This window comes from Arachis stenosperma, chromosome 3 (assembly GCF_014773155.1).
Source record: "Arachis stenosperma cultivar V10309 chromosome 3, arast.V10309.gnm1.PFL2, whole genome shotgun sequence".
NCBI classification, from domain to species: Eukaryota; Viridiplantae; Streptophyta; class Magnoliopsida; order Fabales; family Fabaceae; genus Arachis; species Arachis stenosperma.
In genome coordinates, this window is record NC_080379.1 from 77,158,148 (window position 1) to 77,230,236 (window position 72,089).

Sequence of the window (72,089 nt, forward strand, 5' to 3'; positions counted from 1 at the left end):
CAGCCTTCCTTGAATGTACAAACTAAGGCCTTTATATAGGCTCTCCTAAATTACAAAATGAAATTAAAAGCAAATTACAATTAAATGAAAATTCCTATTCTAGATGCTTCTTGTGGCCTTGATTGGTTGACATTTGTGGGCTTGCTTGAGGTTGGGTGGTCCTTGAAAGAGAAGTGAATCAAGTTGAAGTCCAGGTGCTAAAGGTAATGCTACCGTTAGCCACACTAACGCTATAAGTGTGGCGTTATTGCCAAAGTTATTGTGGCTAACGTTGCACTTGTTACCAATTGGTGTTTTGGGAGCTTAAATGATGCCTCTTGTTTGTGCTCCAATTTCATGCCCACTATAGACTATTATATATATTTGGAAAGCTCTGGATGTCAGCTTTCTAATGCAACTAAAATCACCTCAATTGGACCTCTGTAACTCAAGTTATGCTCCTTTGAAGTGGACATGGTCGCTGGCATAGTCGCTAGCGTTACTGGAAAACGTGAGTCACAATAACGCTAGCCATTAGGGGCTTAATATTGCCAGGTTCTAGAGCTCAAACTTAATATCCACCCCATACTATTATATATTTTTGGAAAGCCCTGGATGTCTACTTTCCAACGCTTTTGGAAGTGCATCATTTGGAGCTCTACAGCTCGCGTTACACTTCTTGGAAGGTGAAGAGGTCAGTTGGCCTTACTACAGGTTGATACCATGTTCATCTTTGCATTTTCGGGGTAGGTTTTCTCCCTCAAATTTAGTGTCTGTGATACCAGGGCATCTAGGCCAGTTTACTGACCTTTTCTTTACTGTTTTAGGGAAGTTTCATGCATTTTCCTAGTAAACAAGGCAAGTTTTGGGTGAAAACACACTTACACCTTCATTTAAGCAACTATTGTGAATTTTTGCATGATTTCATGAGATTTTTGCCAGAATTGCATGATAATTTAATGATCCATAATCTCATGACTCTGGCTAGAGCTTTGATGCACTTTAATTGCTTGATTTCAGGACAAAGGAAGCATGGAAGAATCACGTTAGCATTCACGTTAACTTAGTTAACGTGACTACTAACGTGGGATGGCAAATAGCTTGCAACGTTAATGAGAAAAGTGATCACCAATAACGCATGTGAAGCCATTCATAGCCTACGTTAAGAGCCACGTTAACTTAGTTAACGTGGTACTTAACGTAGAAGAAAAAGAGGACTCCACGTTAATGAGAAACGTGAACTCCAACAACGTTTCTCCTCAACGTTAGTGGTAAAAGTGAATACCACTAACGTTGGGAAACTAGGCAATGCCCCACGTTAAGAGTCACGTTAACTAAGTTAACGTGAACTCTAACGTGGAAGAGGATCAACAATGCCAACGTTAGTGACATTCACTTTTGTCACTAACGTTGGATCATTAGCATTGCCTACGTTAACTCTCACGTTAAGATTGTTAACGTGAAAGTTAACGTGGAGTGGGGTTCAAAGAGCCAACGTTAGTGACACTCACTTTTGTCACCAACGTTGGGAGAGGGCTTCATTACTACGTTAAGAGCCACGTTAACTTAGTTAACGTGGGTTCTAACGTAGGGGCTTAAGACAATTGGAGCGTTAGTGACAAAGGTGAGTGTCACTAATGCTCTCGAAGGTGGTAGATGCCCACGTTAAGAGCTACGTTAGCTAAGCTAACGTCAGACCTAACGTAGGGAGCAAGAGGCAAGCAACGTTAATGGGAAAAGTGATTCCCATTAATGTTTGCGAAAAGGGGCACAAGCCAACGTTAATGGGAAAAGTGAGTCCCATTAACGTTGGCCAAGAATTGAGAAGGAACATTAGAAGTCACGTTAAGACTTCTAACGTTGAGAATAACGTGGGCATATAAGGGTGGAACGTTAGTGGAAAAGGTGAATGCCACTAATGTTCTCGCACCCAGAAATGTATTCCACGTTAATCTCACTAAATGCCCAAGCCTAATTCATATTTCTCTGCAAGCTGGGCCCACTAAAGATGAGAATTGCTTCAACTCAAGGTCTAAAGCCCACATCCAAGACTTGAAGAACTCACTAGAAGATCATGAAGAGTAGTATATATAGGAGTAGTTTTGAACTAGCTGGGAGCTTTTGGACTTTTGGGAACTACTCTCTGCATGGATTCTTCTTTTCTGCCAATTTTGATTCCTAGAGCTATGAACAACTAAACCCATTTCATTGGGTTAGGGAGCTTTGCTGTAATTTGATGGATCAATATTAGTTTTCATTCTTCTTCTTCTATCTTTTCTCTTGATTTTACTAGAAAGCTTTCAATCTTAATTCAATTGGTTAGTTGTCTTGGAAAAGAAACTCTCCATAATTGGATCTCTTCGGAACCTTGGAAGAGGAATGAAGAGATCATGCTAGAAATGCTTTATCATGCTAGACGAATTTGGGTTTGGATGGATATGTGACTATAATCCTACCAATACTTGATTTGGGAAATGTATGTGGTATAATCAGTGACCATTCTTCATCTCTTCTCATGAGCAATTGACCAAGGAATTGGCTATTGATCAAGATTTGAGAGATTGGATTACCAAGGAATTGGAATCCAATCACTTAAGATTGCTAAGGAGATCAATGAATGCATTGATTGAGGAAGAGATGAGAATGAACTTGATCCGGAGAATTGCAACATCTGCTAAACCCAATGATCTCCCCATTTCTAATCTTACCCATTCTCTTTAATTTCTGCCATTTACTTTTACGAGCATTACCCAAATTCTCCATTTAAGATTATGCACTTTAATTTCTGCTATTTAATTTCTAGTCATTTAAATTTCTGCATCTCAATCTAAATTCTGTTTAGCTCAACTAGTATATTCTTCTAACTAAAGTTGCTTGACCAATCAATCCTTGTGGGATTCGACCTCACTCTATAATGAGTTTTACTTGACGATAATTCGGTATACTTGTCGAAGGAAAATTTGTTGAGAGACAAGTTTCCATGCATCAAGTTTATGGCGCCGTTGCTGGGGATTGATTTTGAATCAACAATGATTAAGCTAGAAGATCACTAGATTGAGCATTTTTCGTTATTCTTTTCTGTATTCAGTAACTTACCTTAATTTGTTTTTAATTTCCTCCTCATCCCCTTTACCCTCTCTATTTTCTGTTCTCTTTTTCTTAGTTTATCATAATTAAACTCACTAACCCACTAACTGTTTGATAAATTGCATCACTCACACTAACAATTATTCTAAAAAAAATAGTCTTCACTATATCTCCTGTTGTGCATTCTGTTTGTTGTATGTCAGGGAGAAGAGAAGGAATCTCAACATCCTTTGATTCAGAACCTGAGAGAACCCTTTGGCGACGAAAAAGGAAGGCAAGAGGAAAAAGAATCATTGGCGCTGAGGAAGAGGAAGAGTATTTTGAACCCAACATGGAAGAGAATTTGGAGAACAATCATGAAGAAGAAGCTCATAATCATGCCAGAGAAGGCCATGCAAACCGGACTGGGCATGAAAGGAGGGTCTTAGAATCCTATATCAATCCTAATCCAGGAAACTGTGGAAGCAGCATTCAGAAACCCACCATACATGCCAACAATTTCGAGCTAAAACCTCAACTCATCACGTTGGTGCAAAATAATTGCTCATTTGGAGGAGGTGCTCAAGAAGACCCTAACCAACACTTGACCACCTTCTTGAGGATTTGTGACACGGTGAAGTCCAATGGAGTCCACCCCGATGTCTATAGGTTGCTCTTGTTCCCCTTTTCACTCAGGGACAAGGCAACAAAGTGGCTTGAATCCTTCCCAAAAGAAAGCCTGACAAATTGGGAAGAGGTAGTGAACAAGTTTTTAGCAAGATTTTACCCTCCTCAAAGGATTAATAGGTTAAGAACTGAGGTGCAGACTTTCAGGCAACAAGATGGTGAGACACTTTATGAAGCATGGGAGAGATTCAAAGACTTGACAAGGAGATGTCCACCAAAGATGTTTAATGAGTGGGTTCAATTTCACATCTTCTATGAAGGTCTTTCCTATGAGTCAAAGAAGGCTGTAGATCATTCATCAGGAGGTTCTTTAAACAAGAAGAAAACCGTTGAAGAAGCCATATATGTCATTGAAACAGTTGTTGAGAATGATTACTTCTATGCCTCTGAAAGAAGTAATACTAGAGGAGTAATGGAGCTGAACCACATGGATGTACTATTAGCCCAAAACAAGATGATCACCAAGCAACTAGCAGATCTTACTAAGAAGGTGGAAGAGAACCAAGTTGCAGCAGCCATCACCTCATCACCAACTCATGAAGGAGTAAACATGGGAGAAAAAGGTGACTGGGAGCAAGCAAACTATGTGGGAAATTCACCTAGACAAGTCCATGATCCATACTCTAAAACCTACAACTCTGGATGGAGAAATCACCCAAACTTTGGATGGGGAAACCAACAAGACCAAGGACAAGATCAGAAACATTCCAACTTCAACTCCAACAACAATGCCACTCATCAAAACACTTCACAGAGATATTACCAACATCTATCTAACCAACCTTCTCAACCACCTAATCTCAACCCATCATCATCCACAAATGATAGGCTTTCAAAGATTGAGGCTCTACTCAAAATTCTATGCAAAGAAATTTAAGATAGTAAAGCTTTCCAGGAAGAAGTGCAATCTAACATGCAGAATCAAGATGCTGCCATTAAGAAACTAGAAACACAGATTGAATTTTTATTCAAGCAAACCCCTGGGCACAACAATTGCAGCAATATTAACTCAATACCAAGGGAAGAATGTCAGGCCATCACCCTTAGGAGTGGGAAGGAATTGAAGGAGACCCACAAGAAACCACCAGAGAAGGAACTGGATGAAGAAAACAAGGGACATGAGGAAGCTCACACCTCAATCCCCAAGTCACATCAAGAAAGAGAGGCGCTCAATCCACACCTCTCAAAGGCCCCATACCTACAGCAGTTGCAATTAAAGAAGAAGGGAGAGGACAACCAATTCTCAAGATTCTTGGAGATCTTTAAGAAATTACAAATAAACATATCCTTTGCTGAAGCAATCGAGCAAATGCCACTCTATGCCAAGTTCTTGAAGGAGTTGATGACCAAAAAGAGAAGCTGGAAGAACAATGAGACTGTGGTACTTACAGAAGAATGCAGCGCCATCATCCAACACAAATTGCCTAAAAAATTGAATGATCCTGGGAGCTTCCAAATCCCGTGTATCATTGGAGAAATCACTGTGGAAAAGGCTTTATGTGATCTAGGAGCCAGCATAAATCTAATGTCTCTAGCAATGATGAAAAAGATGAAGATTGAAGAAGCCAAACCAACAAGAATGGCCCTGCAACTAGCAGACAGGTCATTCAAATTTCCCCATGGGGTAGTAGAAGACTTGTTGGTGAAGGTGGGAGACTTCATTTTCCCAGCAGATTTTGTAGTACTAGACATGGAGGAAGGAGCTAAGACCTCCATCATCCTGGGGAGGCCATTTTTAGCCACTGCCGGAGCCATTATTGATGTCCAAAAGGGTGAACTTGTCCTCAGATTACACGAGGAGAAAATGACATTCAATGTGTTTAAGGCCATGAGATACCCACATGACTCATTGGGAGAATGTATGAGGTTGGACTCAGTAGAAGCTTTGGTATAAGAAACTCTTGAAGAAGAGCTTGAAGCATCAACAGAAGAGGAGTTAGCAACAAGCGAAGAAGCTGCAGCCACTGAAATACATGTTCAAGGTGGGCTAGAAGAGAAGGAAGAAAGAAAAGAAGCACCCAAACTGGAGCTTAAAGCACTGCCAACCACTCTCAAGTATGCATACTTGGGAGAAAATAAAAGCTATCCAGTAATCATAAATTCAGCTCTCAGCCAAGAACAAGAGGAAGAGTTGCTTCAAGTCTTACGACGGAATAAGGATGCCATTGGATGGACACTTACTGACTTGAAGGGAATCAGTTCAGCCATATGCATGCATAAGATACTCCTAGAAGAAGGTGCCAAACCTTCCATTCAGCCCCAAAGAAGAATAAATCCAGCAATGAAAGAAGTAGTGCAGAAAGAAGTCATGAAGTTGTGGCAGGGAGGAGTAATCTATCCCATCTCAGACAGCCAATGGGTTAGTCCTGTTCAAGTGGTTCCCAAGAAGGGAGGAATCACTGTGGTGCCCAACGAAAGGAATGAGCTAATCCCTACAACAGGCTGGAGAATGTGTATTGACTACAGGAAGCTTAATAAGGCCACAATAAAAGATCATTTCCCACTTCCCTTCATGGATCAAATGTTGGAAAGACTTGCGGGACATGCATATTATTGTTTTCTAGATGGTTATTCAGGATATAACCAAATAGTGGTTGATCCAAGAGACCAAGAGAAGACATCATTCACTTGCCCATATGGAGTATTTGCCTATAGGCGCATGCCATTCGGGCTATGTAATGCACCCGCAACTTTCCAACGCTGCATGCTCTCCATCTTTTCAGATATGATAGAGAAGTTCATTGAAGTTTTCATGGATGACTTCTCAGTATTTGGAGATTCCTCCGCTAATTGCCTAACCCATCTTGCCTTGGTATTGAAAAGATGTCAAGAAACCAACTTAGTCTTGAACTGGGAAAAATGTCACTTCATGGTGACAGAGGGAATAGTTCTTGGCCATAAAGTTTCTAATCAAGGCATTGAGGTAGACAGAGCTAAGGTGGAGCTAATTGAAAAGTTACCTCTACCTAGTGATGTCAAAGTAATTAGGAGCTTTTTGGGGCATGCCGGCTTTTATAGAAGGTTTGTTAAAGATTTTTCAAAGATAGCCAAGCCCTTAAGCAATCTCCTAATGTCTGATACACCATTTAATTTTGATGAGAAATGCATGCTAGCATTTGAAAACTTGAAAAATAAATTGTCCTCTGCTCCTATCATTTCCCCACCTGATTAGAACTTACCCTTTGAAGTGATGTGTGATGCATCTGATTTTGCACTTGGGGCCATGTTAGGGCAGAGGAAATATAACTTAGTCCATGTGATATACTATGCTAGCAAAGTCCTCAATGATGCTCAAAGAAACTATACCACTACTGAAAAGAAGTTGCTAGCAATAGTTTTTGCATGTGATAAGTTCAGATCATATCTCATTGGTGCTAAAGTGATTGTTTTCACAGATCACACAGCACTTAAATATTTATTTGCCAAGCAAGAATCAAAACCAAGACTAATAAGATGGATCTTATTGTTGTAGGAATTCAATATTGAAATCAGAGACAAGAAAGGAGTTGAGAACAAGGTAGCAGATCACTTATCCAGAATCCGTCATGAGGAAGGTGGAACACATGATACAAGTGTGAATGAGCTCTTCCCTGATGAGCAATTGATGACAATTCACAAAGCACCATGGTTTGCGGACATTGCCAACTTCAAGGCAACCGGAGCCCTACCTCCAGGGATCAATAAACATAAAAAAAGAAAGCTCATAAATGATGCAAAATATTTTGTCTGGGATGAGCCATATCTCTTCAAGAAGTGTTCAGATGGAATTATTAGAAGATGTGTCTCGGAAGAAGAAGGACGAGAGGTCTTATGGAATTGCCACAGCTCATGCTATGGAGGCCATTTTGGAGCCGATAGAACTGCAGCAAAAGTGTTACAAAGCAGATTCTTTTGGCCTACCCTTTTTAAGGATGCCAAAGAACTAGTAAAGAGCTGCAATGAATGCCAAAGATCAGGAAACTTGCCCAAAAGAAATGAGATGCAACAAAATTTCATCTTGGAATTAGAACTGTTTGATGTGTGGGGAATCGATTTCATGGGACCATTCCCAACCTCATATTCAAACAAGTACATCTTGGTATCAGTGGACTACGTTTCCAAGTGGGTAGAGGCTATTGCAACTCCAACAAATGATAACAAGATAGTCATGAACTTCCTCAGGAAGAATATCTTTAGCCGTTTTGGAGTCCCCCGAGCACTCATCAGTGATGGAGGGAGCCATCTTTGTAACAGACCACTAGAAGCGCTCCTCCTACGATACGGGGTAAAACACAAGGTTGCCACACCTTATCATCCCTAAACAAGTGGGCAAACTGAGATATCCAACAGAGAGCTAAAAAGGATTTTGGAAAAGACGGTGGGTGCATCAAGAAAGGATTGGTCGAAGAAGCTGGATGATGCTCTTTGGGCATACCGAACAGCATTCAAAACACCACTTGGAATGTCCCCATATCAACTGCTGTATGGAAAAGCTTGTCATTTACCACTGGAACTGGAACACAAAGCTCTCTGGGCTCTCAAGATACTAAATTTTGACAGCATTGCTGCTGGTGCAAAGAGGATCATACAGCTGCAAGAGATGGAGGAATTTAGATCGCAAGCCTACGAAAATGCCAAGATTTATAAAGAAAAGGCGAAGAGAAGACATGATCTGCATATTGCACCCAGGAGTTTCTAAAAAGGGTAACAAGTACTCCTTTACAATTCCAAATTGAGACTGTTCCCAGGAAAACACAAATCAAGGTGGTCCGGACCTTTTCTTGTCACAAAAGTCTCGCCATATGGACACATAGAAATCATGGATGAAAGTTCAGAGAGGACTTTCACTGTGAACGGACAAAGGCTGAAGCATTATATGAGCAACATGGGGGAAAACCCCAGAGTAAAGTATCATCTCAAGTAATGGATGAATCGTCGAGCTAGCGACGCTAAAAGAGCACTTTGTTGGGAGGTAACCCAACCTGAGGTAGTTTCCTTTTCATCTTCATTTCAATAAAGATCACAAGTTGTTTCCCCTGTATTGCGAGGAGCTAAGTTTGGTGTTCCACACCAAAACAATCCAAGAGTGAAAGTGTAATTCTAAGTTTGGTGTCCCACCAAAGATATTAGTTAGAATCACATTACACCCCCAAAACACATTGCTAGCTCCAACCAATCAAGGGAACCACTTAACTGTAGTTTAGTCTCTAGTCAAGAATTGTTTTGTTAATAACATGATATGAGGGTCTCTGCATGTATGCAAACTTTTGTAGTGGGCAAGGAACTAAGTTTGGTGTTCACACACCAAATTCAGTTCAGAAGTTCACAAGCATACATGCAAGCTAACTATTTCTCAAGTGCTTCGGGAACAAGCAACTTCTAAGAACTTTGCAGGAACCTTATGAGGAAATGGTACACCTTCATCCAAGGAAGTAAAGTAGCAAAGATTATGGATGATGACAAAGAGGAGGACAACTAGAACCCATCACCCGAAGGTTGTATTGTTACTTAATTCCATGTGCTGAGAATGTTAAAATTGGAAGTCCAAATGCACCTTTGATTAATAGTTGCTCGTTAGTTGGAACCTTTTCAATTATGCATTTAATTCTCCTTGCTTAAGTCTATGTTATTGAGCCTAATGTCTTGAATGTTCACTTGCACCTTTCTTACTTGTATGCTTGTCTCTTTAAGTTAATCAAAAAGAAAATGCTATGAAAAGAATGAGAGTGGAGTTATTTTGTAAAGTGCATTCTGAATGTTTGTGGTAGGATGATTAGTAAGCTAAGTTGGTTCACCAAGAAAGGAAAGAAAGCAACTATCCATCCTAAGTCCTATGTTTGAGACACATTCTTTGAGGCTAGCTAAACAATCAGATCCTAGCAAGAAAAGAAAAAAAAAAGAAGAGCAATACAAGTGAAAATAAGAAAAGGAACACAACAAGAAACAATGCTAGGCACCAAGGGTTTCGAAACTGAGGCATGTGTCTGTGGTGTTTATGTACAAGGGATATACTTGGATGAATAAGCTCTTAGGGGTGCCTTATCACTTGGTAACTTGGATTAACTAATCCGGAATTATCAGCTGAAAGTCCACTATCAAGAGTAACCCTTGTTACAGAGCACTTAGTAACCCAAAGAGGTGCTGGACACCAAGGTCTCAAGAAAGAAAGAATAACAAACCATGTGCCTGTGGTGTGTATGTATGAGGGAAAGAGACTTGAGGGAGTAAGTCCTTAGGGGTGTCTTAACACCTAGCACCTTAAAACCAACTGGTTTGGGAGTGTTGGCTGAAAGCTTATCATAAAAAGTTGCCCTCTTACAAACCACCTAGCAAAAAGAAAAATAAACTTTGAAAAGAAAAAAAAAAGAAGGATCAATAAGAAAGAAGCCTTAAGGGATGCAATTAAGAGAGTGACTAAGGATTTGATAAAGGCTTGAAACCTAAAAGGAAAGAACCTAAGTTGCTATGCATGAAACTCCATGAACCATGAATGCTACTTCCATCTTATCTTCTTGTTCTCTCATTTCATTTTTCTTATGCTTCAGTACTTGCTTAGGGACAAGCAAGCTTTAAGTTTGGTGTTGTGATGCCAGGGCATCTAGGCCAATTTCACAGACCTTTTCTTTACTGTTTTAGGGTAGTTTCATGCATTTTCCTAGTAAACAAGGCAAGTTTTGGGTGAAAACATACTTACACCTTCATTTAAGCAACTATTGTAAATTTTTGCATGATTTCATGAGATTTTTGCCAGAATTGCATGATAATTTAATGATGCATAATCTCATGACTCTGGCTAGAGCTTTGATGCACTTTAATTGCTTGATTTCAGGACAAAGGAAGCATGGAAGAATTACGTTAGCATTCACGTTAACTTAGTTAACGTGACTACTAACGTGGGATGGCAAATAGCTTGCAACGTTAATGAGAAATGTGATCACCAATAACGCCTGCGAAGCCATTCATAGCCTACATTAAGAGCCACGTTAACTTAGTTAACGTGGTACTTAATGTAGAAGAAAAAGAGGACTCCACGTTAATGAGAAACGTGAACTCCAATAACGTTTCTCCTCAACGTTAGTGGTAAAAGTGAACACCACTAACATTGGGAAACTAGGCAATACCCCACGTTAAGAGTCACGTTAACTAAGTTAACATGAACTCTAACATGGAAGAGGATCAACAATGCCAACGTTAGTGACATTCACTTTTTTCACTAACGTTGGATCATTAGCATTGCCTACGTTAACTCTCACATTAAGATTGTTAACGTGCAAGTTAACGTGGAGTGGGGTTCAAAGAGCCAACGTTAGTGACACTCACTTTTGTCACTAACGTTGGGAGAGGGCTTCATTACTACGTTAAGAGCCACGTTAACTTAGTTAATGTGGGTTCTAACGTAGGGGCTTAAGACAATTGGAGCGTTAGTGACAAAGGTGAGTGTCACTAACGCTCTCGAAGGTGGTAGATGCCCACGTTAAGAGCTACGTTAGCGGGATTCCCATTAATGTTTGCAAAAAGGGGCACAAGCCAACGTTAATGGGAAAAGTGAGTCCCATTAACGTTGGCCAAGAATTGAGAAGGAACGTTAGAAGTTACGTTAAGACTTCTAACGTTGAGAATAACGTGGGCATATAAGGGTGGAACGTTAGTGGAAAAGGTGAATGCCACTATCGTTCTCGCACCCAGAAATGTATTCCACGTTAATCTCACTAAATGCCCAAGCCTAATTCATATTTCTCTGCAAGCTGGGCCCACTAAAGATGAGAATTGCTTCAACTCAAGGTCAAAAGCCCACATCCAAGACTTGAAGAACTCACTAGAAGATCATGAAGAGTAGTATATATAGGAGTAGTTTTGAACTAGCTGGGAGCTTTTGGACTTTTGGGAACTACTCTCTGCATATTTTACTTTTCTGTCCTTCTAGCATGGATTCTTCTTTTCTGCCAATTTTGATTCTTAGAGCTATGAACAACTAAACCCCTTTCATTGGATTAAGGAGCTCTGCTGTAATTTGATGGATCAATATTAGTTTTCATTCTTCTTCTTTTATCTTTTCTCTTGATTTTACTAGAAAGCTTTCAATCTTAATTCAATTGGTTAGTTGTGTTGGAAAAGAAACTCTCCATAATTAGATCTCTTCGGAACCTTGGAAGAGGAATGAAGAGATCATGCTAGAAATGCTTTTTCATGCTGGACCAATTTGGGTTTGGATGGATATGTGACTATAATCCTACTAATACTTGATTTGGGAAATGTATGTGGTATAATTAGTGACCATACTTCATCTCTTCTCATGAGCAATTGACCAAGGAATTGGCTATTGATCAAGATTTGAGAGATTGGATTACCAAGGAATTGGAATCCAATCACTTAAGATTGCCAAGGAGATCAATGAATGTATTGATTGAGGAAGAGATGAGAATGAACTTGATCCGGAGAATTGCAACATCTCCTAAACCCAATGATCTCCCCATTTCTGATCTTACCCATTCTCTTTAATTTCTGCCATTTACTTTTATGAGCATTACCCCAATTTCCCATTTAAGATTCTGCACTTTAATTTCTGCTATTTAATTTCTAATCATTTAAATTTCTGCATCTCAATCTAAATTCTGTTTAGCTCAACTAGTATATTCTTCTAACTAAAGTTGCTTGACCAATCAATCCTTGTGGGATTCGACCTCACTCTATTGTTGAGAGACAAGTTTCCATGCATCAGTCCACCATGTAGTGCCATATATGCTTGGAAAGCTCTGGAATCCTATTTTCCAATGCACTTAGAATCACCTTATTTAGAGCTTTGTGGCTCAAGTTATTCTTGTTTGAAGAAGGCATGGTCAGGCTTCCAGGTGAGACTTTTGCCCACGTTAACTACCACGTTAATGTAGTTAACGTGGCCGTTAACGTGGGTCTTTTTGCTTCACAAACGTTAGTGGAGATCACATTTTCCACTAACGTTGGCATCTCCCTTTTCTTCCACGTTAACTACCACGTTAATGTAGTTAACGTGGCCATTAACGTGGGTCTTTTTGCTTTGCAAATGTTAGTGGCACTCACTTTTTCCACTAACGTTGGCGTTTCCCTTTCCTTCCACGTTAACTACCACGTTAATGTAGTTAACGTGGAAGCTAACGTAGGCCTTCTTTGCTTCGCCAACGTTAGTGGCGTTCACTTTTACCACTAACATTGCATGCTCTCCTTCTTTTCTTGGTCACCATCCTCTTTTTAGTGCTCATGTTGATTGCCTTCACCACCTTGATTTCAGGACTTGGGTGTTGTATGATGGTTGGAGCATCCTCTTCATCAAGTGCTTCTTGAATTGGTGGTTCAATGAACTCACCCTCTATGCAACTCTCTATTTCATTGGAGTGTGGGCTCCCTTGATTGACTTCCTCCCTTTCTTCTACGTGATGTTGCATTAAGTCTTTTGGGAGTGAGTTTGCATGTTCCTTTGTCACAACTAGTAATCTCTGTGGGTATGGAGCCTTAGGCTTATATATTCTCACAACCTCCTCTTCATCATAAAAATCTCACTTGGTATGGATGCCTCTTTTTCTTTTTCTTCTGATTCCTCCCTTGGGTTTGCCATGGTGTCACTAAGGGAATTATAGGTATGGAATTGCTTTGATAGATATCCAACTTGTGCCTCAAGCTTCTTAATGGAAAGCCCCCGGTTTTGCATAATGGATTTTACTTCCTCTTGGAAAGTCCTCGTGTCCTTAGATCCTTCCAAGAGCATTGCCAGTAGGTTCTCTATCCTTGATAGCTTATCCTCGAGGGGAGGGTGTGCAGCTGGGGTGAAATTTGGAGGTTGAGGGTGGCTACTTTGTGAATGGAATTAGTTGTTTTGTAGTTGTATGTTCTGAGAGTGGTGTGACTTTTGTGGGTAATGATATGGGTTTTGTGGACTGTGAGAAGAATTTTGTGTGTAATGGAATGCATTGTGTGAGTGGTGAGATGAATTATATGGATGTGGGAAGGAATTTTGTGTTGAGGCATGTCCAAGTTGTGAAGGGTTTTGATGTGGAAAGCTAGGAGGTGAGGTTGAATAATTAAAAGATGATGGCACTTGATGAATGGGGTGTGAATAAGTGAAATTTCTTTGGTTTTGATCTCCCTAGGCACAGCTTGAGTAGTGATCAAAGTCATCAAAATATGGACCATTTTGTGGTTCTGGAAAGTACCCTATTTCATGTTTTTGATACTCCCACCCACCATGAGCATAGTAAAGTGGATCATTCTGTGGTGGTGGAGAGTTTCCCATGAAATTTGATTGACTACCATATGAGGGATGCTCCTTTCTTTCCTACAGAAAGCTTTGTCTCAAACAATAATCACCAAAAGAAATTGGAATCTCCATTGTCACTGATGAGGAAATTCTCAGTGAGGCAATATCACAAACAGTTAGTTAGCAAAAGAAAATAATGAAACAAAAGAAAACAAAAACAAAAGAAAAGTGTCTAATCTAGTAAATCAATCAACCGGTAGTTTGTTAATCACAATTAATCCCCGGCAACGGCGCCATAAACTTGATGCATGAAAACTTGTCTCTCAACAAATTTTCCTTCGGCAAGTATACCGAATTATCGTCAAGTAATAACTCACAAAAGAGTGAGGTCGAATCCCACAGAGATTAACGGATTAAGCAATCAATGGTTAATTGATTATTCTAGTTAGACGAATCATATTGGAGTGATAAGTAACAAGGAAATGTAAATGGCATAAAAGTAAAGAAAACAATAAAGTGCAGAAAAGTAAAATGGAAAGAAAAGTAAATGTAAGAACTAAAAATAAAATGAACATTGGGATCAAGAGATATTGCAATCCTCCGGATCAAGTTCATTCTCATCTCTTCCTCAATCAATGCATTCATTGATCTCCTTGGCAATCTTAAGTGATTGGATCCCAATTCCTTGGCAATCCAATCTCTCTAAGCTTAAACAATTTCCCAATTCCTTGACTTAATTGCTCATGGGAAGAGATGAAGTTTGGCCACTGATTATACCACACACATTCATAGATCAAAGTATTGGTAGGATTAAATGTCACAATATCCATCCAACCCCCAACCTAATCCAATGTGAGAGAGCATTTCTAGCATGATTTCCTCATTCCTCTTCCAAGGTTCCGAGGAAATCTAAGAATGAGCAATTTCTCTTCCAAGACAATTACCCAATTGGATGAAGATCGAAATCTCTCTAGTAAAATCAAGAGAAAAGAAAGAAGAAGAAGAATAAGAACTACAATTGATCCATTGAATCACAATAGAGCTCTCTAACCCAATGAAAAGAGTTAGTTGATCATTGCTCTACCAAAATAGAAAAGAAGAAAGTGCAGAAAAGTAAAGATGAAGATTAAAACTAACATTGAAACTTCCAAATTCATAAATGAAAAGTACAAAAAAAAAGAAAGAGATGGAAAAGTGTGTGAGGGGAGGGAGTCCGAAGACCCCACTTCAATCCCCAATTTCCTAGCCTTCCTTGAATGCACAAACTAAGGCCTTTATATAGGCTCTCCTAAATTACAAAATGAAATTAAAAGCAAATTACAATTAAATAAAAATTCCTATTCTAGATGCTTCTTGTGGCCTTGCTTGGTTGAAACTTGTGGGCTTGCTTCCTTGAGGTTGGGCGGTCATTGAAAGAGAAGTGAATCAAGTTGAGGTCCAGGTGCTAAAGTTAGTGCTACCATTAGCCACACTAACGCTACAAGTGTGGCGTAGTGCCAAAGTTATTGTGGCTAACGTTGCACTTGTTACCAATTAGTGTTTTTGGGGCTTAAAAGATGCCTCTTGTTTGTCCTCCAATTTCATGCCCACTATAGACTATTATATATCTTTGGAAAGCTCTGAATGTCAGCTTTCTAACGCAACTGGAATCACCACAATTGGATCTCTGTAACTAAAGTTATGCTCCTTTGAAGTGGACATGGTCGCTGGCATAGTCGCTAGCGTTACTGGAAAATGTGAGTCACAATAACGCTAGCGATTAGAGGCTTAATATTGCCAGGTTCTGGAGCTCAAACTTAATGTCCACTGATGAGCGGATAATTTATACGCTTTTTGGCATTGTTTTTAGGTACTTTTTAATAGGTTCTGATGACATGTCACCATGTCATGTTTTTCTATGCTTTTTCATACAAGAAATTTATGATTAGTGCTTAAATATTGCATTCTTTGGTGCTTAAATGGTACATTTCTTTGATCTTTTGATTTGATAAACTTTGTAGGGAATAAGAAGAAAAAGAAGCAAAAAGAGCACAAAATAAGCTAAAAAGAAGAAAAGAGGAATTTTGGGCACACTTTGAAGTTGGAGCACACTTTGGAGGCTTAGGCCACGCTTCTAAAAGCGTGACCCATGACCAAATCAAAGAAGAAAAGCGTGGCCCAAAGGAAGAAAAGCGTGGCTCAAAACAAGGAGGAAGAGAGGACAAAAAGTTTTGGGTGAAAAGTTAGCCTTGAAGTTAGCCCCCTAACTTGGAGGCTAACGTTGGAAGCTGAAAAACACTCCAAGGGGCTACTCACGTTTGTGCCAACGTTAGCCCCCTAACTTGGAGGCTAACGTTGGCACATGAAGATGTAAAGGAATGGGCAAAAGTTTGCGCCAACGTTAGCCCCCTAACTTTTGGGCTAACGTTGGCGCCACACACCACAACAGCTTGAAGGGGTATACTTCCAACAAGAATAACTTGAGCTACAGAGCTCCAAATGAGGTGATTCAAGAAGCATTGGAAAGTAGGAATCAAGAGCTTTCCAAGCATATATGGCACTGCATGGTGGACACTAAAATTGAGGGAGAAAACTGCCCCGCAATGTGCATAAACGAACATGGTGGCAACCTGCAGTGAGGCCAACTGACCTCTGCACCTTCAAAGGAGTATAACTCGAGCTGTAGAGCTCCAAATAATGTGCTCCCAACGGCATTGGAAAGTAGACATCCAGGGCTTTCCAAAAATGTATAATAGTATGGGGTGGACAATACATTTGAGCCTCCAGAACTGGCGTTTTCGCCAACGTTTGAGGGCTAACGTTACCTCAAACGCTGCACACCAAAGCCAGCGACCATGCCCTCTTCAAATGATCATAACTTGAGTTGTAGATGTCCAATTGAAGTGATTCCAAGTGGGTTAGAAAGCTGACATTCAGAGCTTTCCAACCATATATGATAGTCTATATTGGGCATAAAATTGGCAACATGACAAGAGGACAAAGTTGGCCCCATAAATGTGCATAAGGGAGGCCAACGTTAGGGTCAAAGTTAGACCCCTAACGTTGGCACCAACGTTCATACCAGCAAGATTTGTGGGCTGCTATGAAAAGTTGGAGCCAAAGTTAGACCCCTAACGTTAGCTCCAACTTTTGGTCCAACTTTTGCAAACTCAACCCGGTTCAATTCGGTTCCTCTTCAAACTCCAAGATGCAATCAACCAAGGCCTTTATCAACCAAATTCCATCAAGAGCAAGGGCCCAATTGACACCACTCAGAGGCACAAGATAGTTAGAATAGAAATTTTATTTTAATTGTAATTTGTTTTGAATTTCATTTTCATTTTGTAGAGATGCTTATAAATAGGCATCTGTTTCATATTTGGAAGCAGGCTGGCTCCACTAGGGAGCACTAGGAGTAGTAGTAGAGAGCTCTCTCTTTAATTTGTTTTTGGATCTTGGGTTGAAGAATTGAAAAAATTCTGTTTCAATCTCACCTTAGATCTTGTTTATTTTTCACTGTTATTGAATTTCCATTTTGGTTACTTGCTGCTCATCTACTCTCTTTGAAATTTACAATTCCCTTGCTATTGTTCTTGTTGGATCTAGGAAGGCATTGAGATCTAGACTTGGTTTTCTAGTCTCTGGGTCCTGAGATCCCATTTTACCATTTCAATTTGCTGTTCTTGCTTTATTTGTTCACTTTACTTGTCTGTTTGAATTCGATTAAATCCCAATTCCCATTTACTCTCCTGTTTGATGCAAGTTAATTTCTCTTTGTTTAATTCCTGCAATTCCAAGTCCCAATCCCCTTTACATTTCAAGCCATTTACATTTATTGTCATTTAAGATTCTTGCAATTTACAATCCTTGCCATTTAAGTTTCTGTCCCATTTAGCTTCTGCACCTTTAATTCTTGCAATTTACTTTCTGTTGGTCACTCTTCACACAATTCACCAATGTTAGCTTGACTAAACTAATCACCCATTAAAGTTGCTTGATCCATCAATCCCTGTGGGATCGACCTCACTCCCGTGAGTTATTATTACTTGATGCGACCCGGTGCACTTGCCGGTGAGTTTTGTGTCGGATCGTTTTTCCGCACATCAAGTTTTTGGCGCCGTTGCCGGGGATTGATTAGATCAACAATGATTAAGTGGGTGAGAAGTCTAGATTAAGCAGTTTCTTTATTTTTGTTCTCTGTTCTAAGTTGAAACCAAGGTGTTTGAGTTATTGCCTCACTAAGAAATTCATCTCTGAGATATGAATTTCAATTTTCCTTGGTGTTGTGTTTTACAAATTTCAAATGGAGTTCAACTCATCTTATGATCAAACAAATTTTATGGGATATTACCCATCATCATCAATCTCTAATGGTGGCTGGGAATATCACTCAGAGAATACACATTCTGAGCACTCCAATTCATGGAGATTTGCTTCAGAACCACAAGATGAGAAAGAAAATCATATGGGATATTTCCCTCACCCACAAAATGATGCAAGTCATGATTCTAATGGTGGCTGGGAAGGGAATTCTAATACTCCATATGATATTCATCCAAAGATATCATCACTTGACCATGCTTCAACAAAAAGCCCCTTTCAAAACTTACCACTCACACAAACTTCCTATCACCAAAGAATTTCAGAGCTTGAGTCCAAGCTCGAAAGATTTGTAGAGGAGTACGAGAAGTACCAGAAAGAAGAAGAGAACTCCCTCAAAAATATGGAAGTGCAGTTAGGCCAATTGTTGAATGCATGGAAGGAGAAAATGGAAAAACAAAAACAAAAGGTCCCTGTGTCAAGTGAAATTTCAATAGAGGATGAGGAGAAGGAGGCAATTGAACCTGAAGCTGCATGTCCACAGAAGCCACTTGAGATAAAGGAACATGAAAACTCACAACCTCCACAAACCCCCCTGGACCAAAACGCCTCAACACTTGAATCCATGATTGAAAGGTATGACGAGGAGATGAAGAAATGTTGGGAAGATAAACAAACCTCCCCCATGATAGAGCAATTAAAACAAATGTTGGGTGCAAAAGAGGAAGGGGAGGAGCAAGAAAGTGAAGAAGTCATTCCAAACTCAAGTGAGGCAGAGAAGTACATAAAGGAGGAGTTCATAGAACCACCAATACAAAAGGCTCTGGATGAATACAAAACTCCAATGATCACACAGCAACCAAGACTTGGATTCAAAGAAGTGAAGGCAACTAACAAAAGCACCAATCCTGTCCCTAATCCAGTAAGCAAGATCAATCAAGCCATTTGCAAAAGGAAGCTTGCTGAGGAAAAGCCAAGGCAAGGGGCAGTAGCTGAAACTTCTCCTCCTTTGAAGTCATTTCTCTTAACAAACTGGAAGAAGAGGAAGAAAGTAAAGAACAACATGCCAACAGTAGGTAACGTTTCTCTTCTATGCTTTGTTTTCTTTCTTTACTTTGTTTAAATTCAATAAAATGGCATATGGTTACAATCTAAGTTTGGTGTTGCCCTGCAACAAATTGTTCTCAATCTTTTTGGATGATTGTATCAAAATCAAAAATGAAAGTGACACACCAAGATTCTAAGTTTGGTGTGCCACTTATTTTCTATGCAATTTATTCAAGCAACACTACTTGTCTGCATAATCATAATGCCTCTGCAGTCTTATTTGTCTCTTTTAATTTGACACTTTTTCATTTTGCTTTCTTTAGTCATTTTTTTTTTCAGTTTTTAAATGCTTTTAATTTAGTTTGCTTAGTTACTGTGTTTGTTAATACATTACCAAGAGAGCTTTATTCATGGCAAATCTTGGCTTGGTGATTGTATTCAACAAATAACAGTTTCTCTTGTTTAGTTTTAATTCAAATAAATTGACATATGGTTGCATTCTAAGTTTGGTGTTGCTATGCAACAAAATTTGGTTCCAATTCTTACAAGATACTTGCATTAATTCCAAGTGAAAGTGTCACACTAAGTTTGGTGTGCCACTTATCTTTTATGCAATGTATTGTGCACATCTTCTTATCTATGCAATCAAAATGTCTCTGTCTCTTGTGCATTGATTATTATCTTTAATTTTGCTTGCTTAGAACACATGTACTACTAACTTTTCATTGTGTAAGACATTCATGATCCATCTTAGCCCCATAGCCATTGTTCTAATTGTTGCTTGAGGATGAGCAAGCATTTTGAGTTGGCAAGGGAAAGAGGAAGAATGGGAGGAAAACGACAACAATAGAGAAGATGAACTACAAGGTTGTAAAGTTCCTTTTCCTCTCATTTGTTTCAAGCACTATAAATTGCATGATTGTCTTTACCCTCTCTGTATGCATGTGTGTATGAAAAGGCATAGTTTGAATTCTAAATTGCAACATGGTGCTATGTCATTATGATTACCAACTTGAGTTTTGTGAATTCAAAAGCAACAAAGTATCATGATCATAAACAAACAAGGCATTAAAGAAGATTTTAGCATGTGCATAAAGGCATTGGAAAGCTAGTATGTTTGATTGTTGCTTAATTGCATTGGATTTTATTTAATTGAAGTTTTCATCTAGGACATTTTGTGAAATCTTTTAAAATCATGAAAACCTTGAAGAGGCGAATACAGTTGAAGTAAGAAAAGAAAAAGGGAAAGAATGAGAAAGCTGAAGGCTCTGAGTACCAATGGCAATTTATTTGTTAAGTACCTGTGGTGTTTATGTATCAAGCCAAATGCTTGAAAACAAAACACTTAGAAGTCAAGGCTAGGCTCAAAGTGCAAAAGCACTCCCTCAAAGCTCAAGGCTCTGAGCATCAATGATTAGAGAGTCAAGAAAAGAAAAGAAAAATGAGCTTAATGAAGTCCTCTAATCAAATGCTTGTGGTGCTTATGTATCAAGTGGTAATACTTGAAAACAAAGCATTTAGAAGTCGTAGCTTTGTTATCAACTCATGGGGCAAAGCACCCAAAAGGAGAAGCTAATAAGAAAATCAAAAGCTTGCTTCAAGGAAGAAATATAAAAGAAAGATTTCATAAATTGAGTTAGATGGAAGCATCAATCATTTACATTTCTTTTGTGATTGTAGCATGCGTATAAAACTAGCTTACCATGAACATTGAGTTGCTATTCTTCTTGCCTTGGATTGCCAATCTTTATTGCATGATTCTTTTCTTGCTTGGGGACAAGCAAGGTTTAAGTTTGGTGTTGTGATGACATGTCACCATGTCATGTTTTTCTATGCTTTTTCATACAAGAAATTTATGATTAGTGCTTAAATATTGCATTCTTTGGTGCTTAAATGGTACATTTCTTTGATCTTTTGATTTGATAAACTTTGTAGGGAATAAGAAGAAAAAGAAGCAAAAAGAGCACAAAATAAGCTAAAAAGAAGAAAAGAGGAATTTTGGGCACACTTTGAAGTTGGAGCACACTTTGGAGGCTTAGGCCACGCTTCTAAAAGCGTGACCTATGACCAAATCAAGGAAGAAAAGCGTGGCCCAAAGGAAGAAAAGCGTGGCTCAAAACAAGGAGGAAGAGAGGACAAAAAGTTTTGGGTGAAAAGTTAGCCTTGAAGTTAGCCCCCTAACTTGGAGGCTAACGTTGGAAGCTGAAAAACACTCCCAGGGGCTACTCACGTTTGCGCCAACGTTAGCCCCCTAACTTGGAGGCTAACGTTGGCACATGAAGATGTAAAGGAATGGGCAAAAGTTTGCGCCAACGTTAGCCCCCTAACTTTTGGGCTAACGTTGGCGCCACACACCACAACAGCTTGAAGGGGTATACTTCCAACAAGAATAACTTGAGCTACAGAGCTCCAAATGAGGTGATTCAAGAAGCATTGGAAAGTAGGAATCAAGAGCTTTCCAAGCATATATAGCACTGCATGGTGGACACTAAAATTGAGGGAGAAAACTGCCCCGCAATGTGCATAAACGAACATGGTGGCAACCTGCAGTGAGGCCAACTGACCTCTGCACCTTCAAAGGAGTATAACTCGAGCTGTAGAGCTCCAAATAATGTGCTCCCAACGGCATTGGAAAGTAGACATCCAGGGCTTTCCAAAAATGTATAATAGTATGGGGTGGACAATTTACTGCACTTTTCCCTTCCCCCTTTACAATTACTGTCATTTACTTCCTGTTAAACACAAATCACTCAATCAAAACTTGATTCGCTTGACTAAATCACCCACTAAACTAAAATTGCTCAATCCTTCAATCCCTGTGGGATCGACCTCACTCATGTGAGTTATTATTACTTGATGCGACCTGGTACACTTGCCGGTGAGTTTTGTGTTGGATCGTTTTCCACACATCAAGTTTTTGGCGCCGTTGCCGGGGATTGAAATAGATTGACAATGATTAAGTGAAGTGGAGGTCTAGATTAAGCATTTTTTTTCCTTTTCTGTTGTTCTAACCCTTACTAACACACTAACTGTTTGAGAAATTACTTCTATTAACTCACTAACAATTTTTCTCAAATAATTGCACTTAATTCTCAAGCGTGCTGTTGTTTGGTCATCCTGATTGTTTGCATATCATAGGAAATCAAGTTTCTACGGACAGAGGGTATCATGACATGAAGCCACCACTCATTGCACTCATCAAGAACAATTGTTCTTATGACGGAAATCCATCAGAGGATCCTCAACAGCATATATCTACTTTCCTGAGAACTTGCAATGCGGTCAAAACTGATGGTCTAGATCAGGACACTTACAAGATCCTGTTATTCCCTTTCTCATTAAAGGGTGAAGCTGCACAATGGTTTGAAACTTTTGCCCCAGGAAGTATCATTAGTTGGGATGACTTGGTCACCAAATTTCTAGCCAAATTCACCTCATCCAGACAGATCATCCAGCTGAAAGAAGAGGGACATCTATTCACACAAGGGGACGAAGAACCACTCTTCAAGGCTTGGGAAAGATACAAGAAAGCAACTGACAAAGTGGGCTTCCGAGCTTTCTATGAAGGATTGACCCCAGAAACAAGAAAAGCAGTGGACTACTTCTCAGATGGCCTACTCAAAGCAACAACAAATGCTCAAGGAGTTACAGACTTCAATGACAAAGGAGTCAACAACCAACATCCATCTGAGAAACCACATAGTGCAATCTCCGAAGAAGAAGTGGCAAATATTGAAGGGGTGAATGCGTTCAAAGACCAAAACAAACAAATGCACCATCAACCACAGCAAAACATAGAGTTGTCTGCTGCAGTGAATGCCAAATTTCCACCATGGAGACCTCACTCTTATCTGAGAATGAGGGAGCCTCAACATCAAGAACAAGGAAGTTTCCGCCAGGACAATTCCATGACCACAACCAATCAACATCTCCCACCCACCAATACCACCCAAAGCCAATACCCACAACACAGACACTCCCAAACCCATCTCAACTGGAGAAGGAGTGAGTACCAAAATCACAGACCAAGAGAATTTCATTATAACAACCCGAACTTCATAAACCATCAAAAACACCATTACAGCAATAACAACCACTACACTCCACCACCACACCCACCCTTCCTACCTTCAACATGTCATAACCAACCAACCTTACAAGACTCTCAGAGAATCACAAACTTGGAGATCCTAATGGAGAGAATGATGAAACATCAAGAAGAAACAATAAGGAACCAAGAGATGTTAATGAGAGAAATTGAGGAGCGGATAGCTCAATTGGCAAAGCACTTTGCAGAAATGGGTGAGAAGAAACCAAATACTTTCTTCAAAGCCAGTGAAGATAAACCAACCAATAACGAAGATGCTACAAAGAAGGAAGGATGGAAAGGGATCATAGAAGACAATGAGAAAGGAAGTACCAGCCAAGAAAGACATAACAAAGAATTCCTTCAAAGAGAGACAGAGGAGAGAACAAAAGACAAGCAGAAAATCCCCACTGGAAAGTTTTCACTAGGGGATCGAGTGATGATCAATAGTCAAACCATGAAGGTATCCCCACAGTTGCATGATCACTACACTGTGACTAAGATCCTTCCACAAGAATCTATAGAAGTCATCAAAGAGGAAACCGGAAGGAAGTTCATAGTGAAGACAGACAAGCTAAGGCACTGTGATTTTCGACCGCCATGATAAACAAAAACGAAGATGTCAAGCTAATGACAATAAAAGAGCGCTTGTTGGGAGGCAACCCAACCTGAGGTAGTTTCTTTTCATAGCTTTTCAATAAAAATGTTGAGTAATTGTTGTGCATTGTCAGGAGCTAAGTTTGGTGTTGCACACCAAAACAATTTGAGGGAGAATGAAAACTTCTAAGTTTGGTGTTCCACCAAAAAGATCATTTAATACATTCTCACCTCTTGCATGATTCTAGCTCCAAGCAATCAACCACATTATTCAACTATTGAATTTTTTTTAGCTTTAATTCCACTAACCTTTAGCAAGGATACATGGTTTCAAATATGGTTAACTTGGTACATCTGAGACAGTGGCAAAACAATTAAGTTTGGTGTTCACACACCAAAACAAATCCTGAAACCACACTCAGTTCATACAAACTAACCATATAACTAAGGGCTTGAGAAGCAAGCAACTTTGAGAACTATGCAGGATATGAGCCAACATTTGAAGACACTATGCAGTTTAACTCAAAGAGAACACAACAGAAGGAAGAATCAAAGGGCTGCAACTTCAAAGGTTGTATCTGAACTTAATCTTTGCTGCTGTGTGTTGTTTTGAACATGGGAACCATTGTATGTCTTGCTAAAGTGTTCATCTAGTTGCAAGTGAAATAGCTAGAAAAATGTTAAATCTGCACAATGCTTGTATCCATCACTTAGTTTAAATTCTGTTTTGTTTCCCATATGCTTGAATAAAAGAGTTTGGTTTGAATTGAAAAGTAAAATATCCAATGTTGCATGAGTATGAATGGAAGTTGGTGGTGGTATATGTGTTTGATTAAATGCATAACTCATGAAATAAGTGTTGCATAATATCATTCTCATCCAATTGTGAGTTAGCTTGCTGTTACAAAGATTCTTATTAAGAATGAAACAACCCTTGGTAACAAAAACAGAAAGAAAAAGGGAAAGAAAAAGCCAAAATGGCAAGAAAAACAAAGAATAAAGGTTGGACACCAATGGCTTGAACCTTAGGACAAATGCCTGTGGTGTTCTTGTACTGAGATCTGCTTGGATGAGTAAATTCTAAGGGGTATTTTAAAACCTGGTCACTTAGATCAACTGATTTGGGATGGCCAATTGAAAATCCACAATAAAGAGCAACTTAGATACAAAGCACTTAGTGATCCAAAGAGATGCTGGGCATCAATGATCCTAGGAAGAATTAGTGAGCCAAGTGTCTGTGGTGGAAAGATGTTGAGCAAAAGAAAAGAAAACAAAGCCAAAGGCTATGCTGCAGCATTTGACACCCAACCTCTAACAGAATAATAAGCTTGCTAAAGCATTATAAGCCAAGAAAAGTTAGCAAGGGGGGAATCAAAAAGTGAGTCTTATAACAGCAAGTTTAGCAAACATTTGATGCAAACTGTATAGTATGTAACAAGAACAATAACTTGAGTTGTCATTGTCTGCATAAATGCCCCATAGATCAAGTTCTGCTATCTGCATAATAAGGATATGCATTCTTTTCTTATTCATTCCATTTACTCTTAGTTTTGATGCTTGCTTGGGGACAAGCAAGGTTTAAGTTTGGTGTTGTGATGACAAGTCATCATATACCCATTTTTCAAGCTTATTTCACTTGTTTTGTTAGCATTTATGCACTTTCTTGTATCCTAAGTAAGTGATTTGGAGTAAAAATGCATAACTTCTCTAAATCAAGCAACCACCATGAAATTAATGTTATATCATGAGGTTTAAGCTAATTTTAATTGAATTTTAATTGATTTATAAGCCTCTTGAATTTAGTGATTCTTTGAGTGGTTGTTTGGTTTATTATAGGTGAAGAAAAGAAGAGAAAAAGAAAAGCGTGGCCGAATCAAGAAGAAGCGTGCTGTATAAAATGGGGGAAGCAACATTGCCCTCCACAAGGGCAGACTGCCCTCTAGGAGAGCAACATGAGGTGACCAAGCAAAGGAAGGCAATTCTGCCCTGCCCACTCCAAAGGCAGAGCACAAAATGTGCCTTGGAACCAAGAGAAAGCAAATTCTGCCCTGCCCTTGTGGAGGGCAGAATCGGGCACCTCAAGGAAAGAAATCAAGGAAAAAAGGTCACCCATGCATGCTACAAGGTTCGAACAAGGAACCATGAGGAAGCTAAGCACTAAGGTCCACTACTGTGCCAAGAAACCAACAAAATAATTAGCGTGTTTGCTTCCTCCGTGATTCGAACTCGGGCGTGCAATATGGCAACTCTGCCCTGCCCTTGGCTCGGGCAGGGCAGCATTTGAATTGGCACGATCTTGGCGCACCACTCCTCAATCTGGCGCACCAATTTCCTTCCCTGGCAGCACCAAGCGCGCGCTCCCATCCCTGGCGCACCAAACCGTTCCTACCCTGCCCTTGGCGCGGGCAGGGTAGCGTTTTGCGTCCTTGGCGCACCAACTCAATTCTGGCGCATCAAACTCTTCCTGCCCTGCCCTTGGCACGGGCAGGGCAGCATCCTTGCGCACCACGCCGCGCCAATCCTCAACCAGGGCCGCACCAACTCGCATCAACACGCACCAAGGCCGCACCAACCTCATGCATCATGCACCAAATTTCTGTCCTGCCCTCCACAAGGGCAGGGCAGCCTCCTGGGAGTGAATTTTCATGGGCCGAAAATTCAAACTAAAATCCCATTTTAATTCATTTCTTCACCAAATCAAAAGCCCATCCAAATCCCCAAAATCCAAGAATAGAAAGTGTATAAATAGGAGTTAGTTTGATGTAATTAGGACCTTTATGTTCACTTTTGAATTTTACTTTTACCTTGGCTTTTGAATTTTTACTTTCACCTTCCTTTGGAGCTTTGGCTCTCTTGCAATTGTTCTTGAGAGAATTGACTGAGCACTAAGAGGATTAAGGGAGAATTGACTGATCTCCTTCCTCATTCTTACTTGGGCAATTCTACTCTCCTGTTTTTTGAGTTTTGGGTGTGTGAAATTGGGGAAATTCTGTCCCAATTCCCATTCAAACTCTTTTCACTTTGTTTTCTGCAAAATTCAATTCCAATTCTGTTCTTCTATTGCTTCTTCTTTAAATTTTCCATCAATTGCTTTGATAACTCAGATCTGGGAAGGAAATTGGGTTTTAAGCTCTGCTACCTAAGCCCTTGAATCCTGAGATCAAAATTCACTTGGGTTCTTCTGTGAACCTCTGCTACATTTTATTTCCTTTCTGTTTGAATGTTTATTGCTTCTGATTCAATCTCTGCTCAATCAATTGTTGCAATTTACTTTCTCTTTGTTTAGATTCTGAAATCCCTGTCCTCAATTCCCTTTTACTTTCAAGTAATTTATATTCCTTGCTATTTAAGTTACTGCAATTTACATTTCTTGCACTTTAAGTTTCAGTCATTTACTTTCTTGCTCTTTAAGATTCTGCAAATTTACAATCCTGTTCTTCAATTTACTGCACTTTTCCCTTCCCCCTTTACAATTACTGTCATTTACTTCCTGTTAAACACAAATCACTCAATCAAAACTTGATTCGCTTGACTAAATCACCCACTAAACTAAAATTGCTCAATCCTTTAATCCCTGTGGGATCGACCTCACTCATGTGAGTTATTATTACTTGATGCGACCCGGTACACTTGCCGGTGAGTTTTGTGTTGGATCGTTTTCCACACATCAATCACAACAGGTTGGTCTCAAAAGGAGTAAAAGGTAGAGTAATATTCATCTGACTAAAAAAGAAATCGTACGCATAGAAAAAAGGACGATCTCCAATAGCCCGAGTGGAAAAACAAACTCTCTCTTCAAAAGTGGGGGATACAAGCTCATTGTTCTTCTCATCACTGCCATTACTACAAATCCTATGGAATTTTCTAAGTTGCTCACAAAATTCAGAGTCAACCAGCAAAATACACAAATGAACCATAGAATCCACCCAGTCGGCCATGCCAGTAGAAACTTGGGAGGATGTCTCGACAATATTCTTATGGGAAGACATGGATCAAATATTCCTACAAGAAGGAAAAAGGGGGGGTTACTAATCAAACAGCTCGGGCAAAGTGAGGAAGAACAGCTCAAACAAAAATGGATACAAACTCAAAAACTACAGCATACAGAACATCAGAAATAACATAAAAAAAGGAAACCACAGAACACCACCCAAAGTCCTGGGACATCATTTGGAGGCAGTAACAGAGTAAGAGCTAAAAGCCTATGACCCGACGTCTACCCGCAAGAGAAGAACCTTCATCTCAAAACAAGCAACACTTTGAAAAGAACTTTCACAAACCAAAAAGCTATCAAAATCACCTTTCTACGCAGAGAACTATTATACATCAACTCAAGTCAAAAAGCAACCTTTTTTGGGAATCAACAAAAAACTAAAGATACAAAGCAGAAACGGTAGCTACATGAAAAACCCTAAAGCGTCAACTATCAAGAAATGCGCCAAGATTCAACGAAAAGACTCTTAGAGCACGCATTACGGTAGCAATCAGAAGCAACAAAAACAGAGACAAGATTCAAACTTTCCAACACAAATGCAAGTAAGATCAAAGCTTTTCATGACCAAACAGAACTTTAAAAGGAAAGAGTGTAAAAAGGAGAAGAAGAAAACCAACCTGAAATAGATGACAGAAGAGGCAACAAAGAGGCTGCAAAGCACGATGACGAAGGAGCTTGAGAAACGAAAAGGTAAAGCGCCAACAGTTAGAGAAAGAAAAGCAAAGAGAGAAAAACTGAAGCTTTGCAAAATTCAAAAGATACGAAGAGGGAAGCGGAAGAAACGGCCAAAGAGGAATTAAATGAGTCTTAAAAAACCCTCGCACGTTTCCAGGAAAAAGCACGGAAAACAAAATGCACATACCATTAAAAGAGGAGAGAGGAAAATGTTCCGCATTCAAACTACCAAATAAAAGCTCTAAGACGAGTTCGACAAAATGCTAGAGCTTGACTTTTCCCTATAAAAGGATCGAAGTCTAGCAAAAGGCATGACCTTAAGGGAAAGACTGAGCTCGGAGTAGGGGGACTGTTCATGCCCTGGGTCGAGCTGTACTACCCGGGCAGATCAACGACAAATCAACCGACCTTTTCAAATCAGGACTACCCGACCTCTTTATGAAAGGAGGTCGGCCAAATCACTATAGAGGCCCAAGAAGGCCCAAGAAAGAGGAACACGACCCAAATCTAAAGGTAGCCCGAAGCCTATAGAGATAAAGGCGGTTCCCTTAAAGATAAGATAACTTCACTCAAAGATAAGATAAGATAACTATCTTATCTCCAAAAAGGTCACTCCACGCTATTATAAATACATTGGAACACCCAGGTATAGCTCATACTCTGATTCTACTAAAAACCTACTTAATACCCTTGCTAACTTAAGCATCGGAGTCCCTTGCAGGTACCACCACCCTCCGGTGACGAAGGATCAGCACCATCATCAAGTCCATCAAGTCAGACACATCAGCTCCGACCCGTACAGAAGATCTCATCCGAGATCGACCTACAGTTTCAGGTAACCCTCGGAACAGTTTTCATAATTTTACATGAGTAGCACCCAATTTCTTAATTCCTTTGTTAATAAAAATAGAGTAAACTACCATTTCTATCTACGAAATTTGAAAACGCAGACATATTTACCCATAGAAAAAGGAAATTACCATTTGTACCCATGAAATATGGGTTCCGCACGCCAAAATTATCCAAACACTAAAAAAATACCTAAAGTCTCTAAATTACCCTTAACTTCACCACCACACTACCTCCTTCACCCAATCACCATTCTAACCCTAACCCTCTTCACCCAGCCACCACCCCTCTTTTCCTTTCTAATCTCAAATCTCACCACCACTCCCTTCACCCACCACTACTGATGCGTTTGCATATTTTCTATATTAGCTAGTTAGTTTAAGTAGTTTTAGCTTAATTTCATTCATTTTCTCTAAATAAACAAGTCCTTTTATTAGTTTTATCTTCATGCATGAGAATACTAAGGAACATGTTGATTCTAGCCAAATTCATGCAAATGATTTAAGGAATATATACATGAATGAGTATGAATGAATCTCATGGAATTTATTGCATGAATTGGTAAGACTTTGAAGCTATCTCCTTTGTTGATGATAGGTGATGAAACAAGGAAGCATGGAAGCAAGAATGATGCAAGCTGGGCAACTTGAAGAAGAGTTGGCGTTGCCAACTTGAGAAGAGAGGGCGTTGTTGAGGATAACGCCAGGCTACCAAGAAGAAGAGTTGGCGTTGCCAACTTGGGAAGAGAGGGCGTTGTTAAGGATAACGCCAGGCAGCCTTGGAAGCAAAGTTGGCGTTGCCAACTTGAAGAATAGGCTGAGTTGTTGAAGGCAACGCCCACACAAGCAAGAAGCTTGGGCCATGAAGGAGTGTCGAGGGCGTTGCCAACGCCAAGAACTATGGGCGTTGTTGAAGGCAACGCACACACAAGCAAGCTTGGCCCTGGATGAAGTGAAGCACGTTGCCAACTCTAGAACCACGTTGCCAACGCCACACAAGCAAGCTTGGCCCTGGAGGAAGAGAAGCTGGCGTTGCCAACGCCAGGAACAATAGGCGTGTCCCTAGGCAACGCCACACAAGAATGCTTGGCTAGGCACCAAGTTTGGAGCTCAACCACGTTGCCAACGCCACTATCATTGGCGTGTTTCAAGGCAACGCCAGGAAGCAAATATGGAGCCTTGAGCAAGGCTCGAGCACGTTGCCAACGTGCTAAAGAGAAGGAGTGTTCATCAACAACGCTAGGAATGGTTGCTTGGCTAGGCACCAAGTCTTGGTGCCAACCAAGTTGCTAACGCCGAGCAAAGGCACCATTCACGTTGCTAACGCCAAGGAGGAGCACCATTCACGTTGCCAACGCCAAGCAAGGCTACCAACCACGTTGCCAACGCTGAAATACAAAGGAGTGTTTGCCAAAAACGCTGGTGAGCTGGACAGCCTGACCTTACCTCCTTCAATGGAGTATATCTTGAGCTACAAAGCTCCAAATGAGGTGATTCCAACGGCATTTGAAAGTAGACATCCAGAGCTTTCCAACCATATATCATAGTATGGGATTGGCATTCATTTGAAGCTTCAAAAGTTGGCTTCATTTAGAGCTTCAGAATCTGAGCACGTTGGCAACGCTGGAAACAAGGGCGTTTTCACCAAAAACGTGTGCGATTTTGGCAGCCTGACCTTGTCTCCTTCAAACAAGAATAACTTGAGCTACAGAGATCCAAATTGAGTGCTTCCAGTTGCGTTGGAAAGCTGACATTCAGAGCTTTCCAACCATATATAATAGTCCATGGTGGAGCACAAAATTGAAGCCAAACCAGAGTCATCTTTAGGCCCTGAAAACAAGAACATGAAGTTGAAATTCAAGAAGGCTAGAGATGAGCCTTGGAGTGGGGCACGAGCACGTTGCCAACGTGCTAGCAAGGGTGCGTTTTTGGCAACAACGCCCAGCCTCATTTCCCTGCTTTGGGAGGCTCTAGGCACGGGCACGTTGCCAACTTGGCAAAATGGGTGCGTTTTTGGCAACAACTTGGCAGCTTGACCTTACCTTCTTTGAGGAACCATAACTTGAGCTAGGAAGGTCCAATTGAGGTGATTCCAGTGGCATTGGAAAATAGACATCAAGAGCTTTCCAATGATGTATAGTAGTCCATATTGAAGCAGAAGGGTGACACTCAAATTCTGGGCTACATTTAGCATGAAAGTAGAGCCAAGAAGAGGAGAAGCAAGTTGTTAGCAACAACTTGGGCTAGCAACGCCCAAGCCTCAAAGCTAACTCCCAGGAAATTGTGATGCACGTTGCCAACGTGCATTATGCCTGGAGTTATTGCCAACAACGCCCCTCAATGGGCCAGAATTGGTGCCAACTTGCTCTGTTTCCTCTATTCCTTACAAAAGCTAGCAAGTTCATCAATTGAACCAGGAATTCAACAAAGAGAAAGCCCACATTGCTAGCCCACTTGAAGATCTTTGAAAGAGTTTTAGGACTAGTATAAATAGAGATTGAGTTTGTACTTTAGAGGACTTTTACTTTACTTTTGACACTTAGAACTTTTTCATACTTTTAGCACTTTTATTTTGAGCACTCTTTGGTACTTCCGGGAGGATAACCAGAGAGCTATTTTTGGTGTTTCTTGGAACTCTTCTTCTTGATTTCTAAAGCTTTAAGCATTTCATTATTCTTCTTTATCTTCTCTTTACACTTAGTTTAATTTTGGTTTATGGTAATTGTTGTTGAAATTGGAGCAATGACTCACTAAACCCCACTTTCATTAGGGGGAGGAGCTCTGCTTGTTGGAATGAATTGGTGAATTCATCTTTTCCTCCTCAATTCTAGTGGTTGATCTAAAGAGGGAACTCTTGTTCTTCAAAGATTCAACCACCATCGAGAGAGGGGTTAATCTATATGAATTATGTGGTGAATTTGAGGAATGAGCCACATACTTCAGTTTAGAGTTCATCCTCTCATGATTTCCTTAATCAATACACCTTGGTTAGTATGTGAGATGTAACTCTCCTTGGTTGAGATTATGGGAATTGTGTGGCTGGATTAGAATTGAGCTTCATCTCTTCTCATGAACAAATAGATCACGAGAGTGGCATTTGGCTATGTTGAGAGAAATTGAATCACCAAGAGATTGGGATTCAATTACCCACTTGCCATGGATCTAAGCACATGATTGAGAAGGATTTGACTAACATCAATTCATGAAAACTTGCATCTCTGATCCCTAATGATCCTCTCTATCATTAATTCTCATTTCTTTTGTTCTTAGTGTTTGAAAACCCATAACCCAATTCCCTTTTACATTCTGTCAATTTATTATTCTTGTCATCTATATTTTGTTCTTTCAATTCTTACTATTTACTCTTATGTTCTTTAAATTTCTGCACCCTTTAATTCCTTGCCATTTATCTTTGATGTTATTTAAGTTTCTTGCAATTTAAGTTTCAGTTATTTACTTTCATTTTATTTCTATGTTCTTGTTCTTAATTGCCATTTAAATTCCTGCAATTATGTTCAAAAGTTACATTACTCACAAAATCAAAAATCTTATTTGCTTAACTAAATCTACCATTTAACTAAAGTTGCTTAATCTACCAATCTCCGTGGGATCGACCTCACTCTTTGTGAGTTTTACTACTTGATACGACCCGGTACACTTGCCGGTCATACGTGAAATCTTAATTTTTACGTATCAACTACCCCTCAAGCTCTTCACTCAATGGTAGCTCCCGATACCCCACGCAACCATCACCGGAACCCTTGCCCTCGTTCATGGATTTATCGGCGAATCCAGCTGGTTCCTCCACCTCACCGCCATATACTTCGCCAAGGTCGGATTCGCCACCTGTGCCATTGACCATCAGGGCCACGGCTTCTCCGACGGCCTCATCGCCCACATCCCTGACATCAACCCTGTTGTCAACGACTGCATAGCCTTCTTCAACGAATTTCACTCTCGCTTCGATCCTTGTCTTCCTTCCTTCTTCTACTCCAAATCCCTTGGCGGTGTAATCGCTCTATTAATCACTCTCCATTGCTACGACTCACCGGAAAATGTCTCATCCAGAAAGCTGTGGAACGGTCTGATTCTTAACGGCGCCATGTGCGGGATCAGCGAGAAGTTCAAGCCATCGTGGCCATTGGAACATTTTCTTTCTACAGCTACGGCTATAATCCCTACGTGGCACGTGGTTCCAACACGCGAATCGATCCGGGACATTTCCTTCATCAACCAAGGTTTCCACCTTTCACCACAATTAATTGACATGAAATCTCTATCTTAAGATAACCAAAGATTTAATTGCGGTAATTAATTATTTTTCCGCTTAAGGCTAGTGATGTGGTAAAATAAAGAACATTGGGGGTTAAAAAGGCTTAAAGTGGCAAACAAAGGTAGATGAAATGGTATGCTATTTGGGATAAGTGAACTAATAGCAAATGATGGCCTCAATCATATGTGTTCCGAGGGTTACCTGAAACGTGCAGCTCGGTCTTCCGGCAAGGCCCGAGGTGGAGGGTCTGAGACCCGAGCTGGTTGTGCTGAACGGCGGGGGGTTGTACCTGCAATGACACTCCGATGCTTAAGTTAGCATGGGTCCAAGCAGATATCAAGTAGAATTAGAGTATGAGTTATACCTGGGTGCTCCAGTGTATTTATAGTAGTTGGCTGCGATCATCCCTGGATAAGATATTCTTATCTTATCTTATCTTTTGGGAGATTCATCTCTATCTTTGCGGAACCGCCTTTCCCAGGCCCTTTCGGCCTTTAGGTTTTGGGCTTAGTTCCTTCTGATGGGCCTTTCTTTGGCCTGTTTGTCCGAGGTCCGACCTCGAACGTGGGCCCGAGGTCGAGGTCGGGCCTTCTATCAGCTTTACCGAGTTTGGAGAGCTCGGTCAGGGTATGAACAATATGTATGCATGAATATACACTAAATAATGGACATATAGAATGGAACAAAACATAGATTGCGATCACAGGGAAGAAAACACACAAGAATAAAAATCATGGTTAATTAATGTAACCATATAATTAAGCTCAAAATCTCACAGGTTGTGTGTTTTTAGCTATAAATCATGTTCCAAATTACAATCTTCAAGAAAGCTTAACACAAATTTTCAATTTGAATTAGTGAAATGCGCTAAACAGGGTCTTGAGGATAAACTCGTTATTTGAACCAAGCAGAACATACATGCAAGCAATTATTATCATGCAATCTGATGACAAGTCATCTTAGGCTAATTTCACAAGCCTTTTTCCTTCATTTTTGCTAGTTTTCATACATTTCTTAGGCAATAAGTAAGTGTTTGAATAAGAAATTCATGCTTGTCTTGATTCAATCAAACATTGTTAATTTTATGCATTTTCATTAGATTTCTTGCAAGATTTAGTTGATAATATGAATGATGCAAGATTTGATGATTATGCCAAGGCTTTGATTGCATGTTTGGTTTATTTCATGTGAAAAAATGAAGAGAAAGAGTGGCAGTGCATAGTAACACTGTGTTCAAATAAAGAACGCCACGTTCACAAGTGACGCGCATGTGTACAAGGCGCTTACGCGTGGGGAAGCCATTTTGGAGATCCACGTGTACGCATGCATGGCGCGTCCACGTGGATGTGATTAGCGTTCATTGGCAAAGAAAACGCTACGTTATCTAAGTGAGCGCCTTCGAGCAAGTCTCAATAAAGAATGAGGTAGTGGAGGTATATGAGCCTAGGATTTCATATCCACAGAGGCTAATTGAGGTGATAGAAGACCATGAGGACTCACTCCCAAAGGACTTAATGGAAGATCATGCAGAAGAAAGGGAGGAATCTAATCAAGGAAGTCCACACTCAATTGAAGCAAATAGCTGCATAGAAGAAGGGCTCATTAAATCACCAATGCAAGAGGCTCTTGATGAAGAGAACACTCCAACAATCACACAACTACCAATTCTTGATATCCAATAAGTGAAGGTAACCCACAACAATACCGAGAAGAGGATTGTGACCAAGCTACAATGGACAACATTCATGAAGAAAAAGAGGTGAACTGCAAACAATCTAACCCTTAAACCACCAGCAAGCAAGTTTAATCAAGGAAATAACCAAAGCACGCTTGTTGGGAAGAAGATAAGAAAGAGGGCACTGACTGGCTCTTCCTTCTACAAGAGGTCATTCCTCTTAACCAACTGGAAGAAGAGGAAGAAAGTTGAGCACAATATGTCAAGCTAATGACATAAAAAGAGCGCTTGTTGGGAGGAAACCTAACCGTAGGTAATATTTCTTTTCGTTGCTTTATTGATTTTCTTTGTTTTGTTTAAATTCAATAATTTGGCATCTGGTTATATTCTAAGTTTGGTGTTGCCCTACAACAATCTGTTTTGATCTCTCTGGATACTTGCATCACTTTCAAGAGAAAGTGTCACACTAAGTTTGGTGTGCTACTTATTTGCATAATCATAATGCCTTTGCAATGTTATCTTTCTTTTGGTTTGACACTCTTTTTTTCTCTTCATTTTAGTCATTCTTTTGTTTTTGATACTTTCTTTTATTTTTCTTTTCAACTGTTGTTGTTGATACCTCACCAAGAAATCCTTATTTGTGACAAATTTCTCTCTTGGTCATTGTGTTATTAGCATAGAACAGTTTCCTTTATTTAGTTTTAGTTAAAAAAAATTGACATGTGATTGCATTCTAAGTTTGGTATTGCTACGCAACAAAACTGATTCCTAATCTTCACTGGATACTTGGATCAATTCCAAGTGAAAGTGTCACACTAAGTTTGGTGTGCCACTTATCCTTTATGCAATGTATCATGCACAACCTCTTATCTTTGCAATCACAATGTCTCTATTTTCTGTGCCTTTATTGTTATTTTTCATTTTGTTTTCTTAAACATGTGCTACTAACATTTCATTGTGTAAGACACTCATGATCCATCATAGGCCCCATCACCACTGTTTTAATTATTTCTTGAGGATGAGCAAACATTCTAAGTTGACATGGGAAGGAAATGAATAGGAGGAAAAGGACACAACAATGAGGATGAACTACAAGGTGGTAAAGTTCCTTTTTCTTCTCACTTGTTTCCAGCACTTTAAATTGCATGATTGTCTTTTATTCCTTCCTATGCATGTGTGGTTACTCCTTGTGAATAAAGCATAGCCTTAATTTTGAATTGTAACATGTTGCTGTGACATTATGACTATCATCTTGAATTTTGTAAGTCAAAGTAATTAAGGAATCATGATCATAAACAAACAAGGTCATTAAAGAAAAAATTAGCATGGGCATATAAGTATTGAAAGGCTAGCATGATTAATTGTTATTGCTCAATTGCATTTAAATTTGTTTAATTGAAGTTTTCACCTAGGACATTTTATGAAATTTTTGAAATCATCAAAACCTTGAAGAAGCAATTGCAAATTAAGGCAAGAAAAGCAAAAGGGAAAGAATGAGAAAACTGAAGGCTCTGAGTACCAATGACAATTTTCAAGTACTTGTGGTGTTTATGTATTAAGCAAAAAGCTTGAAAATAAAACACTTAGAGTCAAGGCTAGGCTCAAGTGCAAAAGCACTCCCTCAAAGCTCAAGGCTCTGAGCATCAATGATTAGAGAGCAAAGAAAAAGAAACAAATGACCTTAAAGAAGTCTTCTAATTAAATACTTGTGGTGCTTATATATCAAGTGGTAATACTTGAAAACAAAGCATTTAGAGTCGTAGCTTTGTTATCAACTCATGGGGCAAAGCACCCACAAGGAGAATTTAATAAGACAATAAAAAGCTTGTTTCAAGGAAGAAACATAAGGAAAAGATTTCATAAAATGATCTAGATAGAAGCATCAATCATTTGAATTTCTTTTGTTATTGTAGCATGTATAGAAAATTAGCCAACCATGAACATTAAGTTGCTATTCTTCTCACCTTGGATTGTCAAACTATATTGCATGATTCTTTGCTTGCTTGGGGACAAGCAAGATTTAAGTTTGGTGTTGTGATGACAAGTCATCTTAGGCTAGTTTCACAAGCCTTTTTCCTTCATTTTTGCCAGTTTTCATACATTTCTTAGACAATAAGTAAGTGTTTGAATAAGAATTTCATGCTTGTCTTGATTCAGTCAAACATTGTTAATTTTTTGCATTTTCATTAAATTTCTTGTGAGATTTAGTTGACAATATGAATGATGCAACATTTGATGATTATGCCGAGGCATTGATTGCATGTTTGGTTGATTTCAGGTGAAAAAATGGAGAGAAAGAGGGACAGTGCAGAGTAACGCTGCATTCAAATAAAGAACGCCACATTCACAAGTGACGCGCACGCGTACAAGGCGCTTACGCGTGGGGAAGCCATTTTGGAGATCCACTCGTACGCATGCATGGCGCGTCCGCGTGGTTGTCATTATCGTTCATTAGCAAGGAGAATGCTACGTTATCTAAGTGAGCGCCTTCATGCAAGTTTCGAATTTGGGATTGATGATTTGGTACCGACGGGCACGCGTATATGGCGCGTACACGTCGGTGGAGCAATTGGGATGAAGCACACAAACGCTTGAATGAGGCGCAGCGTGGATGTGACATTTTGCATCAACGCGAATGTGTGGATGACGCGTACGCATTGGAGATGCATTTGTTTAGTGAACGCTGCAAGGGACGCGTATGTGCGAGTGATGCATACGCGTCGATGAGCCAACACACCAGGGACGCGCAAGCGTATAGCACGCATACGCGTGGGTGCCTGAACACTCCATTCTCCAAATGAATGCTACACTCTCGTGGAGGTGTATTTTTGCTTAAATTAATCTGATTCCAAGCAAGCAGAGCCCATTGACATCACTCAAAGGCACAAGAAACAGTTAGGATAGGAATTTCATTTATTTGGAATTTCAATTTCATTTGTCATTTAGAAAAGCCTATATAAAGGCATCAGTTTCATTTCAAGAGGACAGTTAGTCAAGGGGCTGAGCAGAGCTTAACGGCCTACATTAGGAGTAGGAGTAGAATAGAATTCAATTTAGTTTATGCAATTTCAATTTCTTCTCTTCTGCAATTTCCCTTTTTTGCAATTTTACATTTAAGCTGATTTTAATTTCTATGCAATTTACATTTCCTGCAATTTGTTTATTTGCCAATTTACTTTCTGCACATTTTAGATTCTATGCACTTGTTGTTTGAGCTATGATCCACTAAACCCCAATTCATTAGGGAGAGGAGCTCTATTTTAATTCACATGGTTAAGTGAACATCTCCTTCTTCTCAATTCATTTGGATAGCTAAAAAACAACGTTGGTTTTGATTGAGATTCATTCACTTCGGAAGGGGGTTTGAATTTGTGAATTTCCATGTGAGCTTCGGAAGGGGAATCATGGAAATTAGAACTAAAGCTCTGTTTCTCATAACTCTCTTGATCAACACCATTCAGGAGGAATTGAGATCTTGAGATGTCTATGTGGCTAATGGATGAGAGAAATGTGCTCTAACTCTTCTCATGACAATTGGATCAAGGAATTGGCGAGATTGATTGTGATTAGAGAGATTGGATTTCCAAGGAATTGGGATCCAATCAATTTCAATCCACCATGGATCCATTCACATGATTGAGAAAGAAGTTGAGACCTATTTGCTCATGATGCATTGAGATATCTCCAATCCCTTATGAATCTATGTTTCTGTCATTTCTCATTTGCTCTGATTTTCATTTAATTGACTTTTATTTACTGCTTTCTATTTCTTTCATTCTGCTGATTCAAGTACACCACACCCCTTTCACTTGTTAGCTTAACTAAATTTATCACTTAACTAAAGTTGCTTGATCCATCAATCCTCGTGGGATCGATCTCACTCGTGTGAGTTATTACTACTTGATACGACCCGGTATACTTGCCAGCGAGTTTATGTGGAAATCTAATTTTTCCGCTTCACAATCTATCTTATCTAACAAAAGAAAAATGACATATTGGTGATAAGAGGGAGAGAGATTACCTCCGAAAGTTAGGTACTGACCTCCCACACATAAAGCTTGGCACGATCCTCCGTGCCATCAATAAAGAGCAAGGTGGGGCTGGTAGCATCACCTCCATAATCGGGCTCGGCTTGTCTCCCAGTGCTGGTAGGTGAAGTGGAGTCCGGGGTATCCTTCTCTTATGGAGGTGGGTGAGTACTAGCAATGAGCTTCTTCAGATAGGTGTATCGGCGCCTGTTGCGGCGCTCCATTCACTCCATCTGCTGGTCCTGCCGGTCTAACCTCTGAAGGATCTGAAGGAAAATTTGAGCGGTGGATGGTGTAAGATATATGGATGATGGTGAAGCGGTAGGAGGAGTGTCTGAAGGTGGGCCAGGATGTCGGCTAGCAGAGGGTACTGGAGGTCTGATATACTTCCCATTCGGGACGTACTGATCAGCCTGTGGAAGTATGGCTTTGGTGTCCCCAACCCTATACGAAACTCCAGCTGTAGAAACAAGATCCGAAACCAATGCAGGAAAGGGTAGTTTGCCCGCAATTTGTACATGCCCCATGGTCTGCTGAATGTGCCTTGGTAGATTGAGAGGCTGCTCGGTGAGAATGCACCAGATGAGAATAGCCATGTCTGCAGTGAAGGTGGACTCGTGAGTGCTCAGAAATACATAGTGGGACATAATCTGCGCCCACACGCGAGCCTCCAAGGTAAATGCTGGAGCTGAGATGCTCTTAGGTCGAGTTTGATGTTGCCCACAGATCCAAGTGCTGCCAGGTTATGCTATAACTCTAAGGACGCTGTCCCAGTCAAACTGGTATGTCTGGCGCATGAGAGAGGCCTCTTGATAGGTGTCCAACCCCTCTGGTCGAGGTGGAAGATCCAATACTCTCTGAAAGGCCCCCTCGTAGACAGGGACTTGCTTATAGACAGACTGCAAGGTCGACAAGTGAAAGTTGGAGTTGAATTCAACTACCCATTGATGGGGGAAATTAGATTTCCACATAAACTCACCGGCAAGTGTACCGAGTCGCATCAAGTAGTAATAACTCACAAGAGTGAGGATGATCCCACAGGGATTGATGGATCAAGCAACTTTAGTGAGGTGATTAGTCTAGTCAAGCTAACAGTGTTGAATTGAGTGAAACAAAACTAGCAGAAGGTAAATTTCAATGAATTAAAAGTGCAGAGGAAGTAAATTGGCTGAATCTTAAAGTGAAAGAAACTAAAAGAGCTGAAACTTAAATTGCAAGAAAGGTAAATGACTGAAACTTAAAGTGCAAAGAATTTAAATGGCTGAATATAAATTGCAAGGGAACTTAAATTGCATGAAGAATAAAAGGATTTGGTGCTGGAAATTTAAAACAGAACTGAAAAATGTGAAGTGCAGTTAACTAAAGAGCTCTCAGATGAGAAAATTCAAAAACAGATCAATTCAGTACCAAAACAGAAATGTAAAAGTGCAGGAGAATCAAAATAGCAAAAAGACTTAGATCAATTTTGAAATCCTAAAGAGAAGTTAACAATTTCAATGATATAGTAAAAACAAAAAGAAAGCCAAGAGCTCAATTGTTCTCTCGATCAAAATAGAAAATAAATTACAGAGGAAAGAAGATGAAACAGAAAAGAAAATAAAACCCAGATCTGATTTCCAGCTCTCAAATTCAAAAAGAAAAATTAAATGAGAGCTCTCTATTATACTCCTACTCCTAATGCTCTCTAGCAGAGCCGGCCTTTTTTAATGAAATGAAATTGATGCCTTTATATAGGCTTTACAAAATGAAAATGAAAATGAAATCGAAATTGAAAACAAATTAGAATTCAAATGAAATTCCTATCCTAATTGTTTCTTGTGCCTTTGAGTCATGTCCATGGGCTTTGCTTGCTTTAGGCTTGAAGAAGAGTGGATCCAGATTGCTTGGTTCAAGTGGCATGGGTCAGGGTGCATTTGGTTCCCTCCCAGTGAAGCGTTCAGTTGGGAAAGTGAACTTGGCGTTCACTTCTTGTGCACTCACTTCTTGTGTGCCAATTGCCTTCCTAGCGTTCACTATTTGAACACTACGCTCAAATCTTGAGCGCTACACTTGGTGCTTCCTTGGATGTGTGCAGCATTTCCTTCCTTGGCCATCAACCCACGAAAACGTTCACTAAGTGAACGTGGCATTCACTTTTTGAAAGCTACCCTTTTTGTTGAGCCTTCCTTTGTTGGTTTTTGGGCTTTAAAGATGCCTATCACTTGTGATTTAATTTCATGCCAAATATAAAATGTTATACATCGTTGGAAAGCTCTGAATGTCAGCTTTCCAATGCAACTGAAAGCGCACCAATTGGACATCTGTAGCTCAAGTAATAGCCCTTTGAGAAAGGCATGGTCATGCTGTCAGCGGCAAGTTAACAAAAGTGAACGCCCAGTTAACTTTAGTGAACGCTCCCCTTGCTTCCAAGCTGAAATTCACGAGAAAGTTAACAAAAGTGAACGCCCAGTTAACAAAAGTGAATGCCCAGTTAACATTTTGAGTGCTGATTGTGAACATGGAGCACGCTTTCTTGATTTAGTCATGGGCCATGCTTTTAAAAGCATGGCCTAAGGCTCCAAAGTGTGCCTCAACTCCAAAATGTGCCCAAAATTCTTCTTTTATTTTTTTAGCTTATTTTGTTCTTTTTTGCTTCTTTTTCTTCTTATTTCCTACAAAGTTTAGAAAATCAAAAGATCAAAGAAATATACCATTTAAGCACAAAAGAATGCAATATTTAAGCACTAATCATCAATTTCTTGTATGAAAAAACATAGAAAAACATGACATAATGACATATCATCACAATACCAAACTTAAACCTTGCTTGTCCCCAAGCAAGAAAAGAATCATGCCATAGAGATTGACAATGCAAGGTGAGAAGAATAGCAAGTTAATGTTCATGGTAGGCTAGTTTTCTATGCTTGCTACAATCACAAAAGAAATGTAAATGATTAATGCTTCTATCTAGCTCATTTTATGAAATCTTTTCCTTATGTTTCTTCCTTGAAACAAGCTTTTGATTTTCTTATTAGCTGCTCCTTTTGGGTGCTTTGCCCCATGAGTTGATAACAAAGCTACGACTCTAAATGCTTTGTTTTCAAGTATTACCACTTGATACACAAGCACCACAAGCATTTAATTAGAGGACTTCTTTAAGCTCATTTGTTTCTTCTCTTTACTCTCTAATCATTGATTCTTAGAGCCTTGAGCTTTGAGGAAGTGCTTTTGCACTTGAGCCTAGCCTTGACTCTAAGTGTTTTATTTTCAAGCATTTTGCTTGATACATAAACACCACAAGTACTTAACAAATGAATTGTCATTGGTACTCAGAGCCTTTAGCTTTCTCATTCTTTCCCTTTTTCTTTTCTTGCCTTAATTTGCAATTGCTTCTTTAAGGATTTCATGATTTCAAAAGATTTCACAAAATTTCCTAGATGAAAACTTCAATTAAATAAAATCTAATGCAATTGAGCAATAACTAATCATACTAGCCTTCCAATACTTGTATGCACATGCTAAATTCTTCTTTAATAACCTTGTTTGTTTATGATCATGATACTTTATTGCTTTTGAATTCACAAAACTCAAGTTGGTAGTCATAATGTCACATCAACATGTTACAAATCAATGTTCAGGCTATGCTTATTCATAATACACATGCATATAGAGAAGATAAAGATAGTCATGAAATTTATAGTGCTAGAAATAAGTAGGAGGAGAAAGGAGCGTTACCACCTTGTGGTTCATCTTCTTTGTTGTTGTCCTTTTCCTCATATTCTTCCCCTCCCCATGCCACACTTAGAATGCTTGCTCATCCTTAAGCAATAATTAGAACAATGGTGGTGGGGTCTAAAATGGATCATGAATGTCTTACACAAGAAAATGTCAGTAGCATATGTGTTTAAGCAAGCAAATTAAAAATAATCATGGAGGCATAGAGAAACAATGACATTGTGATTGCAAAAATAAGAGGGTGTGCACAATACATTGCATAAAAGATAAGTGGCACACCAAACTTAGTGTGACACTTTCACTTGAAATTGATGAAAGTATCCAATAAAGATTGGAAGCAAATTTTGTTGCATAGCAGCACCAAACTTAGAATGCAATCATATGTCAATTTATTTGAACTAAAACTAAGCAAAGGAAACTGTTATATGTTAAATACAATTACCAAAGGAAGAATCTGTCGTTAATAAGGATTTCTTGGTGAAGTATTTAACAAAAATAGTTAAGTAGCAAAATAAATGAAAGCATTAAAAATAAAGAAATGACTAAAACAAAGGTAACCAAAAGAAATATAACATTGAAGAGGCATTATGATTATGTAGACAAGTGGTGTTGCTAGATTTCTTGCATAGAGAATTAAGTGGCACACCAAACTTAGAAACTTAGTATGACACTTTCAATTTAGAATTGATGCAATCATCTATAAAGATTGAAAACAGATTGTTGTAGGGCAACACCAAACTTAGAATGTAATCATATGCCAATTTATTGAAATTTAAACAAAGCAGACAGAGAAGATAAACAAAGCAAAGGAATGAAATGTTACCTAAGATTGGGTTACCTCCCAACAAGCGCTCTTTTAGTGTCATTAGCTTGATATGTTATTGTTCACTTTCTTCCTCTTCTTCCAGTTTTTTAAGAGGAATGACCTCAAAGAGAGAAATGAACCAGCTAGTGTCCCCTTTCTTGTTCTCTTCTCAGCGAGCTTCCTTTTGTAAATGGCTTAATTGAGCTTGCTTGCTGGATCAGGGGTAGGATCGGTGCTATTGTTAGTTGCCTTCACTTCTTGGATATCAAGACTTGGTGGTTGTGTGATTGTTGGTGCTTTATCTTCATTAAAAGCCTTTTGCATTGGTGGTTCAATGAGCCCTTCTTCCATGCAAATTTCTGCCTGACTTGAGTATGGACTTCCTTGGTTATCTTCCTCACTTTCTTGTTCTTCCACTTCCTCTTTTGAACTCAACACTTTATTTAATAGTACTTCCATGGGGGAGGTTTGTTGTTCTTCCCAAAATTTCTTCATCTCCTCTTTAAATCTTTCAATCATAGATTCAAGTGTTGAGCATCTTTGGTTCAGGGAAGTTTGTGAGGGTTGTGAGTTTTCCTATTTTTTTGTCATCTCAAGTGCAGTTTTAGGTTCAAATACCTCCACTACCTCCTCCTCCATTGAAATTTCACTTGATGCAGTTGTCTCTTTTTCCACTTCCTTCTCCACATCCACCAATTGGTCTTCATCCTTCTTGCTCAGCAAGTCTAAGTTTCTCCTCATTTGCTCTAAGTGCCCATCCATCCTTTGAAGAAGAATTTCTTGCTATTTCCAGGATTGTTCTTGCCTTTCCAATAATTCTCTGGACTTTTGAAGGGGATCCTTAGCTACTAGCTCAAAAGATGAAGGTTGAGGGAAATTTTGTGGATATGGATGTATTGTGGTAAGATTGTTTTGAGTAGTATGGAATGAATCTCATGAGTTGTGGAATGGATTTTGTGAATGTTGAAATGAGTCTTCTGTGTAGTGGAATGAATTTTGTGGTTGGTGAAATAAGTCGTATGGATCTTGAGGGTGATTTTGTGTTGAGGCAAAATCAAGTGATGAAAAATTTTCAAGTGGAAAACTGGGAGGTGAGGTTGGACAATTTTGCATGAATGAATTGAAGGTTTGCTAAAGTGATGATGGCTCTTGATATGTGGAGTATGAATTGTCAAATGCTCTCTAATTTTGATCCTCTCAAGCACAACTTGAAGAATTGTTGAACTCATCATAGTATGGATCATCTTGTTGCCTTGAGGGACAATCTTGTATGAATTTATTGAAAATACACTCTAGTGAAAACGTCTCTTAATGAATACAGTATGGACCACTAAGATTTCTTTGATTTTGACTTTTCCAGCCACAATATGAGTAGTTGTTAGACTCATCAAAATCTGGATCATATTGTGTCTCTGGGAGGTGTCCCATTAAAACTGATTGTTCACATTCTTGTTGACATGTCCAAACACCATGAGTGTAATGACTTAAATCATCTTGTGGTTCTGGATCATATCTCATGTGAATTGCTTCATCATCTATCATTTCTTGGTGATATTCCCATCCACCATTAGAATAATGACTCGAATCATTTTGTGGTGGTGGGAAAATCCCATATGATTCTCTTGCTCATCTTGTGGTTCTGAAGCATATCTCCATTGATTGGAGTGCTCAGAATTTGTATTTTCTTAGAGATTTTCCCAGCCACCATTAGAATAATCAATTGGTGATGTTGGATAATATCCCATAAAATTTGTATGATCACAAGATGAGTTGAACTCCATTTGAATTTTGTAAAACACAATCACCAAAGAAACTGAAATTCATGTCTCATATGAGATTTGCTTAGTGAGGCAAAAACACAAACACCTTGGTTTCAATTTAAAATAGAAAATTAAAAGAACAAAAATAAAGAAAATGCTTAACATATACTTCTTACCCACTTAATCATTGTCGATCTAAATCAATCCTCGGCAACGGTGCTAAAAACTTGATGGGGGAAAATAAGATTTCCACACAAACTCACCGGCAAGTGTACTGGGTCACATCAAGTAGTAATAACTCACAAGAGTGAGGTCGATCTGGTGCACGAAATCTTAATCTCAATTATCAAAATCAAAATTTCTTATGATCTCGTACCACTAACCAGCAAGTGCACTGGGTCGTCCAAGTAATACCTTACGTGAGTAAGGGTCGATCCCACGGAGATTATTGGTTTGAAGCAAGCTATGTTTATTTTATTAATCTTAGTCAGGATGCCAAAAAGGTTATTTGGATTTAATTGTAAGAAGTAAAAGTGTTTGGAATTATTAGAAAAATAAAAGAGAATAAAACTGTTACTTGTTGTGCAGTAATGGGGAATATGTTGGAATTTTGGAGATGCTTTGTCCTCTGAATTTCTGCAATGTAATATTCAACTCAATTGTTTGTAAAGCCCGTCTACGGTAAGCTGTATGTAGGGTGTCACCATTGTCAGTGGCTACCTCCCATCCTCTCAGTGAAAACAGTCCAGGTGCTCTGTCACAGCACGGCTAATCAGCTGTTGGTTCTCGATCATGTTGGAATAGGATCCATTGATCCTTTTCCATTTGTCGTCACGCCCAGCAATCGCCAGTTTGAAGCTCGTCACAGCCATTCAATCCTTGAATCCTACTCGGAATACCACAGACAAGGTTTAGACTTTCCGGATCCTCAAGAGTGGCCGCCATCAGTTATAGCTTATACCGCGGAGATTCTGATTAAGGAATCTAAGAGAAGCTCATTCAGTCTGATGTAGAACGGAGGTGTTTGTCAAGCACACGTTCATGGATTGAGGGAGGTGATGAGTGTCACGGATCATCACCTCCTTCATAATTAAGCGCGTATAAACATCTTAGATCGGAACACACACACGTTTGAGTGAAATAGAAACAATTGCATTAATTCATCGAGACGCTGCAGAGCTCCTCACCCCCAACAATGGAGTTTAGAGACTCATGCCGTCAAAGTGTATAAAATTCAGATCTGAAAATGTCATGAGGTACAAAATAAGTCTCTAAAAGTTGTTTAAATAGTAAAATAGTAACCTAGGTTTACAGAAAATGAGTAAACTAAGATAATTGGTGCAGAAATCCACTTCTGGGGCCCACTTGGTGTGTGCTGGGGCTGAGACTAAAGCTATCCACGAGCTGAGGCTTTTCTTGGAGTTGAACTCCAAGTTATAACGTGTTTTGGGCGTTCAACTCCGGATCATGACGTGTTTCTGGCGTTTAACTCCAGACAGCAGCATGTACTTGGCGTTCAATGCCAGGTTACGTCGTCTATATTCGCTCAAAGTATGGACTATTATATATTGCTGGAAAGCTCTGGATGTCTACTTTCCAACGCCGTTAAGAGCGTGCCAATTGGACTCCTGTAGCTCCAAAAAAATCCATTCCGAGTGCAGGGAGGTCAGGATCCAACACCATCAGCAGTCCTTTTTCAGCCTAACTCAGATTTTTGCTCAGCTTCCTCAATTTCAGCCAGAAAATACCTGAAATCACAGAAAAATACACAAACTCATAGTAAAGTCCAGAAATATGATTTTTGCCTAAAAACTAATAATATTTAACTAAAAACCAATTAAAACATGCTTAAATCTACATGAAATTACCCCTAAAAAGCGTATAAAATATCCGCTCATCAAGTTCCTGAGCATCTGTAGGGGGTTCTCTTCAGATGAAGAGATCCACCAAAAGAGTGGTCCAATGATATCTCGGACAATTCAGACAGACCATCATAGAATATATCTAAGATGCTCCATTCTGAAAGCATGTCAGAAGGATTGATAGTGAGAATTGCATTGGTTAGGATTTTCTCTTATATAAAGAAGATTTTCATTGTAAGTGATAAACCATTATTTTATGATTTATATTGTGTTTAAATGAGCGGTTTTTATCAAGTCTTTACCCACTTATTCATATGATTAGCATGTATTTACAATTTCTTCCCAAATTGTTCTATGATTGAAAACTTGCTCCCTAAAGATCTTTTAATTTTATATTTTTATTCTCCTTTATGCCATTCGATGCCGTGATCTGTGTTTTAAGTGTTTTAGGCTTCATAGGACAGGAATGGCTTAGAGAATGGAGAGAAAGCTTGCAAAAAGAGAAAAAGCACAAGAAATAAAGGAGACAACAAGCGGACAGCAACGCACACGCATGGCTGACGCGTACGCTCGATTTGGACAAAATCACAATGACACGTATGCGTGCTTGATGCGTACGCGTGGATTGGAGTTTGCGCAAACGATGCGAGCGTGTGCCTGACGTGCACGCGTGGAGAGGAAAATCGCTGAATGACGCGTACGCATGACCAACGCGTACGCGTGACATGCGCGATCTGTAGAAATTACAGAATAAGCTGGAGACAATTTCGAGCCGCATTTTGACCCAGAGTTTGGCCCAGAAACACAGATTAAAGTCAGGGAACATGTAGATACTACACTGAATATTACTTTTCCTTTTACTTCTTTTGAGACCGACTTGTTGTGGTTGTGTAATGTAGCTCTATTCCAACTCCATCCGAACACCTGGGGTGTTATCAAGATTTTTCAGTTGCTTTGCCAAGAGCTGGACGTCACACCTTCTCAAACTCTCTTTCTATATCTCTTTGTTTTGATTAAGCCTAGGACTACCAAAAAGAAATCTTCTTGGGTTTCTTTTAGGTTTGCCCAGGGACATAAAGTTTTTGCTATGTATGATGTGTCCTTTAGGAACTTTAAGAATTACTTCTTTAAGGTCCGAGCTGTTAAGGGAGCTCGGCCATTTTTCCTGGAAGCAAATAATGAGCTTGCCTTCCCATTGTGTTGGCAAAAGAATGTGGTAGTGTCTCGGTACACGTGGGAGATGCTTGACGAGGTCGAGCAGTCTTTTGTAAATGTCTTGGAGGATATTTGGGGGGAACCTTCCCATCTTGATACTAAGAAGTTTTTGGGGGATCCATCCCTTGTCCGAACTGTGCTGGGTATTGATCAATATATTTTGCTCTGTTTTTACTTTGCTTCTTTCTTTTTAGAGTTTGTGACCTGCTTCTATGGTTGATTTTGTTTTTTAGAGATGGCCAAGAGTAATGACTCTATGAAGGCCTTTAAAAAGGCAAGGAAGGCTACGGCGGCCCAAAACATCTCGGCCAAAGTAGGTGGGGAAGGGTCTTCTCGGGTTCCTCTTAAACAACCTGTGCTGAACTCTCCTAGACCAAGGAGGATGATCCCTACCCCTCGGGTCCACGTGCTCGATCCTCCTCAGGCTTCTGCTATTGTTTCTTCTCCTACGGCCGCTCCTCCTCCAAAAAGACACCGGACTGTCGAGCCTTTTAATCTAGACATTCCCAACTTTGATGTTGTCGGGTTTGTTGATCAACAAATTGGTCCTTATGGTGCCAGGCCTACTGATGATGTATCCATTGTTCGTCACTTGGATTTTATCACTCAAAGTGGCATTAAACTGGCACACATGGGAGCAGCTTTATACCAGACTGCTCAAGATCTTCCTATCCATGCTAAAAAGGCCTTTATGGAGGAGACCAAGTTGGAATTTGATCGGATTAAGGGCTTGATGGAGGAGCTTGAGGTGAAAGTGGCCAAGTTGGAGAGAGAGTTGGATGGGAAGAAGACTCGTGCTGTAGCCTTGGCGGCTTCTGCCACGTTGTCTGAAGATATGGCTTTGAAGCATAAGGATAGCTATGTTACGACTTACAGGGAAATGATGGGTCTTAGGGAAGATTTGAAGTCTGCACGAGCTGACTATGCCGAGCTCCAGGGTCATCTTGTGGGTAGTGTAAATGCTGCTTATGAGAATCTAAGGGACCAAGTTCGAGTTCTTTCGCCCGATCTTGACCTTACTCTTTTCAGCTTGGACAACATCGTAAAAGATGGTAAGATTGTCCCTGATGACCCTGATGATGATGAAGTCGATCTTCCTCCTATTCCTGCTACCAAAGTCTCTATCGTGCCGTCTTCTCCAACGCCTGCAGTTGAGGTCGGTCATCCCGAGTTGGATCCTAATGTTCAGATCCTGAACCATCCTGATGGGACTGTTGATGTCGTCCCTCTTCAGACTCATCCTCCTTCACCTCGAGATGCCGCCTGGTGGACGGAATTGTGATTCAACATCCTTAAGTTTATATGGAATCTATCTTTTGAGCTTTAGTGTGAATATACCCTTAGGACACTGTTTATTTTGAGATGAAGGCTTCTAAGGGGCAGCACCTGTGTGAGGTTTTCTTTATTGGAATTCACAACTCCGTTCAACTAACCAGCAAGTGTACTGGGTCGTCCAAGTAATAACCTTACGTGAGTAAGGGTCGAATCCACAGAGATTGTTGGTATGAAGCAAGCTATGGTCACCTTGCAAATCTCAGTTAGGCAGATTAAAAAGTTATGGGTTCGAAAATAGAAATAAGAAAATAAATAATAAAAAGGATAGAATACTTATGTAGATTCATTGGTAGGAATTTCAGATAAGCGGAATGGAGGTGATGTAGAGCTCTCGGACGCCTGCTCTCCCACTGCTTCTACTCAATCCTTCTTACTCCTTTCCATGGCAAGCTTTGTATAGGGGTTCACTATCAGCTGTGGCTACTTTCATTCCTCTCGGGGAAATAACCTGTGCGGCTGTCACTCGCACAGCTAACCAGTCTGGAGGCATCACCCATGGTTGATAGCTACATCCCATCCTCGCAGTGAAAGCTAATGCACGCACTCTGTCACAGTACGGCCAATCACCGGTTGGTTCCTGCTCCTACTGGAATAGAATCCCTCTTTTGCGTTTGTCACTAACGCCCAGCAGGTTAAAGTTTGAAGCACGTCACAGTCATTCATGAACGGAATCCTACTTGGAATACCACAGACAAGGTAAGACTTTCCGGATTCCCAGGATCCTACTCGGAATACCACAGACAAGGTTGGACTTTCCGGATCCAGATAAATGCCGCCATCTATCTAGCTTATACCACGAAGATTCTGTTGGGGAATCTAAGAGATACACATTCAAGCCTGTGTTGCATGTAGAACGGAAGTGGTTGTCAATCACGCGCGTTCATCAGTGAGAATAATAATGAGGGTTATTAACTCATCACATTCATCATGTTCTTGGGTACGAATGAATATCTTGGAATAAGAATAAAAGAGGAATTGAATAAAAGACAATAGAACTTCATTAATCTTTGAGGTACAGCAGAGCTCCACACCCTTAATCTATGGTGTGCAGAAACTCCACTGTTGAAAATACATAAGCAAGAGGTCCAGGCATGGCCGAATGGCCAGCCCCCTAAACGTGATCACAGGATAGAAAATACAATCCAGGATGTCTAATACAATAGTAAAAGGTCCTATATATACTAGACTGGCTACTAGGGTTTACATGAGTAAGTAATTGATGCATAAATCCACTTCCGGGGCCCACTTGGTGTGTGTTTGGGCTGAGCTTGATCAATCCACGTGTACAGGCATTTCTTGGCGTCAAACTCCAGGTTATGACGTGTTTTGGGCGTTTAACTCCGAATCATGACGTTTTTCTGGCGTTTTACTCCAGACAGCAGCATGAACTTGGCGTTTAACGCCAAGTTACGTCGTCATTCTTCGAATAAAGTATGGACTATTATATATTGCTGGAAAGCCCTGGATGTCTACTTTCCAACGTTGTTGCGAGCGCGCCATTTGGAGTTCTGTAGCTCCAGAAAATCCATTTCGAGTGCAGGGAGGTCAGAATCCAACAGCATCAGCAGTCCTTTTGTCAGCCTTTTTCAGAGTTTTGCTCAAATCCCTCAATTTCAGTCAGAATTTACCTGAAATCACAGAAAAACACACAAACTCATAGTAAAGTCCAGAAATGTGAATTTAACATAAAAACTAATGAAAACATCCCTAAAAGTAGCTTAAACTTACTAAAAACTATATAAAAACTATGCCAAAAAGCGTATAAATTATCCGCTCATCACAACACCAAACTTAAATTGTTGCTTGTCCCCAAGCAACTGAAAATCAAATAGGATAAAAAGAAGAGAATATACTATAAAGTCCAAAATATCAATGAATATTAATTTAATTATATGAGCGGGGCTTGTAGCTTTTTGCTTCTGAACAGCTTTGGCATCTCACTTTTTCCTTTGTAGTTTAGAGGTATTGGCGTCTCTGGGGGAATTTAGAATTTGGGATAGTGTTATTGACTTTCTTAGTGAAGCATGTTGATTCTTGAACACAGCTACTCATGAGTCTTGGCTGTGGCCCTAAGCATTTTGTCTTCCAGTATTACCACCAGATACACAAATGCCACAGACACATAACTGGGTGAACCTTTTCAGATTGTGACTTAGCTTTGCTAAAGTCCCCAATTAGTGGTGTCCAGAGCTCTTAAGCACACTCTTTGCTTTGGATCACGACTTTAACCACTCAGTCTCAAGCTTTTCACTTGGACCTTCATGACACAAGCACATGGTTAGGGACAGCTTGATTTAGCCGCTTAGGCCCGGATTAAATTTCCTTGGGCCCTCCTATCCATTGATGCTCAAAGCCTTGGATCCTTGCTTTGGAATTTTCGCCTCCTTTTTCTTTTCTTTTTTTTTTCACTGCTTTTTCTTGCTTCAAGAATCAATTTCATGATGTTTTTCAGATCATCAATAACATTTCTCTTTGTTCCTCATTCTTTCAAGAACCAACAATTTTAAACACTCATAAACAACAAGATCAAAAGACATATGCACTGTTCATTCATTCATTCAGAAAACAAAAGTTATTGCCACCACATCAATATAATTAAACTGAATTCACTAATAATTTCGAAAATTATGTACTTCTTGTTCTTTTGAATTAAAACATTTTTCTTTTAAGAGAGGTGAAGGACTAATGGGTTTTATTCATAGCTTTAAGGCATGGTTTACATACTAATGATCATGAGACACAAAAACATAGATAAACATAGCATTAAAAACCGAAAATAGAAAGAAATAAAACATAAAAGAAAAATAAAAATAAAAATAGAATTAGATAAATAAAAATTGGGTTGCCTCCCAATAAGCGCTTCTTTAATGTCAATAGCTTGACAGTGGGCTCTCATGGAGCCTCACAGGTGATCAGGTCAATGTTGTATACTCCCAACACCAAACTTAGAGTTTGAATGTGGGGATTCAACACCAAACTTGGAGTTTGGCTTTGGCCTCCCAACACCAAACTTAGAGTTTGATGGTGGGGGCTTTGTTTGACTCTGTACTGAGAGAAGCTTTTCATGCTTCCTCTCCATGTTTACAGAAGAACACCCTTGGGTCTTAAACACAAGGTAGTCCCCATTCAATTGAAAGACTAATTCTCCTCTGTTAACATCTATCACAGCTCCTGCTGTGGCTAGGAAGGGTCTTCCAAGGATGATGCATTCATCCTCCTCTTTTCTAGTGTCTAAGATTATGAAATCAGCAGGGATGTAAAGGCCTTCAACCTTTACCAACACGTCCTCTACCAATCCATAAGCTTGTCTTACTGACTTGTCTGCCATTTGCAATGAAAATATGGCAGGTTGTAGCTCAACGATCCCCAGCTTCTCCATTACAGAGAGTGGCATAAGATTTATGCCTGACCCTAGGTCACACAAAGCCTTTTCAAAGGTCATGGTGCCTATGGTACAGGGTATTAAGAATATACCAGGATCTTGTTTCTTTTGAGGTAAAGTTTGCTGAACCCATGTATCTAGTTCACCAATGAGCAAGGGAGGTTCACCTTCCCAAGTCTCATTACCAAACAACTTGGCATTCAGCTTCATGATAGCTCCTAGATATTGAGCAACTTGCTCTCCAGTTACATCTTCATCTTCTTCAGAGGAAGAATAGTTTTCAGAGCTCATGAATGGCATAATGAGGTTTAATGGGATCTCTATGGTCTCTGTATGACCTTCAGATTCCTTTAAATCCATAATAAGGAACTCCTTCTTGCTTGAGAGACGTCTCCTAAGGTCTTCCTCATTGGGATTCACGTCCTCTCCTTCCTCTCTAGGTTCGGCCATGTTGATTATGTCAATGGCCTTGCACTCTCTTTTTGGATTCTCGTCAGTATTGCTTGGGAGAGTACTAGGAGGAGTTTCAGTAACTTTCTTGCTCAGCTCCCACTTGTGCCTCCAACTTTCTAATGGAAGACCTTGTTTCACTTATAAAGCTTAAAGTGGCCTTAGACAGATCAGAGACTATATTTGCTAGGTTAGAGGTGCTCTGCTCAGAATTCTCTGTCTGTTGCTGAGAAGATGATGGAAAAGGCTTGCCATTGCTAAACCTGTTTCTTCCACTATTATTAAAGCCTTGTTCGATGCCTCTTTAGTACTGTTGGATGCATTTTGCCATCCATTCAGACTTTGAGAAATCATGTTGACTTGTTAAGTCAACATTTTGTTCTGAGCCAATATGGCATTCAGAGCATCAATTTCAAGAACTCCCTTCCTCTGAGGTGTCCCATTATTCATGGAATTCCTCTCAGAAGTCTACATGAATTGGTTATTTGCAACCATGTCAATGAGTTCTTGAGCTTCTGCAGGTGTTTTCTTTAGGTGAATGGATCCACCTGCAGAATGGTCCAGTGATATCTTAGAGAACTCAGACAGACCATAATAGAATATATCTATCATGGTCCATTCTGAAATCATGTCAGAAGTACACTTTTTGGTCATCTGCTTGTATCTTTCCCAAGCTTCATAGAGGGATTCACCATCTTTTTACTTGAAAGTATGGACATCCACTCTAAACTTGCTCAGCTTTTGAGGAGGAAAGAACTTAACCAAGAAAGCTGTGACCAGCTTATCCCAAGAGTCCAGGCTATCCTTAGGTTGTGAGTCCAACCATGTTCTAGCTCTGTCTCTTACAGCAAAAGGGAAAAGCATGAGCTTGTAGACTTTAGGATCTACTCCATTAGTCTTAACAGTCTCACAGATCTGTAAGAACTCAGTTAAAAACTGGTAGGGATCTTCTGATGGAAGTCCATGAAACTTACAGTTTTGTTGCATTAAAGCAACTAGTTGAGGTTTCAGCTCAAAACTGTTTTCTCCAATGGCAGGAATTGAGATGCTTCTTCCATCAAACTTGGAAGTAGGTGTAGTATACTCACCAAGCATCCTCCTTGCATTGTTGTTGTTGGGTTCGGCTGCCATATCCTTTTCTTATTCGAAAATTTCAGTAAGGTTGTCTCTGGATTGTTGTAATTTAGCTTCTCTTAGTTTCCTCTTCTGAGTCCTTTCAGGTTCAAGATCAGCTTCAATGAGAATGCCTTTTTCCTTATTCCTGCTCATATGAGAAAGAAGAGAACAGAAAAGGAAGAGGAATCCTCTATGTCACAGTATAGTGATTCCTTTATGTTAGTAGAAGAAGAATGGAAATAAAAGTGAAGAAGAATGAATAATCCAAACACAAGGGTGAGGATAGGGGCAGTGATTTAAGATGAAGAGAAGTGTTAGTAAATGAATGGCGAATAAATAGAATAAGATGAGAGAGAAGTTTTCGAAAAAACTTTTTGAAAAGGAGTTAATGATTTTCGAAAATTAAAGGAAGAATTAAAATTGAAATTAAAATTTAAAATAATTAATTAATTAAAAAGAATTTTGAAAAAGAGTGAGATATTTTTGAAAATTTGAGAGGAAAAGTAGTTATGTGGTTTTGAAAAAGATAAGAAACAAACAAAAAATTAATTAGTTAGTTGAAAAAGATATTAATATCAATTTTGAAAAGATAAGAAGATAAGAAGTTAGATAAGATATTTTGATATCAAATTTTTGAAAAAGATATGATTTAAAAAGATATGATTAAAAAGATATGGTTAAAAAAAGATTTAGTTTTTAAAAGTGAAATTGATTACTTGACTAACAAGAAACTAAAAGATATGATTCAAGAATTCAAAGATTGAACCTTTCTTAACAAGAAAGTAACAAACTTCAAATTTTTAAATTAATCACATTAATTGTTAGCATAATTTTTGAAAATAAAGATAAAATTAAGAAAAATATTTTTGAAAAATATTTTAAAGAATTTTCAAAAATTAATAAGAAAAATGAAAAAGATTTGATTTTTGAAAAAGTTTTGAAAAGATAAGATTTTTAAAATTTGAAAATTTGACTTGACTTACAAGAAACAACTAATTTTAAAATTTTTTGACTAAGTCAACCCAAATTTTTGAAATTTTGAGAGAAAAAAGGAAAAGATATATGTTCATACCCTGACCGGGCTCCCCCAACTCGGTAAATCCATGAAAGGTCCGACCTCGTCCTAAGGCCCACGCCTAAAGGTCGGACCTCGGACATTAAAGGCAAGGAAGGCCCATCAGAAGGAGCGCAGCCCAAAACCTAAAGGCCGAAAAGGCCTAAGGAAGGCGGTTCCACAAAGATAGGGATAAAACTCCCGAAAGATAAGATAAGATAAGAATATCTTATCCAGGGAAGATCACAGCCAACTACTATAAATACACTGGAACACCCAGGTATGAGATTCATTCCACATTCTACACATATCTGCTTGGACCCATGCTAACTTAAGCATCGGAGTGTCATTGCAGGTACAACCACCAACCGTCAACACATCAAGCTCGGGTCCCTGACCCCCACCTCGGGCATCTCCAGACGACCGAGCTACACGTTTCAGGTAACCCTCGGAACATTGGCGCTGTTGTCGGGGACCTGGAAGTCATCCCTCTATCATGGCGGACGACCCTCACAACAATGATCGCGCTGCATCTGAACAAGAGGAAGAAATTGACACCGGAGAACGACCGGACAGCCCTCTATCACCACGCACTCCAGGAGGAAACAAACAGAATCACCCAAAGACATCACTCCCAAACAAAGATCCACCGAATCCCGAAAAAGGGAAGAGCTCGGAAATCCTGGAAACAGTCCGGGAACAACAACACCGGCTGAAACAACTTGAAAAGGACATAAAGAAGCAGAAAGAAACTGAACAAGATCTGAGAAGGGAGACTCGAAAGCGCAGAGAATTAGAAGAAAAACTGCGGAAAATAGAGGCCAATCTGAAAGACCGGACAGAACACGGCACCACCCCCGAAGGCAACCATGATCCCTTCACGCAAGAGATCATGAAGGAGATGGTACCGCGAAACTTCAAACCACCCGACATGGATCTCTACGACGGCACCACCGATCCAAGCCACCACCTCAGCAACTTCAGGAGCAGAATGTACCTAGTCGACGCCTCCGACGCAATTCGGTGCAAAGCCTTCCCCACCACTCTCACCAAGTCGGCCATGAAGTGGTTCGACAACCTGCCACCAAGATCAATCACCAGCTTCGAGGACCTAACCAAAAAATTCCTAACAAGGTTCTCCATTCAAAAGGACAAGGCAAAACATGCCCCCAGTCTACTCGGGATCAAACAGGGTAACCATGAAACTCTCCGAGAATACATGGAGCGATTCAACAAAGCTTGCCTGGACATACAACACTTGCCCACTGAAGCAGCCATCATGGGACTAGCAAACGGTCTAAAAGAGGGACCGTTTAGCCAATCCCTATCCAAATGATACCCGACCTCCTTATACGAGGTGCAGGAGCGGGCAGAAAAATATATCAACATGGAGGAAACCTCCCAGCTAAGAGACTCTTCTAGGAAGGAAGCAACCTACCCACTCCGAGATCGAGATCGGGAACAGAAAAAGAAAGAAGAATCCAACTCGGACAAGCCCCGGAAGTACCACAACTACACCCCCCTTCGAGTCTCCCTGGTAGATGTCTATAGAGAAGTATGCCACACCGAAAAGATCCCACCGCCCCGACCGCTAAAACACAAGAGAGCGGGAAGAGATCGGTCCGAATACTGTGAATATCACAAACTCTACGGACATTCTACTAACGACTGCTATGACCTAAAGAATGTCATAGAAAAGCTGGCCAGAGAAGGAAAACTCGACAAATACATAGCAGAGAAAGGAGAAGAAACCAGGAAGAGAAGGCGGGGAGATAACGAAAGTCGGGCCGAACAAAACCCACGAACTCCTGATAGACACGTTCACATGATAAATGGAGGTTTTGCAGGCGGAGGAACATTTAGATCCTCGCGAAAAAGACACCTCAAGGAAGTCTATCATGTCCGAGAAGACAGTCCCCTGCCCGAGTTACCTACTATCTCATTTACCCGAGAAGATGCTCAAGGAATAATTCCCGGGCACGACGATCCGATGGTCGTCACCATTATCCTAGCAAACGCCAACTTACATCGAACCCTGATTGACCAGGGAAGCTCAGCAGATATCCTGTTCAAATCGGCATTCGACAAGCTCGGACTTGAAGAAAAAGAACTAAAGGCCTGTCCTACCGACCTATTTGGGCTAGGGGATACCCCGATCCATCCCTTAGGATACATCTCGCTACACACCACCTTTGGAAAAGGCGAACAATCTAAAACATTAAGCATCGACTACATTATAGTCGACGTCACTTTGGCATACAATGCCCTCATTGGGCGACCAACCCTAAATAGGCTGGGGGCTATAGTCTCGACCCCACACCTCTGTATGAAGTTCCCTACCGCAAAGGGAATCGCTACTCTAAAAGGCGACCAAAAACTAGCGCGGCGATGCTATAACGAAAGCCTGAGCCTGAAAGGAAAAGAGGTCAACACGATAGAACTCGGACGAGTTCAGTCCCGAGAAGATCTTCGACCACAACCAGAGGGAGAAACCGAACAAGTCCAGATTGGGAACACACCTGAAAAAATCACAAACATAGGAGCAAACCTCAAAACGGGCCTAAAAGAGGAACTCATAAACCTCTTAAAGGAAAACTCCGACCTCTTCGCCTGGAAAGCCTCCGACATGCCAGGAATAAATCCCGACCTGATGTGCCATAAGCTATCAGTTTACCCGGGATCCCGACCTGTCCAACAAAGACGTCGGAAGCTCGGACCCGAGCGTATGCAAGCAATAGGAGAACAAGTACAAGCACTACTAGATGCAGGATTCATTAGGGAAGTAAAATACCCCCTATGGCTTGCAAACGTGGTCCTGGTAAAAAAGCCCAACGGAAAATGGAGGATGTGCGTCGATTACACAGATCTCAACAAAGCCTGCCCCAAAGACCCATATCCACTACCAAACATCGACGCCTTAGTAGACGCGGCCTCAGGCTACAGATATCTCTCCTTCATGGACGCATACTCGGGATACAATCAAATCCCGATGTACGGACCCGACCAAGAAAAGACCTCGTTCATAACCCCAAGGGCAAACTACTGCTACGTAGTAATGCCCTTCGGGCTGAAGAACGCAGGGGCAACCTACCAGAGGCTAATGAACAAAGTGTTCTCAGAGCACATCGGACTACAGCTAGAGGTGTACGTCGACGACATGCTGGTAAAGGCACAAGAGGACAAAAACTTACTGACCGACCTCACCAGCGTCTTCGGCACCCTCAGAAAACACAACATGAGACTTAACCCGACGAAGTGCACCTTCGCCGCAGAAGCCGGAAAGTTCTTAGGCTTCATGCTGACTCAAAGGGGCATCGAAGCGAACCCGGACAAATGCCAAGCGATACTCAATATGAAAAGCCCGACGTGTGTCAAGGAAGTACAACAACTGAATGGAAGGCTAGCCGCACTATCAAGATTCTTGGCAGGATCAGCAATAAAGTCACTGCCTCTCTACTCACTCCTAAAGAAAGGGAAACCCTTCTCATGGACCCCAGAATGCGAAAAGGCCTTCCAAGAATTCAAGGAATTCCTCGGGCAGCCACCAATCCTAACCCGACCTCTAAAGGGAGAAGAACTCGTACTATACCTCTCGGTTGGACATCGAGCAGTCGCTTCAGCATTAATACAAGAAAATGACCAAGGACAACACCCCATATACTTTGTAAGCAAGGCACTACAAGGGGCCGAATTAAACTATCAGAAGATAGAAAAGTTCGCCTACGCCCTAGTGTTCACAGCTCGGAGGCTCCGTCCCTACTTTCAAGCCCACACCATCAAAGTCCGGACAAACCAACCCATGAGACACATCCTCCAAAAAACAGACCTGGCAGGACGAATACTGCAATGGGCGGTGGAACTGTCCGAGTTCGACCTCCACTATGAAACCCGGACTGCCATAAAGTCTCAGTATCTAGCCGACTTCATCGCAGAATACACTGAGACCCCTGGAACCCCACTCTCATGGAACCTATATGTCGACGGGTCCTCAAACAAAACTGGAAGTGGAGCCGGGGTTATACTCGAAAGCGACCAAGGAACGCGGATAGAACTATCCCTAAAATTCGAGTTCCAAGCTTCAAACAACCAAGCCGAATACGAAGCCCTACTAGCAGGTCTAAAGCTAGCTGAAGAGGTCGGAGCCCGGAAAATCACAATCTTCAGCGACTCCCAGGTCGTCACATCACAAGTAAATGGAAGCTACCAGGCCAAAGACCCAACTACGAAAAAATACCTGGACCAAACACAGGCACAATTACGCCACTTTCCAGAGATATAGATCCAGCACATACCTCGGGAACAAAACGCCCGGGCAGACGCCCTCTCAAAACTTGCCAGCACCAAACCAGGAGGCAACAACAGAAGTCTCCTCCAGGAAACCTTACAATCTCCCTCCGTGCTAAGAGAGGAAGAAACGCTAAATATATCAGACCAGCAGCAAGGATGGATGACCCCCATACTCAGCTACCTGAAGTCGGGAACTCTACCCGCCGAAAGAAAGGAAGCCAAAAGACTCACGAAAGACGCCCAGAATTACACACTAATTCACGACGTATTATACAGAAGAGGATTCGCAAGCCCCCTCCTTAGGTGCGTCCCGACCTCAGAAACAAAGAGCATCCTCGAAGAAGTCCACGGAGGCATGTGGGAACCACCTCGGAGCTCGGGCATTATCCAAGAAAGTAGTCCGAGCCGGGTTCTACTGGCCAACTTTGCAAAGAGACGCAACGGAGTTTGTGAAAATATGCCCCCCTGCCAAAAACACGCCAATTTTCACAAAGCACCACCCGAAGACCTTATCAGCATCACTGCACCATGGCCCTTCGCAAAATGGGGACTCGACCTACTCGGCCCATTCCCCCAAGGACCGGGGCAAGTCAAGTACCTCATAGTAGGGGTCGACTATTTCACAAAGTGGATCGAAGCTGAACCTTTAGCCACCATTACGGCTCAGAAAAGCCGAAAATTCCTATACAAAAACATTATCACAAGGTTCGGAGTCCCCTACTCCATTACCACAGACAATGGAACACAGTTCACGGACACAAGTTTTCAGAACTTGGTGGCCGAACTAAAAATCAAACAGCAATTCACCTCAGTCGAGCACCCACAAGCCAACGGACAAGCAGAGGCCGCAAATAAAGTCATCTTGGCCGGGTTAAACGAAGACTCCAAGAGGCCAAAGGGGCATGGGCCGAGGAGCTCCCCCAGGTATTATGGGCATATCGGACACTCCACACTCTACAACGGGAGAATCGCCATTTCGACTAGCCTATGGGATGGAGGCAATGATTCCTATCGAAATAGATGAAGGGTCACCCAGAGTCATCTTCTACAACGAAGAAGGTAACCCGCAGGCACAAAAGGAAGAACTCGACCTCCTACCCGAGGTCCGAGAAAGAGCCCGAATCCGAGAAGAAGCCTTAAAACGGCGAACGGCCCTCAGATACAATCAGAAAGTAATAAAACGAAGCTTCTCCACTCACGACCTAATTCTAATCCGAAATGACATCGGAACACAAAAGTCGGGAGAAGGAAAGCTAGCCGCAAATTGGAAAGGACCCTACAAAGTAACTGAAGTCTTAGGAACAGGCTATTACAAGATATCCGACCTAGAAGGCAATGAGCTGCCCAGGGCCTGGCACGCCTGTAATCTAAAACGGTACTACAGCTAGAAAACTCTGACCCGAGGTGTACTCTTTTTCCCTACAGGGGTTTTTTAATGAGACACCCGGTCAGATAAGGCACCCGACCTAGTCAAGGGTAAACACTTTAAATATTCTTTCTTTCTTAATACTAATCAAATTTCTCTATTTTCTTTTGTTCCTTCTCGTGATAAAACAAATCCTGAAAAAGTACCCCGTCAAGGCGCATTAATTTATGCTCGACAAAGCGCAAAAAATCATTTGCCAAGAGACCACACAAGGTCGGCAAAGATAAAGCGACGAGGTTCAAATTAATGTGAGAAGTTATAAAAGTAACTCTGAAAAAGGCTCAAAAAAGCCAAATAAAAAGAGATTACAAAAATAACTTAAAAGGCCGACCAAAGACAAGGTCAGACCAACAAAGGGTGTACTCGACCGCGCCACCCGAGGTCCGATAAAAAGCTCGGACCCGAGAAGGAAGCCTTAAAACGGCGAAGACAAAGATTTCGAAAACGCTTACTAAAAAGTTGCTACACAAAAACAACTAAAAAAGTACGAGCGAAAAAACAAATCAAGCGCTAGCTAAAAGGTTGTTATCCAAAAACAACTAAAAAGCATAAAAGCGGAACAAAAAAGTCAAAACGGCGAAGACAAAGATTTCGAAAACGCTTACTAAAAAGTTGCTATACAAAACAACTAAAAAAGTACGAGCGAAAAAACGAAATCAAACGCTAGCTAAAAAGTTGTTATCCAAAAACAACTAAAAAGCATAAAAGCGGAACAAACAAAGTCAAAACGCGAACAAAAACACCGCATAATAAGCTAAAAAAGTTACTACAAGTAGCTAAAAGCAAAAAAGGTGTCCAAAAGCATCCACAGAAATCATCCAAAAACAAAAGAGCCCACAGGCCGGCAAAAACCCAAAAGATAAAGGGATTACAGAGGATCAAGATCCTTCCCGGTCGCCGCATCAACAGAAGGCTGCGGAAGAACATAGAAATCGGGACAGCATCGACAGCACCATCATCCCGGTTCAAAACCTCCGCACCAGACCCATCCCCGACCAAAGGTGAAGTCGGGTTCGCAACCGGAACCTCGGGGACGGACACCGGAACCTTGGGGTCGGACACTGGAACCTCATCCTCGTTGGGAGCAGGAACAATCTCTCCCTCCACAACAACGTTATCCATACTAAATAAGCTCAGATCCAGGTCAGGAGCAAGAACCCGGACCTGAGCCTTCAAATTTTCATACATAGCATCCATACCCTTCGCCACATGCCCTTCTAGCTCGTAAAAGTCATTCTGAGCAGATTGCAACTTCTCCTTCGTCTCCGCAAGCTCGGCAAGTGCCCGAGTATAATTTTCCTTCGCTGCCTTCGCCATCCCCTCAGATGCATTCGCTGCCGCCACAGCTGCGGTAGCCTTAGCTTTATCCTTCTCTAAAGATGCTTCCAACTCAGCAATCCTAGCAGCCTTCAGCTCACTAATCTTCTCGAGCTCGGACTGAGCCTTCTCAAGTCGGGAACTGGTCGCGCCAAGGGGAGATTTCTTGAACTCTCGGGCAATAGCAGCATGAAGACTAGCCATCCGAACACAACTCCGCGCCATATACTGAAAATGGTGCTCCATAGACACATCATCAGTAGAAATAAAGGTCTGAGGGAGAATATGCTGTTCAATCCAACCAAGAGCATCGAAATCCTTGTCATTAAAACCCGCAGGCTCTTGAGAGGTCTTCTGCTTCTTGGGAGGAGGACCCGAGAACGGGGGAGGAGAAGAGGTAGCAGGCCCGGAGGTCGGAGGATCTTGAGTTATAGCTCGGAACTGGGGAGTCGGAATAGTCTTCGACCGAGTCTGAACACCCACAGTAGACTTCTCCGGAGAAGATCGGGCAGAAGCCCCCCCAGCTTCAATATTCCGAGCGGCCACAGACTTCTTCGTCCGACGAAGATACTTCATGGAATCCGCCTGAGAAGACATCTCTGCAGAAATAAAGAAAAGGAGTTACCACAACAGAAATTCCACCAAAACAAACAAGGCCAAAATACTAAGAAAAAGATGAATCTCGAAAGAGGTCGGGAACTACCTAACTCGAACGGAGAAGGCTTGGATCTCCCAACATTTTCTTCGTATCCAAGTGAGGTGCCCGACCCCATAAACTGCTCACCACACCCACAAAAGCCTGCTCAACCTCATCTAGACTCTCAAAGGTATATTTAACAGACACTACATTCTCCTGCCAACAAAGAGGAAAAGAAGGCTCCCCACTCTCATCTAGAAAGAAAGGTCGGACGTCTCCAGTAGCCCGGACCTTGAAGTAAAAATTCTTGAAATCATGAAAAGACTCATCATAAAGGGTACAAAACTTCCTTCCCTGGTTAGACCTAAAAGAAACCCAAGATACCTTCCCTCCACCCGACCCCGGCTTCGTCAACACAAACAAATAGGAAAAAAGAGAAATAGAGGGAGGGACCCCCAAAACTGACACAAAAGTTGAAACAACTTCAAAAACGCCCAAGAATTTGGATGGAGCTGCGTAGGGGCAAGGTTACAAGACCACAACACCTCGGACTCCAGGTCGGTAAAAGGAAGTCGGACACCCAGCTTAGAGAAAAACAATCATAAGCATAAAAGAAGAGCTTCTCGGAACTCTCTAAAGGCGGGAAGCACACTCTCTCCTCGGAATCCGGGGCCACTAGTTCATAATCCCTCTCAGACTCTCTATTTTCACATATGCTACTGTGCCTACGGAACCTAGCTAAATATTCAGAATCTACCACAGAAGGGATTCTCAAAGGAAGAGGATCTACCCAACCAAGACCACTCGGAATCTTGGTCGACACCGCTTGAAGAACCTTTCGAGACATAAATTCCTACCTACAAAGAAAAATACAACAGAAAGCAAAAACCCTTTCAGCAATGCAAGAAAACAAAAACCCCGCGAAGAAAATGCAGCAACCCGGACCGAAAAACACCAGAGAACAAAAAAGAACCCCCCCCATATACAAACAACAGCAATGGCGGCGCCTCTTTTTCGGGGCAACCCAGGCATAAAGAGACAAAACAAAGAGCCACACAAAGAACAGAAGCATATGATCACAAGAAAGTAAAAACATGGAAAACAAACCTGGAAAGTAGAAACGAAGGCGAGGAGCTCCGAGGCAAAGGAGAAACAAAGGCGGCAAGCTCTGGAAGCAAGAAGCACGAAACAACGGCGCAGAGGAAACCCCGGAAAAACGCACGGAAAGAATCAGGGAAGAAGAACAAAGAAAAAGAAGAAGCGGCGCTCGAAAAAGAGATGGCGAAAACTTAGAAAAACAAGAAAGGAACAGAATAAACGAAGAAAAAGGAAAGGGAGCTGTTCATACCCTGACCGAGCTCTCCAAACTCGGTAAAGCTGATAGAAGGCCCGACCTCGACCCAAGGCCCACGTTCGAGGTCGGACCTCGGACAAACAGGCCAAAGAAAGGCCCATCAGAAGGAACTAAGCCCAAAACCTAAAGGCCGAAAGGGCCTGGGAAAGGCGGTTCCGCAAAGATAGAGATGAATCTCCCAAAAGATAAGATAAGATAAGAATATCTTATCCAGGGATGATCGCAGCCAACTACTATAAATACACTGGAGCACCCAGGTATAACTCATACTATAATTCTACTTGATATCTGCTTGGACCCATGCTAACTTAAGCATCGGAGTGTCATTGCAGGTACAACCCCCCGCCGTTCAGCACAACCAGCTCGGTCTCAGACCCACCACCTCGGGCCTTGCCGGAAGACCGAGCTGCACGTTTCAGGTAACCCTCGGAACATTGGCGCCGTTGCCGGGGACCTGGAAGTCATCCCTTTACCATGGCGGACGACCCTCCCAACAATAACCACGCTACATCAGAACAAGAAGAGGAAGTTGACACCGGAGAACGGCCGGACAGCCCTCTATCACCACGCACTCCAGAGGAAACAAACAGAATCGCCCAAAGACATCACCCCCAGACAAAGATCCACAAAATCCCGAAAGAGAAAAAAGTTCGGAGATTCTGGAAACAGTTCGGGCACAACAAAGCCGGCTGAGACAACTCGAAGAGGACGTAAAGAAGCAGAAGGAAACTGAACAGGATCTGAGAAGGGAAGCTCGCAAACGCAGAGAATTGGAAGAAAAACTGCGGAAGATAGAGGCCAACCTAAAAGATCGGACGGAACACGGCACCACTCCCGAAAGCAACCATGATCCCTTCACACAAGAGATCATGAAAGAGAAGGTACCGCGAAACTTCAAACCACCAGATATGGACCTCTACGACGGCACCACCGATCCAAGTCATCACCTCAGCAATTTCAGAAGCAGAATGTACTTAGTCGACGCCTCCGACGCGATTCGATGCAAAGCCTTCCCCACCACTCTCACCAAGTCAGCCATGAAGTGGTTCGACAACCTGCCACCAGGATCAATCTCCAGCTTTGAAGACCTGACCAAAAAATTCTTAACAAGGTTCTCTATTCAAAAGGACAAGGCAAAACATGCCCCCAGCCTACTCGGGATCAAACAAGGCAACCAAGAAACTCTCAGAGAGTACATGGAGCGATTCAACAAGGCCTGCCTGGACATACAACACTTGCCCACGGAAGCAGCCATCATGGGACTAGCAAACGGCCTAAAAGAAGGACCGTTTAGCCAATCCCTATCCAAAAGATACCCGACCTCCTTATACGAAGTACAAGAACGGGCAGGAAAGTATATCAGCATGGAAGAAACCTCCCAGCTGAGAGACTCTTCCAGGAAGGAGTCAACCTACCCGCCCCGAGATCGAGATCGGGAACAGAAAAAGAAAGAAGAATCCAACTCGGACAAGCCACGAAAATACCACAGCTACACTCCCCTCCGAGTCTCCCTGGTAGACGTCTACAGAGAAGTATGCCACACCGAGAAGATCCCACCACCCAAACCTCTGAAGCACAAGAGAGCAGGAAGAGATCGGTCCGAGTACTGCGAATATCACAGACTCTACGGCCACTCTACTAACGACTGCCACGACTTAAAGAATGTTATAGAAAAGCTAGCCAGAGAGGGAAAACTCGACAGATACATAGCTGAGAAAGGAGAAGAAACCAGAAAGAGAAGACGGGGAGATAACGAAGATCGGGCCGAGCAAACACGAACCCCGCGAACTCCTGAAAGGCACATACACATGATAAACGGAGGTTTCGCAGGGGGAGGGACATCCAAATCCTCACGGAAGAGACACCTCAAAGAAGTCTACCATGTCCGAGAAGACAGCCCCTTACCCGAGTTACCTACTATCTCATTTACCCGAGAAGATGCTCTTGGAATAATACCCGGACACGACGACCCTATGGTGATCACCATCATCCTAGCCAACGCCAACTTACATCGAACCCTGATCGACCAAGGAAGCTCAGCAGATATCCTGTTCAAAGCAGCCTTCGACAAGCTCGGACTCGAAGAAAAAGAGCTAAAAGCCTATCCCACTGACCTGTTTGGATTAGGAGATACCCCGATCCGCCCCTTGGGATACATCTCATTACACACTACCTTTGGAAAAAGCGAGCAAACCAAAACACTAAGCATCGACTACATTGTAGTCGACGTCACTTCAGCATACAATGCCCTCATCGGACGACCAACCCTAAACAGACTAGCGGCTATAGTCTCGACCCCACACCTCTGTATGAAGTTCCCTACCGCAAAGGGAATCGCTACCCTAAAAGGCGACCAAAAACTAGCACGACGATGCTACAACGAAAGCCTGAGCCTAAAAGGGAAAGAGGTCAACACAATAGAACTCGGGCGAGTCCAAGCCCGAGAAGATCTTCGGCCACAACCAGAAGGAGAGACCGAAAAGATCCAGATCGGGAACACACCCGAGAAAGTAACAAACATAGGGGCAAACCTCGAAGCAGGCCTAAAGGAGGAACTCACAACCCTCTTAAGGGAGAATTCCGACCTCTTCGCCTGGAAAGCCTCCGATATACCAGGCATAAGCCCCGACCTGATGTGCCATAAGCTATCAGTATACCCGGGATCCCGACCTATCCAACAAAGACGCAGGAAGCTCGGGCCCGAACGCATGCAAGCAATAGAAGAACAAGTGCAAGCACTACTAGATGCAGGGTTCATTAGGGAAGTAAAGTACCCCCTATGGCTCGCAAACGTGGTCCTAGTGAAGAAGCCCAATGGAAAATGGAGGATGTGCGTCGACTACACGGATCTCAACAAAGCCTGCCCCAAAGATCCATATCCACTACCGAACATCGACGCCTTAGTCGATGCCGCTTCGGGCTACAGATACCTCTCCTTCATGGATGCATACTCGGGATACAATCAAATCCCGATGTATGGACCCGACCAAGAAAAGACCTCGTTCGTAACCCCAAGGGCAAACTACTGCTACGTAGTAATGCCCTTCGGGCTGAAGAACGCAGGGGCAACCTACCAGAGGCTAATGAACAAAATGTTCTCAGAACACATCGGGCTACAGCTAGAGGTGTACGTCGACGACATGCTAGTAAAGACACAAGAAGACAGAAACTTGGTCGCCGACCTCAGCAGTATCTTCGACACCCTCCGGAAACACAACATGAGACTTAACCCGACAAAGTGCACCTTCGCCGCAGAAGCCGGGAAGTTCTTAGGCTTCATGCTGACTCAGAGAGGCATCGAAGCAAACCCGGACAAATGCCAAGCAATACTCAATATGAAAAGCCCGACGTGTGTCAAAGAAGTACAACAGCTAAATGGGAGACTAGCCGCCCTATCAAGATTCTTGGCAGGATCAGCGATAAGATCACTCCCTCTCTACTCACTCCTAAAGAAAGGGAAACCCTTCTCTTGGACCCCGGAATGCGAAAAGGCCTTCCAAGAATTCAAGGAATTCCTCGGGCGGCCACCAATCTTTACCCGACCTCTAAAAGGGGAAGAGCTCGTACTATACCTGTCGGTCGGACATCGGGCAGTCGCCTCGGCACTAATACGAGAAAATGAGGAGGGGCAACACCCCATATACTTCGTAAGCAAAGCACTACAAGGGGCCGAATTAAACTATCAGAAAATAGAGAAAATCGCCTATGCACTAGTGTTCACAGCTCGGAGACTCCGCCCCTACTTTCAAGCCCACACCATCAAAGTCCGGACAAACCAACCCATGAGACACATCCTACAAAAGACAGACATGGAAGGACGAATCCTACAATGAGCGGTGGAATTGTCCGAGTTCGACCTCCACTATGAAGCCCGGACTGCCATAAAATCTCAATACCTAGCCGACTTCGTCGCAGAATACACTGAGACCCCGGGAACCCCACTCTCATGGAATCTGTATGTCGACGGATCCTCAAACAAAACAGGAAGCGGGGCCGGTGTTATACTCGAAAGCGATCAAGGAACACGGATTGAGCTATCCCTAAAATTCGAGTTCCAGGCCTCAAATAACCAAGCCGAATACGAAGCCCTACTAGCGGGACTAAAACTAGCCGAAGAGGTCAGAGCAAAGAGGATCGCGATCTTCAGCGACTCCCAGGTCGTCACATCACAAGTAAATGGAAGCTACCAGGCCAAAGACCCTACTATGAAAAAATACCTGGACCAAACACAGGCGCAATTACGACACTTCCCGGAAATACAAATCCAGCACATACCCCGGGAGCAAAATGCCCGGGCAGACGCCCTCTCAAAACTTGCTAGCACCAAGTCCGGAGGGAACAACAGAAGTCTCCTCCAAGAAACTCTACAATCCCCCTCCGTGTTAAGGGAGGAAGAAATACTAAATATATCCGGGCAACAACAAGGATGGATAACCCCCATACTCAACTATCTGAAATCGGGAACTCTCCCCGCCGAAAGAAAAGAAGCTAAAAGGCTTACAAAAGACGCCCAGAACTATACGTTAATCCACGACGTATTATACAGAAGAGGATTCTCAAACCCCCTCCTGAGGTGCGTCCCGACCACAGAAACAAAGAGCGTCCTCGAAGAAGTCCACAAAGGCATGTGTGGGAACCATCTCGGAGCCCGGGCCCTGTCCAAGAAAATAGTCAGAGCCGGGTTCTACTGGCCGACCTTGCAAAGAGACGCGGCAGAGTTTGTGAAAATATGCCCCCCCTGCCAAAAACACGCCAATTTTCACAAAGCACCGCCCGAAGACCTCATAAGCATCACCGCACCATGGCCCTTCGCAAAGTGGGGACTCGACCTACTCGGCCCATTCCCACAAGGACCGGGGCAAGTCAAGTACCTCATAGTAGGGGTCGACTACTTCACAAAGTGGATCGAGGCTGAACCCTTAGCCACTATTACGGCTCAGAAAAGCCGTAAATTCCTATACAAAAACATTGTCACGAGGTTCGGAGTCCCCTACTCCATCACAACAGACAATGGAACACAGTTCACAGACACAAGTTTTCAGAACTTGGTGGCCGAGCTAAAAATCAAACAGCAGTTCACATCGGTCGAACACCCGCAAGCCAATGGACAAGCAGAGGCCGCAAATAAAGTCATCTTGGCCGGGTTAAAACGAAGACTCCAAGAGGCCAAAGGGGCATGGGCCGATGAACTCCCCCAGGTATTATGGGCATATCGGACAACCCCGCACTCTACAACGGGAGAATCCCCATTCCGACTAGCCTACGGAATGGAGGCAATGATTCCCGTCGAAATAGACGAAGGATCACCCAGAACCATCTTCTACAACGAAGGAGGTAACCCTCAGGCACAAAGGGAAGAACTCGACCTCCTACCCGAGGTCCGAGAAAGAGCCCGAATCAGAGAAGAAGTCTTAAAACGACGAACGGCCCTCAGATATAACCGAAAGGTGATAAAACGAAGCTTCTCCACTCACGACCTGATTTTAATCCGAAACGACATCGGAACACAAAAATCGGGAGAAGGAAAGCTAGCCGCAAATTGGAAGGGGCCCTACAAAGTAACAGAAGTCTTAGGGACAGGCTACTACAAGATATCCGACCTAGAAGGCAATGAGCTGCCCAGAACCTGGCACGCCTGTAACCTAAGATGATACTACAGCAAGAAAAACTTAACCCGAGGTGTACTCTTTTTCCCCACGAGGGTTTTTTAATGAGACACCCGGTTAAGTAGGACACCCGACCTAGTCAAAAGGGTAAACACTTTGTACATATTCTTCTTTTTAATACTAATCAAATTTCTTTATTTTCTCTTTCTCGTTATAAAGCATATCCTAAAAAGTACCCCACCAAGGCGCATTAATTTATGCTCGGCAAAACGCAAAAAATCATTTGCCAAAGGCCATACGAGGTCGGCAAAGATGAAGCGACGAGGTTCAAATTAATGTGAGAAGTTATAAACGTAACTTTGAAATGGCTCAAAAAGCCAAATAGAAAAGAAGTTACAAAAATAACTTAAAAAAGGCCGACCAAACAACAAAGTCGGACCTGACCAATGGGGTACTCAAGGATCCCGATGTCCGAGAGTAAACTCGGACCCAAGAAAGAAGCTGGCAAAGAACCAGGACTTCGAGAAACGCTAGCTAAAAAGTTGTTACCCAAAAACAACTAAAAAGCAAAAAGCGAGAAAGTCAAGGCGCTAGCTAAAAAGTTGTTACCCAAAACAACTAAAAAGCAAAAAGCGAGAAAGTCAAGGCGCTAGCTAAAAAGTTGTTACCCAAAAACAACTAAAAAGCAAAAAGCGAGAAAGTCAAGGCGCTAGCTAAAAAGTTGTTACCCAAAAACAACTAAAAAGCAAAAAGCGAGAAAGTCAAGGCGCTAGCTAAAAAGTTGTTACCCAAAAACAACTAAAAAGCAAAAAGCGAGAAAGTCAAGGCGCTAGCTAAAAGTTGTTACCCAAAAACAACTAAAAAGCAAAAAGCGAGAAAGTCAAGGCGCTAGCTAAAAGGTTGTTACCCAAAAACAACTAAAAAGCAAAAAGCGAAAGTCAAAGCGCTAGCTAAAAAGTTGTTACCCAAAAACAACTAAAAAAGCAAAAAGCGAGAAGTCAAAACGCTAGCTAAAAAGTTGTTACCGAGAACAACTAAAAAGCATAAAAGCGGAACGAAGACAATCGAAACACGAAGCATGGCATAATAAAGCTACAAGAGTAGCTAAAATAGCAGAACAGGTGTCCAAAATGTTTGCAGAAAACATCCAAAAAACAAAAAGCCCACAGGTCGGGCAAAAGCACAAAAGTACAAAAATTACAGAGGATCAAGGCCCTTTCCAGACTCCGCATCAACACCTGGCTGAAACATGGATATCGGGACTGCAGGAACAGCACCATCGCTTGGAACCTCCATACCAACTCTAT

At 41.4% G+C, this 72,089-nt stretch overlaps 1 pseudogene; it reads left to right on the forward strand.

Annotated features, from left to right (window-relative positions):
- Positions 1-23,532: 23,532 nt before the first annotated feature.
- LOC130966288 (caffeoylshikimate esterase-like) lies at positions 23,533-33,771 on the forward strand (annotated as a pseudogene).
- The last annotated feature ends 38,318 nt before the right edge of the window (positions 33,772-72,089 follow it).